Below are 53,527 nucleotides of genomic sequence, written 5' to 3' on the forward strand. Positions count from 1 at the left end.
CGGGGCAGCAGAGCTCTGATGCTCAGAGCCCTGTGTGGTTTCAGGTAGGGGGTGGGGAAGGTCAGAAGGGAGGAGTCTCCTGCCTGTTTCACTACAGAAAAGTTTTGGTTGTGAGGGGTCAAAGGACGCCGGCATTGTGAGGCACAAGGACACCCTAACTGGCCCTAAACTTAGGCAGGTGGAGAGAAGGTATAGGATAGGTGATATTAGGGAACCCTGAGAATGAAAGGTTCAAGATGACGTAGAGATAGGCTGGTGTGGTGGGTCGTGCCTGTAATACTTTCAAGGCTGAGGGAGGAGAACTCCATGTTTGAGGCTAGCCTATACATAAAGCGAGTTCCAGGCTAGCCTGGGCTACAGTGTGAATCTCTCTGTCTCTCTCTCCCCATTCCCCCTCCTCCTCCCCTTCTTCCCTCTTCCTCTCTCTAAGAGGGGTGGGGTGGGGTGGGGTGGGATGGCATGTACAGTGGTGTGAAGCAGGCTCTCACTTCCTGGCCCCTCCTGGACTCTGAGTTAGAACAGGAGCTTTCTCTCTGGAGAAAACAGGAGTTTTCTCTCAGGGCTTTTGCTGGCTCTTCCAGCCCCCACCGGTGACTCACCACCACCTCCCCCTACAGACACTGCAGACATTCCAGGCCCAGCTTGCCTCAGTGGAGGCTGACTCAGAGCAGGCCTTCCCAGCCTTGGCCTCTGCTTTTGAAGTTCTCTTCTCTCCAAACTCCAAGGCTGACTCAGAAAGTCACATCTCTCTCTGATCCCTCTTAAACTTCTTGCAGAGCAGGGGACCAGAGGAGACAAAATTCCCAGGTGATACAGCCTCTGCTTACCTTGATTCCCAGAAGGACCGACCTCCTCCCCAGTTACTCTCCAGTTGCCTAGGGCTAACACATTCCCCTACCCCATTGCCTAACTCAGATGGCTCTTCCAAACAGAATGACTACATACAGCCTTCCCTGGCCATCTGGTACAAGGACTCAGCTTAGCTATCCTATCTCAGAGCTGGGTATGTGGCTCATCGATAGCCTGCTTGTCTAGTGGGAATGAAGCCCTGCATTTGATCTTTAGCATTATACAACCCAGGTGTTTTATAGTGCTGTTCTGGTACTATAAGCGCGAGTTAGAGGCCATACTTAGCTAGGCAGTGAGTTGTGAGGCTAACCCCGGACTCTATGAGATATTCTCTCAAAAATACAGCAAAAAAAAAAGCAAAAACAAAACCCAAATCCCAAATGACAAACAAAAACAAAAAACAACCACTCAACAACAAAATCCACTGTCCAGTAGCTCACAAACTACCTCTAGCTCTAGGGATCTGAAAAACTCTTCTGACCTCTGTGGGCATCCCACCCACAATACACACACACACACACACACACACACACACACTCAAACACACAAACACACACTCAAACACACATGCACACTCAAACACACACATGCACACTCAAACACACACACACACACACACACTCAAACACACAAACACACACTCAAACACACATGCACACTCAAACACACACGCACACTCAAACACACACTCAAACACACAAACACACACTCAAACACACATGCACACTCAAACACACACACTCACTCAAACACACACACACACAAACACACACTCAAACACACAAACACACACTCAAACACACATGCAAACACACAAACACACACTCAAACACACACACTCACTCAAACACACACACACACACAAACACACACTCAAACACACACATGCACACTCAAACACACAAACACACACTCAAACACACACACACACACACACACACACACACACACACACAATTTAATTAAATTTTGAGACAGTGTTTCACTTTGCAATCCTCTTGGCTGGGAACTTGCTATGCAAACCAAGTTGACCTGGAACTCACAGAGTTCTGTCGGCCTCTGCTTCTTGAAGCTGGGATTAAAGATGTTCATCTCCATCCTTAGCATTGTTGGCTTTGTTGGTGTTGTTTGTTTTCCCTTGAGAAAGGGTTTCTCTGTGTAGTCCTGGCTGTCCTGGAACTCATTCTGTAGACCAGGCTGGCCTGGAACTCAGATATCCACCTGCCTCTTGCCTCCTGAGCGCTGGGATTAAAGCTGTGTACCACCACACCAAGCTACATTTTAAAATTTCATATATTTATCTGTGGGGGAAGGGCACATACATGCCGCAGTGTGTAAAAGTCTGAGTAGAACTTTTGGAAGTGAGTTTTTCTCCCATGGGTTCTGGTATTTGAACTCAGACTATCAGGCTTGGAGGCAGACACCTTCACCCTCTGAGCTCTATCTTGCCCCCAGTGGGTTGTTGGTGTTGTTGTCATTGTTGTTTATTTTTAAAATATAAAAATGACCTGGGCAGTGGTGGAGCATATTTATAATAAAAACAATCAGATAGCTTTCTTCATGGTTAATTGCCGTATTTTGGAAAGTTCTTTGCATTCTCCTCAGAAAATGATACAACAAGAGAACTAGTTCTGAGTTACAGTTTTAAAATCCTACCCTAGAGTCACCAGACTCTAGGAGGGAAGAGAGGCCTGCTGGAAGCCATAGGGGATTCCCTAGGATGGTCACAGGTCTGAAACATCGGCTCCTTCGAGGCAAGGCTGTAAAGATGAATTTCTCTTTCTTTCTTCCTCACAGCCCTGGCTGTCCCGGAACTCCCTATGTAGACCACGGTGTCTTGGAACTCACAGAGATTCGCATGCTTCTGCTTCCTGAGTGCTGGGATTAAAGGCATGCTTTACCCTACCAGGCCCCTATGGGCAAATTTCAATGTCTTTGCTTTCGGTGGGATTTTGCAGTTCGTATAGAGTAGAGGTTCTGTATGGCCACAGAATCCTTCGTTATTACTTGATCAGTGGGATTTTTTTGATAGGTAACATTTTTCAAACCACAGGGCTCATGCAGTTATGACAGAGGGTCTGTGTGGTGAACATAATGCAAACGACTCACTCAGAGGAGTTGATGTGGACGATGTCCTGTGGTTTCCAGTGTGTTGTAGACTGTGATCCCACAGCAAGAAACCCCAGGACCCATGAAGGAGATCTGGGTGCTCCCAGAGGGCTACAGTGCATCTAATAAAAGGCTCAGGGTTTGAGAGGAAAGATGTGCCTACAGGATCCAGGACATAGGAGCCACATGTGACTCCAGCTGCTTGTTCCTCTGTTGCCTGTACTGTCGGCTCTAAGTCTCAGGGCACACCATCTCATTTTACTATGAAGTCATGTATAATTAATCAGACCGTTAGCTAAAGTCAGGCCGCATCCGGGATTGATCTGGGGAGTTGCAGTTAACCTTCAGCTCTGGGTGCTAATGGAAGACATTCTGGTGGCATCAGATCTTGGGACAGCAAAGGACAGCAACACTCCTAATTTGGTTTATAAGCATGTTCTTGGATGGTTCATTTGAATATTCATTTGACACTTTGATAGTTGGGTGTAAAAACAGTGGATTCGGTCTGGGGTCTGGATGTCTTAAACACGAGGAAGAGGGAAGAAAAGAGACACAAACAGAGAAAGAAGATTTATGAGCAATATTCCTAAAGGGAATTATCAGAGTTCTTAGTTCAGTGTTTCAGCTACCCTCCATTGCTGTAGTTTCAGCACCCCACCCCACCCCGCCCTCTGTCCAGGGTCTCACATTGCTCAGGTTGCCTTCAAACTTACCATTAGATAGCTAAGGATGAGCTTGAATTCCTGAACCCCCTACCGACACTTTCCCAAGGGTTGGGACTGCAGGCATGCAGACACTGGGTTCTACTATGAAAGATCTATAATTAATAATATATAAATCATGGAAAAAAAAAACATGTACATAGCTGCCATACAACCTCAATATTTTTTCTGAAGTACCCCATTTGTCTTTCCATGATCAGCCCTGCTGGGATCAAGCACATTCTGCACTTGGGTGTCTAGTGCTCACTTACTTTCTTTGCTTCGCTTCCTCGGCATGTATAGCTAAGCAATTTACTGCTTAGTTTTATGCATTCTTGAACTTATAGAATTAGAACCATAATGCGTGTAATTCCTCACTTCCAGAGCTTTGGGTCATTGTGGGAGTCTGCCACAATGCTGCATGTCTCTTCCTCCACTGTCATTGCTCATGGCTATCCTGTGGCATGGTTATGCCGAACGTTAGGGGGTTCTAGTTTTGTGATGACAAATGTTGCACTAAATATTATTTTATTGAAGCTCTTTATTGCATTTCTTTACTGTGGGTGTGGGCACATGTGCAGATGGGTGTGTGGGTGCTTGTACCTATAGCAATTGGTTCTCTCTTTACACTATATGGGTCCTGGGGATTGAACTCAGGCTCTGTTCACAAACCTCGTTACCTTTGAGACAGTGGGATCACTGTCTGTGCTAAGTTATCTCTGTCTACAGAGACATATCCCAGCATGCCCTGCTTTTAAAGGGTCTTCTATTTTCCTCCCTCCCCCTTCCTCCCTTCTTTCCACCATATAGTCCTGGCTGTCCTGGAACTAGATATGTTTTACCAGCTTGGCCAGGAACTCAAAGGGATCTGTCTGTCTGCCACTACTTCTGCATCCCGAGTACACACACCACCTGGCTAAAGAGTGTCCCTTATTGTTTTAAAATTGTTCTTTTCGATTATTCAATAGGTTACAAAATTCTTTCATACATACAACCATATGGAGTGTAGGATGCTATTCTACACTTTTTGTTTGTTTGCTTGTTTTGAGACAGGTTCTTTCTACATAGCACCGGGTGTCCTGGAACACACTACATAGACCAGGCTGACCTTGAACTCACAGAGATATGCCTGCGTTTGTCTCCTGAGTGATGGGGTAAAAGGTACACTGTTTTACTCTGCTCTTCCTAGTAATGACTATGAGAATTCTTTTTAAAATCCAGTTCTACTTTCATGACCTGCTTAATTTTAGGTTTAATCTATATCACCATAAAAATTGTTTTTCTGCCTTCTGTTAGTATTGATGGCAGAACTGAAAGCTAGACCACTCAGTTAACAAGCATCTAATATGAGCGAGAAGGGAACCCCAGAGGGTTTGGGGAATCACCGAGAAGAAAAGCTCTTTCAAAGTGACAGTTTTGAGTGACGTAACAAAATAAGGCATCTTTCTATGGTTAATGGGGTCTGAGTGACACTCCCAGAAGGGAGAGCTAAGATGGCTCTTAGCAGAAAGCATTGAGTAGAGTTTTTCTTTGAGATTGCTACCCTGTCTGTTTGGCCCCAGGGGAACCCAGCACAGCAAGGGAAGTGGCAAGTAGCTGATGTGGCAGCCTGCCTACCTGAAACCTCAGTGGAGAAGGATTCTCAGGCTACTTGACTCAACTCAGGAAGCCGGCTCAGCAGTTGATACACAGCACAGGACTGCCACAAGCACAGAGCTAGGACACCAGGAGCCCACAGGTGCCCCTGGGTTGCTATTCTTTGTGTAGACCAATGAGCCTCTTCAGTGTGGTTGTGCTGTGTTATTATTTATTTATTTATTTATTTAAAAAAAAGGCAACTGGCCCAAAGCAGCACTTTATTAGTCACACTCTGCTCACCTCTTCTCAGAGAGAAATCACGTTTATTCAATGTATTTTTGGTGGACATCTGTCAGCAGCGTGTTAACTCCCTGAGTGATACATAGTCTTTGTTCTCAAAGATTTTTTTCAACATAACTAATAACAAAATAATTCTTAAGCAACAGGAGACAGGGAACAACCATACAAAGATGTCAAAAGACTGTTCTCCAGTGAATGCTAAGAATGTAGGGGTGAAGGAGTTCTGGGGTTTGTCACCCTGGAGTTCCCCTAAAAAAAAAAAGAAAAAAAGAAAAAGAAAAAGAAAAAGAAAAAAGGCACCTTTCTCACTTCGGTGTGTGTGAAATAATTCAAGCATTTCTGCATCTTCTCTGGGACCAGAGATAACGGTTTGAATGCTAACAAGTGGGAGAGGAGAGGGAAGGGGGGAGAAAGAGAAGTGTGGAGAAGCATATTGATTATAAGGAGGGGAGACAAAAGTTGAGGGGCAGAGGGGGCGGCGGCACAATAAACGGGGAAAGAGGAGCAACAAAGGAAAATGCAAAACTGAAAAGAGGGTAAAGGTAAAGGGGGAGGGGGAGAGGAATTGACTGTCGGGAGCAGGAAGAAAAATGGAGGAACAAAAGGAGAAGGGTAGGAAGGGAAAGGGGAGGGGAGGGGGAGGGGCAGGGAGGAAGAGGAAGGGGATGGGAGCAGAAGCCTCATTTGAAAGCAATTCAGAAACAACTCTAATATCTGCCTCTCACACTTTACAGATACATTGCAGGCATGAAAGGGTAAAAGATAAACCATTCAATAATTTATCACAAAAAATGTTGAACAGATCTTTTCATGTTATGTTCAAAGAGTGGGAATTCTAGTTGTCATAATAAAATTTAAAAAAAAATCTGGAGTGTTTCTGGGAGAGGTAGATGAATGAAAACTAGAAATCCCTAAATTAACTGCTGAAAACCAGGAATCCTATCCTGGTTTGGTTAAGCAAGCAGTGTAAAAATCAAAACAAAACACTGAAGTTGGATCTCTTCAATTTATGAGACTGGTTTGTACACGGAAACAGAGTAAAGTGGTTTTCAATGGTTTTTTTTTTTTCCTCCTAGTGTGTGTGATGAAATATTAGTGAAACGATCTATGTGCTAATTTTCTAAATTAAAAACTAAAAACTAACAGCAACATTTTCCCCTAACAACTTGAGGGGAAGCTAGAGGGAGCTGGGGGGTGGTGGTGGAGAATATTTGCAAGTAACAGTAGGAAATCAATTAATCCTAACAAGAATAAAACTTGTAGAAAGCAAATGAAAAGAATTTACTTTTTAGCTAGAAAAAATATTGCCTTAAAGATGTATTTGTTAGGAAGCTCAGTTGAGTCAACTCTGTCTGGTTTGACATCCTAAAGCATTCATTTTGAATCAAGATGCTTTAAATACTTAGAAGATTTCCTGCTTTCAAGTACGAAATGCTTCATTACTACCTCCATGTTAAATAATGTTTAGGTGTGGATTCCCCCTTCTCAGTTTGTTTTCTTTGGAGCAATAGCATTTGTCTCTCCTGGACCTGTGCAGTTTCCTACAACTGAAACCAGGGGTCTACTTTGCATGCTGTGCTCCAAGGCACCAAACTGGTCATTATCTTTGACCAAATGACTTTGGAGTAAGCCAGAAAACTCAACAGCAGCAGGAGGATGAAGACAGGCTTGGACTATTTCACCTCTATGAAAGAAGCTGTGTAGGGTTGTTTTATTAGCAAAATAGATGTGGAAACATGTATCTTTAAAAAGTTACTGAATAAAGTATTTCCTTAACTAATTCTAAATCAAAAAAAAAAAAAAAAAGATTAAGGTTTTGTCACACAAACTGACTTAGCAAAACAAATAACTGTACTTAAAGCCCACCCTCCTTTGAGTTCTACCTTTCCAATTAAAAAACATTCCTTTAAAAAGTTTTAAATACTTTTGAGTGAATGATGCTTTGAGTGAAGAAAATGTTCTTTTCTGCTTATGACCCTCTTATATTTCATGAGATATCCTAAGCACATAATTATCCTTATTTATTTGACAGGAGAAAATGCTGCCTGTCCTTTAAAAGGGGACTAATTTACAAGTTCTCAAAGTTTACAGGCATTTAAAAAGAACCACACTTCGAACTGCAGGAAGAGAGAGAACATGCCAAGGCAGTGACAACAATAAAACAGGTAAACAACAACAAAAATAAACAACATAAAACTCAGACCAAAAAAACCACACCAAACCAAAAAACCTCAAAATGTCCAGAAACTTTGACATCAAAGCTGTCAGGAAATGTTTTACTTTCTTCGTATTTCATAGCAACCATGATTATATCAAAGTTAACTATGATTAGAAAACACAAATATTCTATTTTAATATATTTCCCTAACAGCTTTCTAGATTTTTTTCTCTCTGTGTGCATTCTCTCTTTTATAGAACATATCAAAATTTTAAGATATAAATCATGGGTAAATGTTAGATTAAACTGCAATACGTATGTGTATTAGGGATTCATCCAAAGCAGGTAATACAAAAGCAGAAAGAATTATATGAACAAAAATATCTTCTCTGCATTATTTTTCCCTCCTGCACTTACTTCTAAAAGTTTAAAAAAGTATTACTTATAAAGGTTTTAAAAAGTGTTATCTTATTTGTCGAACAGCAACAAATGGTTTGTCCATTAGCCTAAATAAAGTACATGATTACAAAAACTTTGAGGCAGTAACAAGTTGCCACAGTACAGCAGCCAGAAAAACAAAGACATAAAAAGATAAAAAGTAAAAAACGATTACAAACTGAAAAATGTTGGTAAGAAACACTTGAAAATAAGTTGAATTTTGTGTTTGTATAAGGATAGAATTTTTGGATTTGGGTTTTTTCTTTTCTTTTTTTTTTTTTTTTTGGAATTGCTTTTTCAATGCTCAACTTTGTGAAAAGTGGCTTTATTCTTTCACATTTTTTTCCCCTTTGCATGTTCAAATGGAAGGAAAATGGACAGAATTCTGTCTGTAAAATGTAATCCACTTTCAGTGTTTCCAAGTTAGAGGGGAGCTGACCAAACACTTACCTAGGAAAGAAATGGAAGAGGAGAAAGAGGAGACCAAAAGCAAGTAATAATAACAGTGAATATCATTATTACATAATAAATGGAATTGTTAAAGAAGTTTCTCCTTCAGAAGATTTTTTTTTTACACATTCAGTTTTTACTTTTTTGTCCTCCATTAATTTACTTATTTATCTTCGGGATTTTAAGTCACACACATCTACTGTGAAGATTCATCTTTTCCTAAAAAGAACAGTAGGGGACCCCGCCCCCCACAATGTCTATCTTTAATACCAAAACCAAAGCAAGACATTAATAAAGGGAACTGAAATGTCTTCTGTCCTCTCCTGCACTGACCTAGGAATGTGAGTTCTAACAAGAAACAAGCCTTCTGGTAGGTTCACTTTAGTGTTGGGTACATTCATAGCAGGAGAGCATCAGGGGATAGCACTTAGCTCCCCCAGCCCCAATCTAAATAGCCAAGTCACTGAGGCAACACTCGGTGGGGGTTTCAAAACTGCACCTCACCCCAGCAGCCTCTATCTACTCTTGCCTCCTTAAAAACTTTCGCAGTCCCTGACTGTCAACACAGAAGCCCTGTTTTGTAAGGGGGGGGGGGAGGGGAAGGGGGGGAAAGAGAGAGAGAGAGAGAGAGAGAGAGAGAGAGAGGGAGGATTAGAACTTAGTGAAACAGCTAACTCTAAAAGGAATCAGTGTGAATAGAAATAATTGGTGCTTTGTTAATGAAATAATTTTAGAACATTCAAAAAACAGACTGTGCAAGTACTCTCTTCTGAAATTTGTTTCCCTTATACTGTCACTTCAATAACAACAAAAAAACCCTTTAAAAACCTGACTACTTTCAGCTAACTTTAAATTATTTCTTAAATGGAAAGAGAGTCAACTTAAAAGTGAATTGAATTACATTAGTATTTTTAAGTCTTGCTTCTCTTGAGCTTTAAGATAGTAAAGGATGGGCTATATTTTGCAGTTTACAAGCCTGGGTAGGAGGCTTTTTTTTTTTTTTCCTTTGAGGGTTAAGTTGCTTTTGTTTTAGGAAGAAAGAGAATAGTGGTTAGGTTACCCAGGGAGATTATCTGAGAAGGTTTTTTTTATCAACCCCTAAAGATTTAAAGAAAATGAAGCAAACAGTATTTAAAGTTTTTGAGAGCTGGGATGTCCTGCCAAGGTACTTTCTTCCTTGCCCCGGAACATAAAATATATGGAGACAGTTACTATTTATGAAGACCCAAAGATTGTAACAGACAGCTTCTAAGACTATCTCTTAGCCCTTACAAAAACCCACACATCACTAAGTCCCCAGGCAACAGATCTACACAATCCAGCCAAGAGAATCCCTTCCTACTGGACTTTTAATTTTCTTGAATTCTTTTTCTCCTAAGTTTGTTTTGCATTCAAAAATGTTTACTCTGAGTGCCTACTATGCGACAAGCACTGTTTCCAGCTCATTGGCTTAGTTTGTTAAGAATAACGCTGTGATCAAGAGCTGACAAAACACCAAGTTGGTGGGGGTCTGGGGGAATGTCGGGGAGGGCGTGTGGGGACAGAGACGCAGACATCTCCCACCTTCCTGGACAGAAAACATTTTTTTCCTACTTAGCAACTAATAGCTTGTAATATTTAGATTCCTGTTGCTTCATGGGAAGAAAAATGTCACAAAAACAAAAAACCCGACAAACACGTGGCTGGCTAGAACAAAACGCTGATTCGAGAGACTGGGTTCTGAAGGTGGTAGAGGGAGACTCTGAAGCCGACTTAGAAGCCCCCCGCCCCCGCCCCATTTCTTCCCGGCTCTCCGGGAAAACGAGGAGGGGGACAAAGGTGCTGGGTGTTGTGTTTTAACTTCCGACTTTTCGAATGGTAGGGAATCATCCGGCAGATGGGCGGTGAGCCGAAGTAGGACTTGGCTTACAGACTCTGCAAACGAAAAAAATAACAATAAAAAAATTCAAGCCATTTCTATCGGAGCAGTCAACACGTGTTGCGGAGCCGGCCCGGGCCGCAGGCGACTGAGACAATGGGATCGGGACGGGGGAAGGGGAGAGTGACCCCCTTCCTCACCTGCCCTCCCAGAACGCGTGCCCCGACAACCCTCCTCCCTCTCGCAGACTCGCGCGGTTCAAGGAACATCCCTCTTTCTAGGGGTGCTGTCTCCGGCCCCTTCTTCTCCGCGGTGGCCAAGCAGGGGGCTTCTCCGGGGTCTCCGGGCCACGCACTCCACCACCCCCTGGCGTCGATCCAGCCCCGGCCGCTGGAAACTCGGTGTGCTCCGCGTAGAGCCGGGAATCGCGGTATTGAGTGTGCAACGCGCCCCGCGCTCCGTTGCGTGTCCGGGACTCCCAGCGCGCGGCCCCCTCCCCCACCGCACAGACGGGGTGCAACCGCCCACGTGTCGCCCCTTGCCCAGTCCGGTCTTTCCCCAGGGCTCCCGGAGCCGGAGGATCCGGAACGCGTCGGTCCTAGCCGAGGGAAGGGACCTGGGCGGATCCACTTCCCCCTCCCCATGGGGAGGGGGGAGGGCCGCAGCCCCCTCCCCCGCTGCTGGCTTCCTCAAGCGCGGAGCGGAAATTACCCCCTCCCCGCCCCAGGCTGACCTGGGGACGTGGGCGGGGCTTCAGCAGCCCCCCTCCCCTGGCGGCCTTCCAAAATTTAGCACCCCAAACTAAGTTCCGAGACCCACACCCTGCGCAGGGACCACCGCTCTGTGCATCGCGGGTGGAGCGGAGGCAGGCAACGCCACCTGTCCGCTCCTTGCGTGGAGAGGGCGAGGGGGACCTCGAGTCTCAACCCGGTCCCTCCCTTCTGAAGCCAATCCTTATGGTTTGGGGGCGCTCGGTGATGCGACCACCCCTCGTCGTTTTTTTCCCACCCAGTTGGTCTTCGGGGGTGATCTTGAGCCGGGTCGTGCAGGCTTCCCCCCAAGAACGCCGGACTGTTGTCATCAGCAGCTGGACTGGGTGCAAGCCAGCTTTTCTCCAGTGGGGATCCCGAAACACGATTTCCTGCGGGTCCCTCGATCTCAGGCGCTGTCTCCCGTGTTCTCAGCTTCCTGGTCCCGCGCTCTCAGGGTCCCCTGGATCAGGACCCGGGAGCCCAGAGAAGTCTGGGGGTGTAGCGGGGAAGACATCGATCTCCTACTTAGAAACCTAGAGGAAAGCCGTCTTTCCTTTTAAATAACCGGTTCCTGCGACCCCCTCCTGAAGACCCCAGAGTCCTCAGCTTCTCTTTGTCTGTCTCAGCCGTCCCCCGCCTGTCAGTCGCTAGCAGTTTGCCGGGGTGGGGTGGGCAACCCAGTCTCCACAAAACGAATAAAAAAATTATCGTACATTTATTCTTAAGAACTGGGGAGATTTGGGTCGCCCCCGCCCCCCCCCCCCGTGCAGGTCACAGTGGAAAGATGGGTGGGGGCGGGGCGCCGCTTTAGGGGCCAGGTTCTTGCGAAGGGGGAGGGGGATAGAAGAGCTGGGGGGGAACTCTGCCTCCACTTTCCTGGTTTACCCCTGGGGTACGCTGAGTGCGCCCCCCCCCAAGATTGGAGACTGTTGGGTTGGTCCGGGTTGGAGGGCCAAGGGGCCCGGTGGCGTCGGGGGTCTTTCCCTGCAGGGTGGGTGGGGGCTGTCACCACGTGGCTTCGCCTTTTTTTTTTTTTTTCTTTCCGCTCCATTTTTTTTTTTTTTTCCAAGTCGATTTTATTTAGAGGCGGCGCCAGGGCGGCCGCGGAGAAACGTGACACACCAGCCCGCTCGCAGGGGTTTCGGACCGAAGGGAAGGAGCCGCGCCGCGTCGTCGTCAGCCTCCCTGCACTCGGCGGGCACTTCTCCCGGGCTCACCCGAACTCCTCCGTGACCCCCGCGTGCCCTCAGGCCGCCCACCCGCCCGGAGCTCCGGACAACTTTAGGGGTGGGGTGCGTAGAAAGTTTGCGGCTCCCGCCGCCCGTCTCCACGCCTCTCGGCCTAGGAGGCTCTCCGCCCGCGCCCTCCTCGTTCGGCCTTGCCTGGGACCGTGTCCTTGCCCCGCCACCGCCACCATGAACAAGCTTTACATCGGCAACCTCAACGAGAGCGTGACCCCCGCAGACTTGGAGAAAGTATTTGCGGAGCACAAGATCTCCTACAGCGGCCAGTTCTTGGTCAAATCCGGCTACGCCTTCGTGGACTGCCCCGACGAGCACTGGGCGATGAAGGCCATCGAAACTTTCTCGGGTAAGAGCGCGGCCACCTCCCCGGAAAATACACACACACACAAACGAAATCCCGGAACAACGGGGACCTGCAGCTCCTCTTTTCCTTGCCCGCCAACTCTTCCCGGGCCCGGGAGGGCTCGGCCTTCGTCCCCAGCCTCGACCGGCCTCCCTCGACGCCTTCTCCCCGCGCGGAGATATTCGGGATTTCCTCACCCCTTCCCCCAGCCCGAGACGCTCGTGGCTCCCTGCCCCCCTCCCCACCGACGGGGCGGGAGCCCCGGTTGGCAACTGGTGGGGGTGGGGGTGTCTCACGAGCACTGGGGTTCGGGTCTAGGCGTGGTTTCCCCGATCCCCCCTCCCCTGCACAGCCCCCCTCCCGCTAGAACACCCCCAAAGCCCCTGCCCTCCGTCCCAGGCCTTGCTAGGAGGGGGGTTCGCGCACCTCGGCTCTTCCCGCTCTTCCTAGTGACTAACCCTGAGGCAGGACGTGGGAGGAAGGGGCTCCCGCCTCCCGCCCAAGGCCTGGGGCTTGAGCCATTTTGATTTGAAAGTGGGGCGTGAGCCGGGTGGCGCGGCGGCGGCGGCGGCGCCGGGTCGCCATGCTGCTTCCCGAGACGCCGAGGCTGGGCCGAGAGGCGCGCGGCTGCCGCGAGGGACCCTCCCCGCCGGGCCGCGTCTCATCCCCCGCCCCCGGGGCCCTTCGCTAGCCCGGTGGCCCCGAGCTGGCCTGGTCGCCCAAGATTTTCTCCGTGGCTCTGCAGGAAAATAAACTTTTAATTCTCTACTCCCGTCCCACTTCGAGAAACGGGGTGCTGCTTTCCCCTGGTTCCTTCCTTCTACTTCTGGAGCCGCTGAAGCAGCGCGCTCGCACAAATGCTCACGTCTTTCCAAAATCTCAGCAGTCTGTTCAACTAGCCCACGTGATTAGTGGAAATAAAACGAAAAAAATTGAAAAACAACGAAATTAAGGGTTCTACCAAGCCTGGAGCAACCTTTTCCCCCCTCAGGCCTTTAGCTCGTGCCTGGATTCCTAGGAGGCCCCAGGAACTCTAGAATTTAGCTAATGTCCCTTACCACCCTTCCTCCCCATCCCCCCACTCACTTCTTTACACTCGTTCATGTCTTTTTTTTTTTTTTTTTTTTTTTTAATCTTCAGGGAAAGTAGAACTGCAAGGAAAGCGCCTAGAGATTGAACACTCGGTCCCCAAAAAACAAAGGTAGGAAAAGAGTTCCTTTTGAGAATTGAGAAATGGAGACTAATATTCAGGGGTCCATAGCGTCTCCAATGGAACAAACCCATTACTGGCCTTTCCACCCCCCAACTCCGGATGTTGGGGGCTGGGAGAGATTGGCCAAGAGCTTGTAATGGTTGTTTTACAGCTTTAAAAGAAATGCAACAACTTGGGACTGGGGTAGGCTGAAAGACATGACTTGAAGAATTAAAGAGGAAAAAAAAAATCAATAGGGTAGAAGCTCTGTGGAGTTCAAAGTGTGGGACCCTTTTTTTTTTTTTTTTTTTTGTATGGGAAGTTTAAATATTGAGAGTTGAAACTAGTGGCGGTGGTGATGTTTATAGCTTCCTATTAGGCCTCCTTTTTCCTATGTTTCTCGTCTTTTTTTACATCACAATTTTTAAGTAGGTTTAAGGGGGTTCTTTTTCTATTGGGGGTGAAGAATAATGAGCAACCTTCCCCGTTCAGATCTCCTTATGCTGTGCTACTGATTTGTTACAGGCATGGATTTTGTTGCCCCCACACAGACCCTTATCCTGAGTCCCTCGGATTTTACATTGCCTCTTCAACTGGGTTTTCAAAGACTCTGCTTTGACTGTACTATCCCTTCCCAGCCCCCCCACCCCCACTCCTTCAGTCCATTGTTACAAGGGACCATCTGGGGTGAGCTTTGTGCTCAGGCTGTGAGCTGGGGCTCTTTGGAGGGTCTAGAACTCTGGGGATGAATGGTTGTGTGTGTGTGTGTGTTTTCTCCTTTGAGTTCCTTTTACTCCGTATTCTGTCTTTTCCAAAAAATGGGGTATCTCCATCTTGCTTCTTTAAAATTCAGGATGGATTTCTAGTTCCCTCGAATTCCGAAGTCTGCGGTTGAACTCTGGCTGTGGAGTGCTGGGGCAGTGTTCCTTACATCAGACTCTTTGAACATGTTGACAGTGCAGTTTTCTTTCCTGTCTTTAGTTGGAAGCAACCGTCAGTATTTTTGGTCCCCTCAACCTCTCTTTCAGCTGGGAACTTGCTGTATTTCTGAAGTTTTTGGTCCTTTCTAGGTGGCAATCTTCTGTGGGTGCTTGCTTTCGGGGATGGGGGAAGCATGTTTTTAAAGAATTTAGAAAGTTTAGCTAGAGATCATGTCTTCTGGGGTTTGGCTTTGGATTTTTGAGTAACTGAATTATTGTAGCTGAAGATCATCAGTATGGCTTGTGTCTCTTTATAGAGCATGTGTGTGATTGTCAAATGCTTGAGGCTGTTTCTGGGAAGGTGCTTAGAATTAACAGAGGCACTAAAATTGGAAGGAAAAGACGCTTTATTTGGATTTTTTTTTTTTTTTTTTTGGAGATGAGAATAATACAATAAATTCCTGGAAGATCATGAATATATGACTTTAGAGCTGTGTTGATGGGAGATCGAATAACTGGAATTCTGAAATATGTGGTCACTTTTCCTTTCTGCTCTTGAGGACGGTTTAAATTTTAAAGCCAAAGAAGGCAAAACAGAAAGAAACAGCAAAATGTGAATGGAACTGAAAGCATTGATACTTTCATAGTGCCCTGTATTTGTGGATCTTTCTCTACAAGCCATCTGCTGGCTTCAAAGGCATTTCTGTCTAGGCTCCTTGTCCCCTCAGATGCCTCACTCAGGTCTCTTTTTGAGTTGGAATGGAAAGGGGATTTGAGAGATGATGTGTCCCCCCCCCCACCCCCGCTGTAATGAATTAGATCTCCCCTTTTCTGAAATAATTTTTTTGAACCAAACATTGAATCACTTGTCTGTCCCCCACCCCTTCTGGGTAGTGGTGTTGAGAAGAGACTTTTTAGTGTGAACCAGTTTTTGAAGTTCCAGGCTTTAAAAAGAAAAGTTTGTTTTCCTTAAGTCAGTCTGTGTTCCTTGAGGAAGCATGTTGTGTTGTTTTCTAGTTTGTGTCTGAACACACTCCTTCAGTGTGTTTGCTGCTGGCATTTCCAGTCTCTTAGACATACAGAAGAGAGTTTAGTCAGGACTAGCCTAAGCTAAATGAACTGTGGCGGTGTATTTTTTTTCCTACACGTATTGTGTTTTCAGTGGTATTTAAAATTGAACTCTTAATACACTTAGTTGCTAATGAATTGTAATTTAAAAGTATTAGTATTTGTTTTCCCTTTGAATGTATTTGATAGACGGGATTTATACCTTTTTAAACCCCAAGAGACTGAATACCATGTTTACGCTGAAAACAACAAAATTTGAATTTTCAATATGAGAGACCTTAAAACTTACTATTACCTTCCCTAGTGTTGGGAATCTGGTTAGCAGTGTCAGCCTTTGTTGAGAATTTTATTCACTGGTAAATGTTGGTAAAAGGAGAAGGACCCAAAGCAGTTGAAAAGGTTATGCAGTGTTTGTGTTTAGATACATTTTCTTCCCAGAGACTTAGGAGTAATTGAGGCAAGGAAGGAGGCGCCATCTTAGGTTTGCTTAGGGAAGGACATGGTATGATTTACTTTTCAAGAGAATGGGACTTTTCCTGCACCTACCCCCGGTTCTTTTTAGGAGTGTGCCCTAAACCTTGCATATTTACTGTCAACTGGTGTCATCAAAATAAAACATTGCTGTTAACAGCATATGAAAAGATGTGTATTGCTTTTTTTCCCCCCTGGCTGATTCCAAGTTTGCTGATTTCTTTAGGCAGGTTGACAGTAGTTCTTTTTTTTTTTTTTTTTTAAACCGATTTAAAATGCAGTGTGTTAATAAATTTCCAGTGATTTAAATGAAAACTAGGTCTGCCGGGCAGTGGTGGCGGGCAGTGGTGGTGCACGCCTTTAATCCCAGCACTTGGGAGGCAGAGGCAGGCAGATTTCTGAGTTTGAGGCCAGCCTGGTCTACAGAATGAGTTCCAGGACAGCCAGGGCTACACAGAGAAACCCTGCCTCAAAAAACAAAAACAAAAAACAACAAAAAAAGAAAACTAGGTTTGTTTTCCAGGGGTGAAAATTCTAAAGAGAATGTATTCAATCTGACTCCTATTTTATAAGTTTAGTTTTCTGGACTCAGCACCTAAGAACCGGTGAATGGCTGTTTTTTTTTTTTGTTTGTTTGTTTGTTTGTTTGTTTGTTTGTTTTAAACATGGCAGGAAATATTTTCGCCTGATTAAAAATGAACTGTAGAAACGTTGAATTAATTGAGTCACTAAGTCTTTTCAAAACATGTTAAAACTACCTTCAGAAATAACTTTGTATTTAATCAAAAAGCAAACAGCAATTTGGAGTTAGGGGCTGAAAATGAAAGGAGAAAGGTTGAGAGAGAGATGAGCCAACCTGGGCTTTTAAAGCACTTACGTGTTTCCAATTATGAATTCATACCCAAGTCCAGAAGGACCTTAACTTAGATAAGGTGAAACATATATAGATAAGACAGAATACACATAAAAACTGCACATAAACTAGTCACAGTTCTTGGGAGGCAGAGGCAGGCTGTTCTGCGCTCAGTTCCAGTCCAGCCAGGGCTACACACAGAGCGACCCCCATCTGAAAAACAAGCTTTAAAATAGAGTTCATAACTGTTTTAGTAAATGCTGCAGCTTGTAAAGGTTACAAATACTGACAGTTTATGATCCAGGTTCTAGTCCCAGAGCAGCCAAACATTGGTGGTGGTGGAGTAGGGGTGACCTAAGGGCCACCAGGCTTGCTTCTCCCCCTTTTTCCAAAGGTCTGCAAAGGGACCTGGGTGCCACAGCTGCAGAGCCCTCCACCCAGGAAACAGGAAAGGTTCGAGAGCACTGGGATTTATGCACTACAGGAACTGATCCAAGGTCTTGAGGACCCTGGAAAAGAAAGTGAGGCTCAGGAAAGGATGGGGTGCAGGGAGAGGGCTGGGAGCAGCAGGAAGGTCAGATGGGGTTCTCCAAGAAGAGCCTCAGGATTGTCCTGAAGGCTGATTGAAACAAGGAGTAATAATGACAGGGTCCTTGTTTTTTGTTTTGTTTTGTTTTTAAATGTATAAAGACAAACAGGTCTTACAGCTGACTACTGGAGAGGCCTTGACTCAGGGTCTCATTCGTTCTCTGTTAGTAGGAAACGTGTGCTCCTCGTTTTCACTGTTAAAACAAGATATCCAACCTGTACTTACGGTACATGCACATTTGGTTATTGATCGTTTGATTTGCCTAGAAATGATCAGATTACCAGAAGGAAGTGTTCAGTGCAGTCTGAATTCTGTCCTAGTAGAAAGAATGGAATGTCCCTTGAGGATTTTTGATCAACAATGACCATGTACTTCATAGATGCAAATGGTCCTCTTAGTATTGCTCTTCATTGCACAGCCAGCTTTGTAAGGTCTGCTTCCCCCCAACCCCCACCTTTGCAGCACAGTAAGTTGGGGATAAATAAGCCAGGAACAGACCCTCTCAGAAAATAGAAGCCACTGGAATCAAATGTGCTGATGATGGATAAATGATGAGGTTTTCCAAAGTAGGTCTGGACCTCATAATTTTAATGTAGTTAGAGAGAAATCTGATTGCACTAACCAAACAGCAGAAGCGAGTTGTGTTGTAAAAGTTGGGCCCCAGGAGCAGAGCGGGCTAGCAGGCAACTGTTTTAGATGAAAAATACCAAGTAATAGCCAAATGACTAAAAACAACTGATTGGATTAATCAGTATTTTCAAGACCCCGGGCAGTCTTACGCAGTTGATATTTTAGGGGCTACAAGGCACAGAAGAAGCTAATGGACTGACTGGGGATTTTGCTGACTTTGGGGAGGGCCATAAGGAAAATGTTCTCATTTTCAAGCATCAAGTGTTTTCTTTATTTTCTCTGAATTCTTGTTCTGTGCATTCTAGTTAGACTATTATTTCTTTAGCAAAAGAATTTTCCAAATGTTTCATTTAGAGTTAATTTCATGACATAGAAATGTTCAGTTGTAAACTTTGAGTGGGTAGTTTCTGACGGGGACAGGGTTTCTCTGTGCAGCTTTGGTTGTCCTTGAACTCAGAGAGATCCACCTACCTGTGCCTCCTGAGTGCTGGGATTATTAAAGGTGTGTGCCACCACCACCTGGTGCCAGAGTTTGAATCTTTAAGAGGAAAAACTTAGAAATACATTTACTTATTTTGAGACAGGGTCTCATTATATAGGTAGGCTGGCTTAAAGATTTATTTTTTATTCTCTGTGTGAGTGATTTCCCTGCATATATGTATGTGCACCATGTGGATGCCTGGTGTCCATGGAGGTCAGAAGAGGGTGTCAGATCCCCTGGAACTGGAGTTCTAGGTGGCTGTCAGACACCATTTGGGTGCTGGGAATCAAACCCAGGTCCTGTGAAAAGAGCAGGCAGTGCTTTTATCCACAAAATCATCTCTCCAGCCCCCAGGAAAACTTAAGAAGTTGCATTCCTTTTTTTGTTTGTTTGTTTGTTTTTGTTTGTTTTTTGTTTTTTTGAGACAGGGTTTCTCTGTGTAGCCCTGGCTGTCCTGGAACTCACTCTGTAGACCAGGCTGGCCTTGAACTCAGAAATCTGCCTGCCTCTGCCTCCCAAGTGCTGGGATTAAAGGCATGCGCCACCACTGCCTGGCCAGAAGTTGCATTCCTAATGGCTATACTCTCTATGTCCAATTTGGGGGCACCAAATTGGCCTCCACAAGTGCATTGTGTATGTGGAAAGTGCCCTAGAAACAGTAGTCCTTCGGCCTGCACAGACACACAAACACAGCAGGTTAAAAAGCCTTAACTAAGTTGGTCTTAAGATGGGTGTGTTGGTGCACACCTTTGATCTCTTGAATTCATGGCCACCCAGAGTCTACATAGTTCCAGGTTAGACAGCCAGGGCTCTGTAAAAACATCCTGTCTCAAAAACAAACAAACAAAAAAAGATCTTATTAAAGATTGTTAAGTCTTTCTGGTGGTGAAAAAGGGCACAAATCATGAAAATTTCCTTTTTTGTGTGTAGATCTCTGTGTAGCCTTGGCTATCCTGGAACTCCTGTCTATCGATCATACTGGCCAAAAGTGAGGCATTATTCACAATTCTTCAGGATCAGGAGAGAGAGAGAGGTTTCCAAGGCTATAATCCAGCCCAGATCCCCTGTGTACCTTCTGTAAGTAGTCTGGAGGAAAGATCTTCACAGGAGATGAGTGTTTAAAGCAGTGGCTCTCAGTTCTCTGACTAAAGTGTGCTAGGATTAGAGTGTAGCAGCTGATACTGTTACTACAGCATCCACGGGCTTTGCTGCTGCTGCTTGACCTGGCAGGTCTTCACCTTCTTTTCAGGTTTTCCAGTTCTGTTCCATAGAGCTGTGGTGGTTCCAGGAGAATTGGAAAGGGTCAAGTGTATTCGTGTTTGAAAATATGTCTATGGAAAGTTTGGACTGCGTATGGCAACTTGGGTATTTATGGGTAGATTAGGTGTTTATCTGTCCTTGGTGAATTAGCTCCATGCTTTATCATTATTTTATTGCTTTGGTTTGAACTCACCCATGCTCCTAGGAGTGTATTGTACTGGTGGCGCTGTGTAGTGTGCCTTCATGGTTAGCTGCGGGGAGCCTCCCAGAGCCCTCACATTATTGACTCCTAGGCCCGGAGGGAAGCACCAGGGCAAGCATGGAGGAGAGGGCTAGATTGTTTATTAGGAGAAATGGTCAGTTATTACATTTCCTTTGATGTCTCTTTGTGATCTCACTGTTGAAGTTCCTGTCAAAGGTTTGTGGGAGAGAGAACCACTAGTATCTGTAGACGAGGAAGGTGTGAGAACGGGAGGAATGGGGCAGTGGGTTCTGAGCAAGGAAGAGTAGTTTCTCTACCCTGATGGGAGATAGCATGGATGTTGGCTTTTATATTCTGCTTTTATTAAGCTCATAAAATAGGCATTTAAAAATTAGGGCCTGGAGGTGACTGAGTACATTTCCTCCCTTTATTGTGGCCTCGAATTGTCTCCCTGGTTCCCCATCTAGAAACAGTCCCACAGAATCCACCCAAAGCCCAATCTCACATTCACTTTCTCCTTGCAGCCCACCTTGTTCCAAATGGACATACAGGCACTGCGTGCACGTCTGCAGCCCGAGGTGTGAACCTTCACGTACTGGGTACGGGAAAGAAAGGCTTTCAATCAGGGTGTCATTTCTGGCCTTTTAACAGGTTGTGACTTTAATCAGTTACTGTAAAAGGGCTTTACAATTTGTTAATACAGAGTGGTATGAGTCATAGTTGGGATGGCTTTGGGCTCATCAACTTCCCAGTACACCTTCCAAGGAGGAGAAAATGGCGGCGGTAAACTAGGATCTGAGGTGGGGCTGCTGGGTGAAGGAAACTTGAAGATGTTGGTTCAGAGTTAGAAGCATTTATTCTGCTTCTCCCAAAGGCTCCATCACTTGGTTGAAGTCTAACTGTAACAGAGAGAGCCTAGCATTAAAGGGCAAAGGGTGTTTGTTCAGAGAGCTGGATCTCCTGCATCTTCTAGGACTTTGAAAACAAGTACTAGCCGTTACAGGAGCAGGGCTTTTTGGGGGCGCAGGGGTGGACCTCTGTATTTCAGTGGCTTTCCTTCCTGAGGTGGAACCCTAGCCTTGCTGAATGCACTGAGAACTCTCACAGCTTCGGTTTAGTCTTTTTAAAATTTTATTTCTTTTTGATGTGAATGGGTCTTTTGCCTGCATGTATGACAGTGACAGTGTATTACCTGGGCATTACTCATGGAGGCCACAAGAAGGTGTCAGGTCCCTTGGCTGGAGGTATAGACAGTTGTGAGCTGCTATGTTGGTGCTGGGAATCCAACCTGGCTCTTCTAGAAGAGCAGCCAGTGCGCTTAGCCACTGAACCATCTTCCACCCCCTTTACTCTGGAGTGTTTTTCACTTAAGTAACCTATTCATGAAAATCGGCCGGGCCACACCTGTGGTCCCATGATGGAGAGGTGGGACAGAGGGGATCACTGTGAGTTTGAGGCCATCCTCATCTACACTGAGGTCAGCCAGGATGCACAGTGAGAACACCTCAGAAAGGGAATGCTTTGGACTTCTGGAGAAGGGTGGATGGACGCTTATTTATTATTGACGATGAGCTCTGGGTAGGAGTGGAATGATCTTCAGGTGCCCCATGCCTATCTGAGGTAATCACCCTTTCGTGGGCCACCTGGAATGAGTAGTGCCCTTGTCTTCGCAACTAAGAGGAATGCTGCCTAGTTCCGTTCCTTTCCTTTCCTTTCCTTTCCTTTCCTTTCCTTTCCTTTCCTTTCCTTTCCTTTCCTCTTTTCTTTCCTCTTTCCTTTCCTTTCCTTTCTAAAGAGGAGTATATTCCACACTGTCAGCAGCCTGGGGTGTGAGAGTCTATTTTCCAATCAGCCACTGGCTATTAAAAATTAAATATGTGACTGATGAATGGGAGAACATTTAGCAATTGCTACTTCTTGCATACACACATTCATCTACTGCATGTCACTTCCTTTGTTAGATACCTGAAGTAAAATAAGGAGCAAGTGAAAGAGCAGCCTTAGGTTTAGGATTTTTCCGAAAAACTTGCTAAGTAAGTCACCTTAGGAGTCTGCTCTCCTCCATCTCTCGGAGATGAAGTGCTCTTCCATTGTTGCTGACCGCTGCCCTGCACGGTTTTCATTTATTAGGTTTTTATGTAGCAGCATTAGATCTCTCTCAGTCTGGGTGGGAAAGGCAGGCAGAGGGATTATTGGGGTGGGGGAGCCTCAAAGAGGGAGGTACTGCTTTTAACAGGCGAGGAATGCCACCTATCTGCCCCCAGGCACTTTCCCTTAGACCCAGGAAAGCTGTGGGACTGGCTAGGGATTGACTACTCAGATGGAGGGGTCCATTAACCCATAACTCAAGCTTGAACAGAGGGGAGGGTTGGCAGCTAAACTGGATTTTGGAGTACAGGCAAGAAAAAAAATAAAGTGGATTAAGGAGAGTCGGTTGTCTGGCAGGGAGGTATTTGTCAACTGCAAAACCAGAAAGCTCCGGAAGTGCATAACAGCTCCACAGAGCCTTCCTAAAACAGGAGTGCAGAGAGCCGGCCACTGCACAGGCTGCGGCTTTTCTTGAGCTTTTTTGGAGTAGCATAAGTTGCAAAGAAAAGCACACCTGACATGTGTCTGTCCCTCCCTTGAGCCTTCTTCCTTCCCAGGACGAAGGAAACAAAAATGACGGGTGTCCACAGTCTTCCGTGTGTCCACAGTCTTCCGTGTGGGTAGCTAAGTTAGAAAAAGGGGTTCTGTGGCGGGATCTAGGGTCGCTCACTGTTTATTTCCAGGCCTCTAGTCTGCTCGCTTGGATTCTCCTCTACTCCAGAAATTTCATGAAATAACCTGAGTAAAGATGTGCAGATCTTCCAGGCTTTATTGGTTGCCTGCTTCCTGTTTTTATGTATTTACTTAATTTATTTAGTTTTTGTGGGCGGTGGGGTGGAAGCAGGAGCCAGGGTTCAGGGCAAACTGAGATGCCCTTCTCCTGCTCCTCACCCTACAATTAGGGACGAAGAGTTGACCTTTGTTAATACCTACTGAATCATAATTCTTACCTCATACATTGGCTTCTGGGGAGCAAGAACCCATCACCCTGTTTTTCTGGGAAGCAGGAACAAGCCTTATGCTGTTACTGGCCATTCATTGCCTTCTTGGGCTATTCAATCTCTCTGAGCCTCTCTTGCCACCTGGAAATGGAGCCGTTCACATCAGCCCCATGTTCCAGTTTCATAGATTTTGGAGGAGATCTTGTAAACTCGGTACATGCAAAGCTGCACCATTAAAACTGCGTATTAGTAACATAATCGGCGACACCCCAAAGGGATTGGTAAGTAAGGTCACTAACACTCTACCTACTTCATTATCGGGACAAGGATGATTTCAATGATAACTTTCCTGTGGAGTCTCCCGGAATGCCCAGGGCCCCTAAGTTCGGTCCCACTCCCAGATCCCATTTCTGCCTTGTCTGTGGAAGGCCTCCCCACCCTGGTCCTGCCACCTTGGGCAGCCGGGACAATGTCCCTTAGCATCGCCGCCTCCAGGGCCAATTTCTCCCCGGCCTTAGCGGCCCCACTCGTACCCTGTTCCGAGCTCCCTGCCCCTCTGCCCGGTTCTCCCTTAAATGTTTGCAGGCCGGTTAGCAGGCGGGAAGCCCCCTCCCCCACGGGACCACCTCAGTCACGGCCCTGACCACGGGGAGGTCGGGCCTGGATTTACTAAAGAACCCCGGAGGGGGAGCCTGCCCCGGGCCGGCAGCCTGGCTCGCCGTTGGGGTCGGGTTTCGGCCGGTGGCTCCGCAGAGAGAGGGAGAGAGGGAGAGAGAGACAAAGGGCAAAGTCCCGGTCCCCACCCCCACCCCAGCCCCCAGCGCGGCCCCTCCCCCACGGGCCCTGCGCAGGCGACCAAGGGCCGCCGGGGCCCCTCAGGACCGGCTGAGCGTCCCCGGGTGCCCAGGGCGCCTTGGTGCGTGAACCTGCTAGACTGTGGCAGAGGAATGGGGGCGCATCCTTGTCCCCCCCCACAGTGCAGCAGCCCACCCAGGGGCTGGGGTGGGAGAGCGCGCTGGGCTTCCCCTGTGTGAGGTGAGAGGCTGGGGCGCAGGCCGGGCCTCTCGGCTGCTCGGCCCTTCTCCATTGCGCGGCCCGCAGGACTCCCCTCCTCCCCCCAGCTGCTGCCACCTCCCCCACCTCAGCTGCCGCCGCCCTTCCCCGGCGCTGCCTCCTCAGTTGCCCTGACTGCTCAGCTTTCCAACCCTCCCAGGCAAAAGGCAGTGTCCAAGGCCGAGGTCCTCCGAGCTGTTGGAGACCCGCCTTTCTTCCTTGTCGGGGTGGCCGAGAGCCATTTTGGAAAGCGCTGGTGGTCCGGCCTCTTAATAATCTCTGAACCTGGGGGAGAGGGCTCTTTGGAGGGCATTTTGCACCCCCTCCCCCCAATCCCAGCAGAAATCAAGATGGGCCAGAATGGTGTGGAGAAAGTCGTTCTAAGAACCTGAGACCAGCCCTTAGCACATACTCTTAATGAACTCGCTCACCGCCAGCAGGTATTTGTTGGCAACTGGGGAGGACGCACCAGAGTCCTTTCTACTGATAAGATAAATTATTTTTCAACCCTAAGGATTTTCAGCATTATGGTAATCCTTTTTCACCGGACAGGGTTGTGTGTTATCTGATTTCTTTTGAGCTCGGCCTAGCTTCTTTGCTTGCTTCTGAGAACTCCACTTCAGAATCTTTCTCTCTTTCGCTCCTTCCCTCGAGATAGACAGACACACAGACACACAGAGAGAGAGAGGCAGAGACACTCTCTTTCCGAGGTTTCCTTACATTCATTCTTCTGATGCGTCTCCCTCAGCCCAGCCTCTGGGCTCCCGGTGCTAGATCATTTGGTTCCTGGTTTCCTGAAGTTTCCTGGGTTGTGGGAGCTAAGATAACATATCCAGTGAGGGTCTGCCAGCTTATTAACCCCCCACTGCCTTGGGAAGACCCAGAAACTCTTGCCGCCATGAGGGTTAGTGAGGACAGGGCTCCTGAGGGAACCCCTGTACCCACACAGAAGGTTCATGTGGGCAAACTCCTTTCTCTGTATTATTGTACTTTAAGCTTTAGTAAAGGTTTCATCCTCACTCTCACCCACCCTCAGGTAGTTCTTGCCTCCCTTTTCCCACTGTTTTGCTCCACTTGGCCAGACCCCTTCAGTTAAAAGTTAAAAAGTAAAATTCTATTCAAAGCCCAAGGTTGGGGAGGAGGTAGCAATTGGCTCCGGCTGACCTGGAATTTGCCTAGAAGGCGATCAGCTATCTCCCAGCTTCTGTTTTAGGCTTCTTCCTAGGCTGCCCCATCCTAGGGACTGGGGGTGGGGAGATAAACACAATTAAAAAAGAAAAAACCTTTAGGCTTTCTTATCAATCCATTTATTCCTGAGTGGATTAGGTACTTCCGAGGCTGAGGCTCTCTTCCTCCAGCTAACACCTCCCCAGTCACCTTTACTCCTCCGTGTGCTCTAGATGGAGCTTGTAAGAGAACATCGGTGACTACCCTTTCCCCCTCCGTAACAGATCTCTGACAGCCACCCAGCCGTATTATAGGGTAGTTAGCTATTCTGCAAATTAAATCTGGTGCCCAAATTAGAGCTGCATGCAGTTAAAAGCCAGTTGGCAAGCATTTAACCATACAGAATATGGGCATTTTTCCTGCTCTTAATGTCCGGCACTAATGGCTTCTGCTGTGAACACGCAGCGCCGTTGGCCTGGAGAGCCGAGTTCTAGTTCCGCTCCCAACTTGCCTGGTCCTCTTTCCTCTGAGCCTTGACCTCCATGTCTATGAAATGAGAGTTTATAAACTGTCCATTTAGGCTTCTCTCTCTGCTCTGAAATACGACTCTGATTCCCCTTAACCAGAACTTCTTGGTAGCAACAGGTACACGTAAGTGGCATGTCCTATAAGAAGTCCAGTGAGTCCCTCAACCCCCAGTTTGTCGTTAAACACACAGGTAAAGACCCTTCCAGAGGAGAAGTTACGGTTAAGCCCAGAAGAGCTCGCAGAGGGCTTTTCTTTCTTATGTCTAACTTTAGCTTAGGAATCAGGGTATACATGGGACAGTGTGTGTCCTACATACATTTTAAAGCTCAAAGGCGTTTGCTGCCAAACCTGATGACCCGAGTTTGAACCCCAGGACTTACATCCTGAAAGAGAGAACTAAACCTATCTGAACATGTCATCCAACCTTACATGCATGTTGTGGCACAGGCATCCCCCTATCCCCCCCCCCCCCATACACACAAAAACCAAATCAATGAAATTTTAAAAAGTCTTTAAAAGGCAATGTGCACACAGGTGTATTTCAGTGATGTCTGTGCTTTCTAGGCTCAAGAGTGTCCGTGTTCTCTCCTCCCCCACCCCCTTCCTTGTGGTGGTGATGGCATCAGCCTTGGTTCCAGGCCTCTCACTAGGTCACTTTTTCAGCTCGAGTCCTAACCCGCGGCTAGCTACTCAATAGAGTGCCCGCCGGCTGCCTGGCCTGTCTGGCTGCCCTACCTCTGGATCATCCTGGCATGAAGCCAGTTCCTCCTCCCTTCCCAGCACCTCCCTTTTCTCAGCTACTGCCTAGCCTGGAGCGTGCCAGCCAGCCCCCTTTAGAAGTTTTCTAGAGTCCTCTCTCTTTCAGCCCCTGTTTTGGTACCAGCTCTCTGGTTTGTATGTGGTTAAGAAGGATGGGAAGGTACTATTGACATTGACACTCTGATGGTCTGGAACACCAGGGACATCTTGGAAGAGCCAATGATGAACAAGCTCTCAGCTGGAAAGGGTCCAACACTGGAAAGGTGCTTTGGTTCCTAAGTTAGTACTTGGGGTTCTTTTGTTAAAAACAGCAGAATTGCCTACCTAGTAGGCACCCATCACCACTTCCCCAGCCCGCGGTATCTGTTCCCTTTTCTTTCCAAGCCAACGAGCTGGCCTGGACACCACCAGACTGGAAACTCTTGAGAGCAAGTCCATTCGCCTGCACAGTCTGCTCAGTGTGGTTGACAGTGTCCAGCACCATGGGGTAACAATAAAGCTGACACCACACTAGGAACCAAGAAACACAAAAACTGTTAGTGTGTGTTCACACATGGAAGTTTTGAATTACAATCTCCACATTAAAAAAAGGCAAGGTGAGTGGGTGGTGGCACGTGCCTGTAATTCTGTAACCCCAGCACTCTGGAGGCTGAAGTAAGACTATTGGGAGTTCAGGCCAGCCCAGGCTACATCAAGAGACGTGTGTGTGTGTGTGTGTGTGTGTGTGTGTGTGTGTGTGTGTGTCTGTGTACATATTTGTTACCTTTTTTGTAAAAAGAAGCTCAGCAAGTCCCTCGACCCCCCAATTTGGCATTAAACACAGAGGTAAGTAAGGAAGTAGCCCAGGCCTCTTCTGGAATTGAACACATTGTGTCTCAGCCTCCCTAGTCCTGGGTTACAGGGTTACCTAGCTCTTTCAGCTGTTCTGGGTGTGGGCTACCACACCCAGCTCTTAGATATTTTTTGACCAAATATGTCAGAAAGATCGTTCTAACATGGAATCAATATTGTAATTACAGAAATAATTTTTTTTGGGGGGGGGTTTGGAAGAGATAACTAAAGTCAGTAATCGAGGTCTGGTGAGATGGTTTAGTGGATAAAAGGCACCTGCTACCAAGTCTGGTGACCAGAGTTTGGTTCTTCAGAAACCACAAATTCTAGACAGTTGTCCTCTGACCTCCATGCATGGAGCACTGTGTATGTCTCTTTGTGTCTTTCCTTCCCTCTCTTCTCAAACACACAAAATAAGTAAGTGGAATAAGGGTTCATTAGAGGTAGAACTGGCTTAACATTAGAATCCACAAAATCCACAGGTGAGGAATCAGTTAAGGTAACAATCAGTTCTGAGTTTGAGGCCAGCCTGGTCTACAGAGTGAGTTGCAGGACAGCCTGGGCTACACAGAGAAACCCTGTCTGGAAACAACAACAACAAAAAGGTGACAATCAGTCGAGTGCATACAGTTAGGGTGACAATCAGTTAAGAGCTGGGTAGTGGTGGTGCACACCTTTAGTTCCCAGGGGGCGGGAGCAGGTGTATCTTTAAGTTCAGGGCCAACCTGGTCTACAAAGTTCCAGTACTGCTAGGGCTCTACAGAGAGACTCTGTTTCAGAACAAAAGCAACGACAAAAATTGCACACAGCTCTTGCAGCACGGATGGTGGGTGGCTCACGACTGACTGCCCTACAGGGCATCCAGCATCCTTCTCTGGCACCTTCGGGCATATGCAATTAAAAATCAATATATAATTTAAAAACGTTGAACAATGACATAAAGAATTATATATTATATTAACCCTTAAAGTACAATAACAACTCGGTTCTTCGGTTGCACTTAGTCATGTTGGAGGTCCTCTAGTGGCACATGGAGACCACCAAAACAGCTTGTGAAACTAGAGGAAGGCTCCAGCAGTTGGACTTTTCCATTAGTGTCAAGGAAAGTCATGGAAGCCAATTTTTTTACATTTTGTTTAAAATTTTCTTAGTGTATGTATATAATATACACACAAGCAGGTGTGTGTGGAAGTCATCGGACAGTTCTGGCCTTCTGCCTTGTTGGGTCTGTATTTTCTCTCCCTTCACTCAAGATCTAAGACCTTAGAGACTCCCTGAAGTCCTACTGTGTGTTAGGAGCAGTGAGATTGTAGATACAGCTGAGCCCTAATCGCCAGCTCTCTGCTGTGTAGATCATCATGTAGATGGCATGGCGTATATACAGATCTGGGCATCCCTGTGGCTTGCTTTTGGGTGGGACGAGGGCTGGAAAAGGCCTCACTACGTAAGCCAGGCTGGCCTTGAACTCAGAGATCCACCTTCCTCTGCCTTCTGAGTGTTGGGATTAAAGGCATGTGGCCCCATGGTTGGCTGTCAGGATTTTTTGTTTGTTTTTTGTTTATTTAGGTTTATTTTATGTGTGTTTTGCCCACAGGCATGTATGTGTATCACATGCATTCCTGATGCCCACAGAGGCCAGAAGAAAGCATATTAGATGCCCAGTAACTAGAGTTAACAGATGGATGTGAGCCACCAGGTGGGTCCTGGGATCTGGGCCCTGGTCCACTGGAAGAGCAGCCATGGCTGAGCCATCCTCTCCAGCTCCAGCCCTTCGGCTAGCTCTTTTGCTGCGTCCAGTTACAGCAGTAAAATCACCACTAGTCTGGCATTTATTTTAACTTAGGAAATGCTGCTTGGTGAGTGGGCCACAAGGCGAGTCTCCTGTCAGTGAGCTACAGATGCAGCTCCCTGACTGTTTCCTCCTTGTTGGGACAGTGTTCTGGAGGTATGAGAGATACCTACAGGCTTCACTGAAAACTTGGGTTTCACTAACCTGAAGATGGATGTATGTGGGTCTTAACTTTGGCTTTATGGGTGGATCCATCTTGAAATTCTGCTTGAATTATTTGTTTTTTGTTTGTTTGTTTGTTATTTTGTTTTGGTGGAGAGTGTTCTTAGCTCTTACCATGTTCCTAAAAAGAAGGAAAGCTAATAGTTACTTAGACCATTCATGTACAGGAAATCCCTTTAAGGAAAGTTGCCTGTAGGTAGACCGCTGATCCCTGTCTGGGGACACAAGACCCTTGAGATGAAATAATCCTGCTGCTGCCCCCTCCCTGCCCTCCCTCCCCACTATGTGAGGACTGGTCCCCCAGAGGGTCGAAGTCTTGACTTGAATGAGACCACAGGCAGAGGCAGAGCTTGGCCTTTCCTTTCCGTGGGGTGGATGCAAAGTTCTCAGGTTAATCTTGTTTTCCAAGGAGATGAAAAGTTGAGGCTTGATTTAAGACTGAAACCTCTGCAGACTGACTGGATTCTAAAATGTTACCCCTCCCCTGCCTCACCCAGCTTTTACCACTGTGGTTTAAGGGAACTTCTTAGTCTAGGGAGGAGAAACCATCAACACTTCTGTTCTGGTGGGGAGGGGGGGCATTTTTTCAGAGAATAAGAACTTGATAAGACATGGCTCAGGAGTTGAGACCACTGACTGCTCATCCAGAGGACTCGGGTTCAGTTCCCAGCATCCATATCATGGCTGCGTAGAGCCACCCGTAACTCTGGTTCCAGGGTGTCTGAGACCCCTTAGCCTCATTGCCTCATCACACGTGCTCAGCACTTACATGTGTGCAGGCTCATACACAGAAAATAAACAAACAACCTTTTAAAAAGGAGAACTCTGCAAGTCTACCCTTCAAACAACAAGTATAGTGTTTCTCTCAACTGACTGTAAGTGAGGCTGAGGCAGGATGATTGTTGGAGGCCAGCCTGGGCTACAGAATATGACTCAGACAGAAAAAACTGGGGGTGGGACTGCACTGGGAGTATAGCTAGAATCCCAAGCCCTGACTTCGACACCTAGGACCCTATAGAACGGGACAGTGTAGCACATTCTTTCCTGTAGTTCTAGTGTATAGAAGTTTGTTTCAAAACAGAACAGAAAGATAATATTATCTTAATGTCATTTAACCCATCGGTGTTTTTAGTATGCTAGAAAAATGGGCTTTCAAAAAAAATCTAAAACCATACATCTGGAAAAGTAAATTAATCATTTCAGGCTGGGTATGGTGAAACATGCCTTTAATCCCAGCACCACCCAGCAAGCATACTTGAAGGCAGAGACAAGCCTGGTCTACATAGGGCTGTTAGGACAGTGCAGAAAAACAGTCTCAAAAACCAAACAAGAAACCCAAAACAAACACAGTGAAATTAGATGGCGTTTGGTTCTATTCCTGGCTTTGGCATTTAGTGATTATGAAATGCAGACAAGATATTCATTGTGTATCTTAATTTCAGGGCCCTAGACTTTCAGACAAAGCCACCAATCACACGTGCAGGTCTATAAGATGGACCTGGAAGGAACTCCTACCCATGTGTGTACACTCTGTGATGGGTGTATGGCATTCTTTTGTCTCTCTGCCTCTTTAAATCTCCCCTGGTCTGTTTCCCCTGGCTTGACCTCCCCGGTCCCCACTCCCCCAGATCCCCACTCCCCCAGATCGGCTCTGCAGTGGCACAGAGGTGAGTTTCCTGGTTCCCATGAGCTGCCCTCCAGGCTGGGTCCCTGATTGAGGGTCAGAGCAAGAGAGGACATGGGAAAGCTGCCTGCTGTTTGCACTTAGGAGACATTTTGGCGGTTGTAACCATTGCTTTTAATGGCCACTTCTGGCAGTCGGATCTCTTCAACAGGTTTAGCTGTTAGAGGGTCAGGGCAGTTAATGAGTTTCTCATGGTTCTCTCTCTGCTGGAGTGGGGCTTGGCCCTCCAGGCACTAAGAAAGTGCTCAGGTGTGGTGCCCTTTTACCTGTAGGACATAAACACTGCTCAGCCTGGCCTTGGTAGACCCAGGTTTATTGGAGCAGGGTCAGCATAGCAGAGGTGGAGGGCTGGAAGACTTGTCTGTCACATGGGGCTTGTTAATAGTGATTATTTTATAAGATTTCTTTCTCTGTCGTTGTGAACAAGTTTATTTAGATTCTGTAAAGACCCTACCTTCTGGTCTCCTTTAGAATAGGGGCTTGTTGGACTTAGCTTCCACCAGGAAAAACCACGGGGAAGTGGGAGTTGGACTCACCGTCCATCAGGAGTCTCTAAGCCAGTGGTTCTCAGCCTTCCTAATGCTGTGACCCTTTAATACAGGTCCTCATGTTGTGGGGACCCCCAACCACAAAATTATTTTTGTTGCTACTTAGTAGCTAATTTTGCTACTGTTACGGATTGTAATAAAAATACCTGTTCAGAGGCTTCTGTGACCCTTGTAAAAGGGTAGTCCCCACAGAGTTGCAAGCCATAGATTGAGAGCTACTGTAAGCCCTCAGCACACCAGCCTAACCCAGCCAACTCTGGGCCTCTGTGTGGGATGAATAAGTTATCCAAAGGGTTGTAATGTAAGCAAGGGGATACAGGTCTCAGCATTGCCCTGTGCAGTTTGGGCCTGAAAGGAATTAGATAGCACTACACTCAGTGGAAAACCAGGCTTAGAAGACAAAGGCCCTTGGATGCCTCAGCTCTTTTTAATCAGGGCTGGGGGCTTTGCTGAAAAGGAAGCCTGGGAGGAGCCTAGAGTGGGTTCCCAGGATGGGTGTGTGCCCTAGAGGGGTGAGGGAGGGCTGCTGGGATGTCTTTCTTTCTTTGGTTGGGTAGACCTGCCCTCTTCCCCCTCCCTCTCCTGGAACATTCCAGACATTCCAGCCAATCTGCCTGCCATTGCTTTCTGGATATGGATTAACATCCTTGCAGAGATTGGATTTCACTGCTACCACCCTGTTCCTGCCCTTCTGAATAGAAGGCCCCAAACAGAGTTTGGACAGGCAAGTTTTGGCCTTTGACCTGGGATTGCACTAATGGGCTGTTTGAAGCTAGGCTCCTGTACTAGGGTTGCTTTATGCCTTGTTTCTTCCTAGACGCAGCCCTCATCTCCCCTCCATTCAAAGAATCTGCTGGGAGGGGGTGTCCTGGGCTCGGCTACTCCTGCCATTAACTGCCATTAACCGGGGCAGTGTTCATTTTCCCCCAGTCTGAGCATACTCAGTCTATTTGGTCACAGAGGTGTTTTGTGAGAAACTCTTACCAGGGAGATCCAAAGCTGCATTTGGACCAATCCTTGGATCTGGAACCTGATGGGATGAGGTCTAAGGACTCGGAAATTGGCTTGTTGGCTTCCCATGCCTGTGTGTCTGATACAGAGCACACCTCACAAGGCTGGATCGGTCATTGACTTTCTAATTTTCCTGCCAGTGCTGTGGGGGCTGGGATTACCTATCTACAGTGCTGGAACTTGAGCTCAGGGCTTTAAGTCTACCAGACTGGTGCTGTCCATCTGTCTGTCCGTCCTTCTTCCCTTCCCCTTTTGCAATCACTGCAGTGACCTGGTGTTGTCCATCCGTCCGTCCATTCGTCCTTCTTCCCTTCCCCTTTTGTAATCACTGCAGTGACCTCCTGACTGGCCTACTACCACTCACTGTTCCACAGACTGGCCTGCACATGCGTTGGTCCTGCTTTAGACTCTGGGACCATGGCTCATGCCTTGAGGCCCAGCTGAAGAATCTTTGTTTCCGTTCCTCACTGTATCTACTCTAACTTTGTTAGGTCAAGTTCACAAACCACAAAGATTGTCCTCCAACCAGATCCACCGTCCTTTAACTTTTTTTTCTTTTTCAAGATGGGATTTCTCTGTATAACCTTGGCTGTCCTGGGACTCATTGTGTAGACCAGGCTGGCTTTGAACTCATAGAGATCCGCCTGCCTCTTGAGTGCTGGGTTTGAGGAGGAAGAGTTTGGGTTAGGGTCAAGGATGACATAGCTAAAGGAGCTGTAACTACCACTGCTTCACTCCTTTAGTTATTTCATTCCAGATTTTCCCTGCTGTAGCTTGTGGATAAAGAATTGCCATTTTCAGAATTTCAGACTAAAGTGGATCACAGAGACACTAGACTCTGCTTTGGTAGACTGCTTGGGACAACTGAGGCCAACACACCCACAGTTAGGACATTGCATTCCTTTTTGCTTGCCCCACCCCACAGCTGGATACCTGCTCCTCTGGTTGGCCACTGAGGGCTGAACAGACGTGACTCAGCATTATTTACAGGTATACACCGCTATTTTGCCTGTGCGCTGTGTGCATGCAGTGCCTGTGGGAGCCAGAAGAGGGCATCTGATTCCCCCTCATTATAGAAGGTTGTGACTCATCCTGGGCCTGCTGGTAATTAAATCCTGCTCCTATAGAAGAGCGTTTAGTACTCTTGACTGCTGAGCCATCTATCCAACACCCTGATCTTGTCTTTGAACTAAGGGTTTGTACATGATCAAAGATATACGAAGATCTAAATGACAATTGACTAACACATCAAGTCAATTTAAATGTCTTAAACTCCAGGATTAAGGTATTGATTTGGGTGGTGAGCAGTCCCTCTGGGTTGCTCTGGGCCTTAGCCCTGAACCTGCATTCCTCAAGGGAAATCATCACTCTTTTCAGAGCCATTTGAAAACTGGGAGGGAGTAAGTATAGTATAGTCACCTGGGAGAGAAAAGGTGGTCCTGATGCTGGGCTGTGTGTGCTGATCACTCCGGAGAACCTTTACCATGCATAGATGCATCTATTGTTACACTTTAAGGACTTATTCCAGGTCTTTACTAAGCACTTTACAAATACTATCTAATGCCACTTACCACCTGTAAGGGTATTATCCCTGTTGTACAAAGGGGGAGACTGGGTCCCAAAGAAGTTAAGTAATCTGAAGATCAGTGCTAATAAGTGGTTTAGATCCCTAGCTGTGCCAAGGGCTTAACCACTGTACTATTATCTTATGCAATTGTTCTCATATATTGTTTCCCCTAATACGAGGTGAGCACCTGGGCCAGCCATTCCACCTCTTTTGTTCATTGCTGTGCCCCCAGCCTCAGGAGCAAAGTAGAGCTTGACGTAGGTGCCAGTTAAAGAGGTGTTGGATTAATTAGTAGTTACCATCTTACTTGACTTTGGATTTGCTTTATTTTAAATTATGTATGTGTGGGTATGTAACCAGTGAGTCAGGTGCTTGAGGTGAGCTGGGGTTCAAGCAGTTGTGAACTACCTCACATGTGGCGTAGGAGTGGGACTCCTGTCCTGTAAGAGCCCTAGGCACCCTTTCTCCAGCCTCCAACTTTGATGTGGTGATAGAGAGAGCAGTACCAAGCACTAAGCCATAGCAAGCACTGAAACAGTGTGTTCGATCTTTTGCTGCCATTATGCTGAGAACACCGAGTTCTGAGTTCTTGTCTGATGTCCTGTTAGGTGAAGCCTCATCTGCTCTAAATTCTGCATCACTATTAGGTTGCTATTCTTTTTTGTTTGTTTGTTTTGTTTTTCGAGGCAGGGTTTCTCTGCGTAGTCCTGATTGTTCTGGAACTCACTCTGTAGACCAGGCTGACCTTGAATTCAGAAATCTGCCTGTCTCTGCCTCCCAAGTGCTGGGATTAAAGATGTGCACCACCACTGCCCAGCTTGGGTTGCTATTCTTTTGTTGTTGTTTTTTTGTTGTTGTTGTTGTACCTGAGATGAGGTTTCACTGATCAGGTTGGCCTGGAATTCAGAGATCTGCCTGCCTCTGCCTGTTAAGACCTCAGATTAAAGGCATGTGCCACCACTCCTGGTTTAGGTTGCTATTTATAGGGCTGGAGATCTAGTATGTGCCAGATCATGAATTCAGTCCCTAGCACTGGGGAGGAAGCCACCATCCTATGGTTTTGGCGAGATAATAAAATGGATTAGAAACTGCCAGGGCATGGGCCTAAAGCATCTGGAATTGTCTTAAATCATTTTTTTCCTTTTCAGGAGTCGGAAAATACAGATCCGAAATATTCCACCTCAGCTCCGATGGGAAGTAAGTGCTTGGAGAAGTTAATACACAGGTTGGGTGGAGACTGGTCGTGGGACTCTTGTCTGACTGATCTGGTAGAAATAACCCTGGGTATGAGGTTAAGGTCTCATTTTTCACTCATGCTCTGGGGCAAGAGGCATTAAGGAGGTAGGAAGAGTGTTTCTAGAACTTTCTGATGGCAGAAGTCTGAATCTGCTTCAGAAAGGCCGGGAGCCAAGTGCATTCCTGCAAACACTGCTGATGCCACCAGCATGTAGGACCTTAAGGGAGGGTTCCTGCTGGTGCCCCAGAGCTTTGGGGTAAGAGGTGTTCAGGCCCCAGGATACTCAGACACCCTTTTTCTACCTTTCCAGGTCCTAGATAGCCTGCTGGCTCAGTATGGTACAGTGGAGAACTGTGAGCAAGGTAAGACTGGGACAATAAGGGGTCAAATGGCTTCAGCACTCAGGGGTTCTGTGATCAGATCCATTGGGAAGACACAGACAGATAGGGCATAGTACTCCTGCACAGACTGGACACTGGCTCCAGCATTCGTCCTACAGTGTGTAGAACCATGAAATTGGGCTGCTGGGTGATGGGCAACCTGAACACCTATTTTTTCCTTCTTGTTTTCAATGAGACACAGGCTCTCACAGTGTAGCCTTGGCTGGCCTGGAACTTGCAATGTAGAGCTTGCAATATAGATCAAGCTGGTTTCAAACTTAGATCTGACAGCCTCTGCCTCATGGGTGCTAGAATTAAAGCCGTGGGCCACCACACCCAGCCTCATTGCCCTTTCTCAATAAGGAGTCTCAGTCCCAAGCTTCCAAGAATCACAACATTTCAGTAATTTAAGAACAGAAATCTGTAGGGGCTGGGTGCATTTACTTAGTTTCAGCTTTTGTGAGGCTGGAAGATTCTGTGAGTTTGAGGCCAGCCTCATGTATTATTCCAGCAGTACATAGAGAGAGACTTTGTCTTTTTTTTTAATATTTAATTTTATTTTAATGAATATGAGTGCTCTATCTGTATGTATGCCTGCGTGCCAGAAGAGGGCCTCAGACCTCATTATAGATGGTTGTGAGCCACCATGTGGTTGCTGGGAATTGAACTCAGGACCTCTGGAAGAGCAGCCGTCCAGCCATCTCTCCAAACCATGTCTTTACAAGAAAAAAGGGCGTGTTAGTGTGCTCCTTTAATCAGCACTTGGGATGAAGAGGCAGGGGATCTCTTACAGTTCGGGCTAATCTACAAGAGTGAGTTCCAGGACAGCCAGGGCTACATAGAGAAACCCTGTCTTGAGAGAACAAAAATAAAAGCAACAATGAATGAGACAGGGATGGGAGAGGGCTGTACCAGAGATGGTTTAGTGATTAAGATACTGGCTGCTAGCTGGGTGGTGGTGGCGCATGCCTTTAATCCCAGCACTTGGGAGGCAGAGGCAGGCAGATTTCTGAGTTCGAGGCCAGCCTGGTCTACCGAGTGAGTTCCAGGACAGCCAGGGCTACACAGAGAAACCCTGTCTCGAAAAGAAAAGAAAGAAAAAGATACTGGCTGCTCTCTCTTTCAGAGACTCAACTTTCATTTCCAGCACCCAGAGGTGGCTCCACAACATCTGTAATTTCAGTTCCGGAGGATCTCTTGCCCTCTTATGACCTTCAAGGGACTATACCAACAAAATACCCATCCTCATAAAGTCAAAATGAAGGACAAGTTTGAAAAAAAAAGTTTATTCCTTAATAGTTTGATGGGCAGGCAAAAACCTTTTTGAATATTGGGCCCATAGAGGGAAGTGTAGGAATCCTAAGCTGTAAAAGGAAAAAAATTAGCTGTGATTTTGAGGGTCTTCTGTTTCTAATGTAAATTCTTTCCAGAGGAAGTGAGCTTGGGGTGGTTTGGTTGCACACCCCAACATGAGGTTGTTTTAGGTTTTTTTTTTTTTAAAGCCAACATGTAGGAACACCACATGTTCATGGGTATCATGGCCTGCTTAAATCGAGGCAGGCGTATTATTAGTCTCCTCAATCACTTCTTGGTGAAAACATTTAAAATTTTATTGCCCTCTGAAGTTTGTAGGACATGTGGTCTTTGCTGTCATAGCACTTAGAAAGGAGTGCTCCTGTCTGTCTGTCACTCAGCCCAACAGTCCAGTCTGGCCTCCTTCTCTTGTCGCTCCTCATGCCATGAAAATGCATGTTCTCCTTTCAGTGCAACTCCTTCCCCGTCTTCCCGCTTTCCCCCACTCTGCTCTTTCCTGTTGTTTCCTCTCCTTTGCCCTCCATTCCCCACCCTCTGTTCTCTTCTTCCAGTCTGCATCCTTCCCATCTGTGTCCTTCCTGTCTGCGTCTATGTTCCTGAGAGCACGCGGTTCCTTATCTGTCAGAACCTGCGTATTTAATTTAACTGAGTAATCTCTGCTTTCATCTAGTTGTCTCAGATGATGGCATTGCAAGTTTTGATGACTAAATAGTATTCCTGTGCACTAGGTAGTATTCCAATGTGCGTGATGTATGTTGGGAAGACAGTGCCTTTCTTCCATGTGAAGCAGCCCACTTGTGAAACTCTTCAGGAAGCAGCAGTTGCTTTGTCTGAGGTTTAAATGTTCACTTGTAAATTCTTTGTGGGAAGAGGCAAGCTGTGCATGCTGACAAATGATTACTGGCATTGGCTGCCCAGCAGTGAGGTGCTGTGTGCTCTGCTCTCATCTTCTAACTTGCCTTTCAGCTTAAGTGCCAGCGTGTAGCCGATTTGCTGGTAGTTGCTGCTTAGGCCTGCTGCAGCTACATCCTGAGTTAGAGACTGGCTGGCCGCTTGGAGCAGGCAGCTGTCTGCTACCTGTAAACTCAGGCCTGACCACGTCGAGTCTGTCCCTGGAACCCACGTGGTGGATAGAGGGAGCTGACTCCTTAAAGTTGTCCTCTGACCTCTACTCATGTGAGCAGGGACAGACGGACATGAAATAATTTTAAATGGTTAAAAAAAAAACAAAAACAAAAGGATCCACCAAACCTGTTCAAGGGTCTCACCAGCCCTGGTTGGCCTCAGAAACAGTCCTGTCCTACTCAGGGATTGTCACCCTGTGCCTCCAGCTCAGGTTTTCTTTTCAGTGTAGGCAGAGCCTTGCCGTGTTGACCTGGCTGGTTTGACCCTCACTCGTCCCAGGCTGCCCAGGAGATCTCAGCCATCTTTCTCCCTGTGTATACCATGTGTGTGAAGTGCCCAAAGAGGCCAGAGGATGGCGTCTGATTCCTTGGAAGTAGAGTTACAGAAGGTTATGAACCGCCATGTGGGTGTGACCTGTGGGTGGGCAGCCAGTGCTCTTAGCCATTGAGTCATCTCTGGGAATTCTCGAACAAAGCCTCCTTTTAAAAAACTCAGTATAGTCTTGAACTCCTAACTTTCTTCTTTCTCTCCCTAGTGCCGAGACTGCAGGTACACACTGTCCTGCTTTGCCTGAAATTCTTCTGTCTCTTCTTTTAAATGTAGTGGCTCTGCCAATCACTGAAGTGGGTTAGTCTTAGTCCTGGTGCTGAGGTCTGGGTCATCCTTAGCTGCCTGCTGAGCTGCAGCCCAGCCTGAGGTATTGAGTGAGCCCCTATCTCACAGAGCCAGAGGTTGAGAATGTCAGCGATACAAAATTAATTAATTAATGAAGGTGATAATCAATAAATCCAGTCTTGGCCCTGAGTTCAATTTCCAGCAACCACATGGTGTTTTACGACCATCTATAATGAATGTGATCTGATGCCCTCTTCTGGCATGCAGGTGTACATGCAGATAGAGCACTCATACATTAACTACATAAATCTTAAAAAGAAAAATCCAAGCTTTTGTAGGGAAATCATTCTTGGGACCCATAAGTATGATGGCCTGGTATGTCCCGTGTCTACTGTCAAGAAGTTGAGAATATTTGAGCCTGGAATTCCTTCTCTGGGAAAGTGTGGTATCCAAGCTTATTGAATGGATTTAGATAATTCCAAATATCTTGAGCCATTGAGAGAAGGAATCTAAAAGCTATTTTTTTTTTTCTTGAAATGTTACCTCTGTAAATGGCTAATCTCACCCATTGGGTGTTGTTTGTTTGCTAATTGAACTTTCCCAGGGTAAGTTTGCCTTCAGTGCAGGGATTTGCCAGTGCGAGTGGAGGGGGGTATTTGCCTTGCTGTGCCATTGCTACATCTAAAAGCCAGCAAGACTTGACTAGCTCAGCTTCCAGTGTCTCTGAAGGAGGTCATCTGAATTGTTTTTCACTTGTCCTTTGAGTGTATTCTCAGCTTGGTAGTCTGCTGCTTACCCTGTTGACCTACACACAGGTTGAGGTTTGTCAGCAGAGCTCTAACTCTGGTGGACTGTTCTGTTGTCTCCATAGTGAACACGGAAAGTGAGACGGCAGTGGTCAACGTCACCTACTCTAACCGGGAGCAGACCAGGCAGTGAGTACCTCAGAAGTGGGGCTTTGGGGCGGGGGGGCTCTGAGGTATTCTCCTTGGACCCCCATTATAGGGGAGGGGCCTGTGGATGGGTCTGGGCAGGCTGGAATTCTCAGATGGCTTCTGATATTGGTTCAGCCCTAGGGTCCTACAAAAGGTCTTTTAGGGTCATGTTTCAGAAATCAGAAATTTCTCAGTAAAAATGAACTGCAGGCACAGGGAGGACTGGGAGAAGAGATTACCTCTGGATCTCTGGGAACACCAGAGTCCTGTACTGTGTTGATGGTGCCATCTTTTGGTTATGAGGAGGAACTACCTCGTTCGTTTTGATCTACTAGGTAGATCAAAAGTGTGTATATTTCTTTTTTGAGTTCCTAGTGGCCTCTAACTTTAGCCAAGGCTGACCCGATTTCCTGAGCATTATGATTATGGGTGTGGGTTACTGCAGCTGTCAGGTGTGATGCTGGATGGTTAGGAGCCTGGCTGATGTGTTTCTAGGTCCCTTGAGTCCCCACCACCACCACAGGTCCCAGCTCCTTGGCCCTTAGGTTCAGCCTTTACTATTCTCACTCTCTAAAGTGGTCAGATCACATGTTGTATACATTGATTGTTTTTAGTTCTATCTGGCTGTCACAGGGTATTGCCACATTTTTTCCCCATGCTTCAACATCTTCCAGTGGTCTTAAGTTGAAGATTTTTGTGAACAGTAAATCCCAAGGGAGCAAGTGGCATTGCTATACCAGTTACTTTTCCCTTAGTGTCTTCTCTCTCACGGACCAGAAGGTTCCCTAGTGATGGAGGGGTGGAGATGGTTGGCTCCACAGTATTCCCAGTGTGTTCACATCTGTAATTCAGTAGGTGCTTTGGGGAAGGGAGGCACTTGGTGTAGTTGGCATGAGTTGGGGTGACCATTGAACTACCTGTTCCTAGAGCCATCATGAAGCTAAATGGCCATCAACTGGAGAACCATGCCCTGAAGGTCTCCTACATACCTGATGAGCAGATAGCACAAGGTCCTGAGAATGGGCGCCGTGGAGGCTTTGGGTCTCGGGGCCAGCCTCGTCAAGGGTCACCTGTGGCAGCAGGGGCTCCAGCCAAGCAGCAGCAAGTAGACATCCCCCTCCGGCTCCTGGTGCCCACGCAGTATGTAGGTGCTATCATTGGCAAGGAGGGTGCCACCATCCGAAACATCACAAAACAGACTCAGTCCAAGTGAGTGTTGGGAAAGGGAGGGTGGGTGCAGGGGAGAGTTGGACCTGGGATGGTTCCTGGAAGCACACAGTTTGGGCATCAGCACTTTGTCCTTGGAATTGTTGCTTGGGACATGGATGGTCACTGTTGCCAGTGTTACCTCTGTGTTAGAATTGGGCAAAGGAGGAGGCAGATGGGTGTCTGGGTTCGTTGTCTCCAGAGGAAGAGTTGCTCATATCAGGTTTCTCCAGGATACTTAGTCCTGTGAGTTGGGAGTGAACCACTCGTTGGGTACTCTGATGAGTAGCCACTTAATGGTGGTCACAAGCTGGACACCCTGGCTGAAGCCGAGTTTCTTTGGCATATGATTATGTCCCCACTCCCATTGTAGTATAGCCATCTGCTTTCCTATTGCTACAGATAAACATTGGTTATGGGGAAGAACAGCTCAGCTCACATCCTTAACATAGTCAGTCACTATCACATCCTTAACATAGTCAGTCACTATCACATCCTTAACATAGTCAGTCACTATCACATCCTTAACATAGTCAGTCACTATCACATCCTTAACATAGTCAGTCACTATCACATCCTTAACATAGTCAGTCACTATCACATCCTTAACATAGTCAGTCACTATCACATCCTTAACATAGTCAGTCACTATCACATCCTTAACATAGTCAGTCACTATCACATCCTTAACATAGTCAGTCACTATCACATCCTTAACATAGTCAGTCACTATCACATCCTTAACATAGTCAGTCACTATCACATCCTTAACATAGTCAGTCACTATCACATCCTTAACATAGTCAGTCACTATCACATCCTTAACATAGTCAGTCACTATCACATCCTTAACATAGTCAGTCACTATCACATCCTTAACATAGTCAGTCACTATCACATCCTTAACATAGTCAGTCACTATCACATCCTTAACATAGTCAGTCACTATCACATCCTTAACATAGTCAGTCACTATCACATCCTTAACATAGTCAGTCACTATCACATCCTTAACATAGTCAGTCACTATCACATCCTTAACATAGTCAGTCACTATCACATCCTTAACATAGTCAGTCACTATCACATCCTTAACATAGTCACTATCACATCCTTAACATAGTCAGTCACTATCACATCCTTAACATAGTCAGTCACTATCACATCCTTAACATAGTCAGTCACTATCACATCCTTAACATAGTCAGTCACTATCACATCCTTAACATAGTCAGTCACTATCACATCCTTAACATAGTCAGTCACTATCACATCCTTAACATAGTCAGTCACTATCACATCCTTAACATAGTCAGTCACTATCACATCCTTAACATAGTCAGTCACTATCACATCCTTAACATAGTCAGTCACTATCACATCCTTAACATAGTCAGTCACTATCACATCCTTAACATAGTCAGTCAGTCAGTCACTATCATATCCTTAACATAAATAGTAAATGGCTATTATTTACTTGTAGTTGGAACAGTGTGTCTCCCAGATACATTGTTTGAAAAGGAACACTAGAAGGAAAAGAATAACTTCACAGCCACACACAGCTTGGGAGTGTCCCCATTCAGTAGCTGTGAGGTGGCCTGCATTGTCCTCAGAGGTGGGCAGAGCAACACCTGGCAGAGGTTCCCAGGCTCCTTGACATTCCTGGTTCTGTACTCGACAGGCCCCATTGCAAGGACAGTGGATTCTAGGCTTTTAATTGACGAGAAGTGGGGAAGTCTCATGTTATTGGAGACAACTAACCAGCTTTCTTCTTGTGGTCCCACCTCAGGATAGACGTGCATAGGAAGGAGAATGCGGGAGCTGCGGAGAAGGCCATCAGTGTGCATTCGACCCCCGAAGGCTGCTCCTCGGCCTGTAAGATGATCTTGGAGATTATGCACAAGGAAGCAAAGGACACCAAAACGTAAGATCGGAATGCTGGTGCGCGTGCGCACACACCACACACACACACACATACCACACACACCACACACACCACACACACACACACACACACACACACCACACACACACACACATAGACACACACCACGCACACATATACACACACACCACACACACACACACATAGACACACACCACGCACACATATACACATACACCACACACACACACACATAGACACACACCACGCACACCACACACACACACACACACACACCACACACACCACACACACACACCACACACACGTTTTTTTCTTTTATGGCTGCACTAAGAGTGAAGCTCGGGGCTTGAAATGCAGCACAGCAGCGTGAGTAGATACCTGTATGTGTGAGGACCTGAGTGTGGGCCCCACTAATGCAGAACAGTCCAGGGGATTCACTTACAGTACTCTCTGAGTCTTTGGTTCTGGGCCCTTTGATAGGGTGGGGTATTTGAGGCAGGATCACTGTACCCTAGTTAACACTGAAGTGCTGTAATCCTGTTTCCTGCTGTATTGTACCACCATGCCTGGCTTCAGTTTCTATTATGTTTTCTTGAGAATAGCTTGGGGTGGAAAGATGGCTCAGTAGTTAAGACAGATACTGTCCTATTAGGACCAAAATTCAGATCTCATCCACCTTTATACTGGGTGGCTCACAAACCTTTGGAACTCAAGCTCCAAGCGATCCAGTCTGACTGTCTTTCTTCCATGGGCATCTTCGCCTCCCTCTACCCCAACCTCTCCACTGCACACACGATCTTTGAAAGAGAGTGGGTCTTCCACAGGCTTTGTGCTCGTGCTCCTCTTGAGTCCGCTGCTAATATATGCATCATCACACTAGGTATTCGATGCTTTCCTTTTTCACTTGTTTGTATTTTGTTTTGAGACAGGGTTTCTTTGCAGGCTGGCTTCGAACTCACAGAGATCTGTCTGCTTCTGTCTCTTATGCACTACCACTGTCTCTGAGTTGTTTTGTTTTTGTTTTTATATAGCTTTTTTTTTTTTTTTTTGGTTTTTCGAGACAGGGTTTCTCTGTGTAGTCCTGGCTGTCCTGGAACTCACTCTGTAGACCAGGCTGGCCTCGAACTCAGAAATCCGCCTGCCTCTGTCTCCCAAGTGCTGGGATTAAAGGCGTGCGCCACCACTGCCCGGCTTTATATAGCTTTATTAGGGTTCAGCTAGTATAATAATGCTGTGTTCGTTTGAGGACATACTGCCTAGGGTTAGCCTAGAATTCTTGGATCCTCCAGCCTCAGCCTCAGAATCTGGGACTGTAGACAAATGCCAGCACATTGGGTATCCTTTCTGCTCCCTTACCTCCCTCACCTTAGGGGTGGAGCCTAGACCGCATGCATTCTGGACAAATAAAACAGTACTACTGAGCTAAATCCCCAAACCCAATTGCACATATTTTTTGAGTGTGAAGTTATGAGTTTTGATTTGTATATGTTGATCATGTACCTGTTGACCGTGACCACAGTTGAGATAAAGCTGTGGCTCCCAAATTTCAACCTGCCATCCGCACCCACCATTTCTGTTTGTAAAACACTGATCTCTGCTGGGTTTGTAATCTGACACTTGGCTCAGGGTTTGTTGGTTCGTCACATAGTTGGGTAACCATTTGGTTGGGCCTTTGTTGACGTCATTGACTGAGCTGTCCCTCACTTTCTTTCCAGGGCAGATGAAGTTCCCCTGAAGATCCTGGCTCATAATAACTTTGTGGGGCGACTCATTGGCAAGGAAGGGCGGAACTTGAAGAAGGTGGAGCAGGATACAGAGACAAAGATTACCATCTCGTCGTAAGTCTCAGTGGATCCCTCTACAGCAGTGGTGAGCTCAGGGTGGGCTATGAGGGACCTGCCATTGAGCCTTAGCACCTGCCTCTTGGGACAAGTCGAATCCAAGACGTGGTGAGATCATTTGTCCTGCTTGATAAGGGCTGGAGCACCCTAATACCTCCCCTTGGCACAACATTCTAGATACAGGCATCCCCTGCAAAAGCCTGGAGTAAGGGCCTGTCCTTTAGGTGTGTCTGCCACTATGAGAGGTCCTTTTCAGCTGGGTCACACTGGGCTGCCTCTAAAGAACAGTGAAAGGTGTGAGTTAGCTGCCTGTAAGCAACCTGCTTCACCATTACCTAACAGTTGTTTGAAGAGTTACTCTGCTGTACAGCAGCACATAGAGGCCTGCCTGCAGCCATCTGTGTGTGGCGACCACAGCCTTTCATGATAGCTTGTGCTCCCACAGACAGAATTGTGGTTATGCTACCTTCCTTTGCCCTGGTTACCTGAAGGCTGGAGATAGGGCTTACTGGCCAGAAGTGAGACATCCTTTAGAAATGCTGGACCTGTAACTCAGGTGGTCTTTTGGCTTTGTCCCTAGCTGGCATCTGGTTTCAGTCCTGCACTGCCCACTGCTTGACACTGCCCTGCTCTCTTGCCAGGCTCCAGGATCTCACGCTCTATAACCCTGAGAGGACTATCACTGTGAAGGGGGCCATTGAGAACTGCTGCAGGGCTGAACAGGAGATCATGAAGAAAGTTCGAGAGGCTTACGAGAATGACGTGGCTGCCATGAGCGTGAGTGAGAGGCGGCACCTTCTGCCTATGTTGCTGGGAGTTCAGTCTGGACCTTGCAGATAGGCCAAAGCAGTAGTTCTGAGCTACATCTCAAGCCCCTCTGCACCCTTCTCTGAACTTAGCAAGGGCAACAGCAGGCAGGGTGACCAGCACAACCTTGGAGAATCACTTTTTTTAAAAAAAAGATTTATTTATTTTATGTATATGAGTACCATGTCTTCAGACTCACCAGAAGAGGGCATCAGATCCCATACAGATGGTTGTGAGCCACCATGTGGTTGCTGGAATTGAACTCAGGACCTCTGGAAGAGCAGCCACTGCTCTTACCACTGAGCCATCTCTCCAGCCTGAGAATCACATTTTTTAAGAAAGGAATTTACTTGTTTTATGTGTGTGCATGCTTTACCTGCGTGTATCTTGGGACACCATGTGTATCCAGGTTCCCACTGAGGCTGGAAGAGGGTATTGGATTTTCTGGAACTAAAGTTACAGATGGTTGTGGGCCACCATGTGGGTGCTTGGAATTGAACCTGTGAGTCCTTTGGGAGAGTAGCCAGTACCCTTAACCACTGAGCTACGTTTCCAGCCTTTTGGACTTCACTCATCTAAATTTGTTTTTGTGGTGGTGGTGCTGCTGCTGGGGATGCAATCTGGAATCTTGTACATTGTAGGTAAACAGTCTGTTGTTGGAATTGGTAATTGTATTTACTCACAAGGGCTCATTGTGTGGCTGCTGGCTTGGGCTGGGGGCAAAATCTTGGGTTCATGGATTGTATACTTTAGCCAGTCTGTGATCTATATGATTTGATCTAGTAAAACTTGTATACTATAGTAGACAGAAGGGGCACAGCTTCAACTGTTTTTTTTCCTGAGACAGTACAGACAGCAATGTTAGGCTAGAACTGAGTTCAGTCCTGCCTTAGCCTCCCAGGTGCTGGACTTAAAGACATGTGCTACAAAGTTCCGCTCATAGGATTTTTCTTTCTTTCTTTTTTAAATGTATATGTGTGGGTAGTTAGGCATGGATGTGGGGGTGGTTAGGCATGGATGTGGGGGTGGTTAGGCATGGATGTGGGGTGGTTAGCTGTGGGTATGTAGAGGCTTGAAGTAGACTTTAGATGTCATCTTATTTCATTCAGACATGGCTTTTACCAAACCTAGAGTTTGGTGGGTGACAGCAAGAACAAGACCCAGCAAACCTGTCTCTGCTGCCCAAACTCCACTTGGCTTAGGGTCATGTGTGGTTCTTTCTCTGTTGCTGGTGTCCACACACAGGTGCTAGTGGTTGTGCTGAGCCATCCTCCCTACCCAATCCATCTCAAGTTGCTTGTCACTGTCTCTTAACATTGAGACAAGGTCTCAGTGTGTTGCCCAGGCTGTCTTAGAAGAACTTGACCAAGCTAGCCTCCCAACTCACAGATTTGTCTACCTCTGCCTCCCAATGCTGGACTTTATTCTCACCATGCTTAGCGCCATCTTGATCTTTTAGAGGAATCTGGAGATAGCAGAAAGGTTCAGAACTACTAAAGGTTCAGAACTACTTGGGCCCCAAGAATCAAAGGAAACATTGCCTCAGCTTCTCATAGATGGGCATCACATTCTCTGGTTAAGAGCCTCTTGTGTTTATATCAGTGTAACAGACAGAACTAGGGAGCCTGCCCTTGTTTTCTTGCTTGGACATATCAGTTCAGTGAGGACATTTCCGTGGCCGAAGGGTTCATAGTGCCAAGCAGGTTTTTGTAGAAAAGCCAGTAAGTCCTGTGTGGCTCTAACTGCTCTGGGGGTGCTGGCCCCTATAGTTTAGCCAGAGCTGCATGCCAGGGTTCTGTCAACAGGCTGACCTGTACTCACCTCTCTCCTCAGCTGCAGTCCCACCTCATCCCTGGTCTCAACCTGGCTGCTGTAGGTCTCTTCCCAGCTTCGTCCAGTGCTGTCCCGCCTCCCCCCAGCAGCGTCACTGGGGCTGCTCCCTATAGCTCCTTCATGGTAGGTGGGAGGGCTTATTACCTGAGCCTATGGGAATATGAGGGCTTGGGACTTTGGCAAGAGGGAGGGAAGAGAGGCCTCCGTAGCCAGAATACCAGCTACAAGGAGAGGAGCCCAGCTGAGGCATCTGCCCTAGTGGTGGTGGCAGCTTTCTACTTGGTTTTGCCTCCCTTTAGTTGGAAGAGAGCTAAAGAGTTTGTGGCATCCTCTCATGGCCCAGGGTGGAGCTAGGTACCTGCATCTGTTACCTTTGAAGGCAGTAAGGCAGCCGAGTGGAGGGGCTCCTGGGTCCTGCCTCAACCCACTCCCTGGTCCTTTGGTAAGGAGTCTCCTATCCTGGCAGCAGGCTCCGGAGCAGGAGATGGTACAGGTGTTCATCCCCGCCCAGGCTGTGGGCGCCATCATCGGCAAGAAGGGTCAGCACATCAAACAGCTCTCCCGGTTCGCCAGCGCCTCCATCAAGGTGATTTGCTCTTGAGTTTTTCCAGGTCGAGTCAGCTGCAGCCCCTTCACACTTCACACTGGAAATGAAAAGTCCAGTCCCTTGGGGGTGTCTTCAGTGCTTCTAGGTTCCAGGCTGGGCAGGTGGCGGGACTAATGAACACAGCAGGCTGAGTGAGATTCTGCAACAATGTAGAATAGACCTAGTTCCAATCCCATTCCAAACCTGCACCCTTTCCTCCTGGTGGAAAGTCTGTCAGTGTCCTGGTATGGGACAGGTGGTGCCCCACAGTGAGCACTGTCTGTGCTCGTTGTCTTTTAACCATCCTGGAGAGCCGAGGAGACTCTCCTCAGAAAGCCAGTGCTGTTAATCTCACAGGGTTCATTCAGTGGTATTTAAAGCTTTGTGATTCCCTCCCCAATCCCAAGAGAGCTCCAACCACTGCGTGCTCTACCCAGTCATCTCATAATTCCCTCAGCAATCTACTGAAACCCTCAGCTGGGGTGGTGTTGAGGTGTAGTCCTACTGTGTGCAGGTTACTGAGGCAGGTCCTCCTAGCCTGCTGCCCACGCAGTCATCACAGTTCTTGTGTGCAGACAGGAACTTGGGCTTGAAGCTCTGTTCTTCCCTTCTCAGAATGGGCACTGGGAGGGAACTAGAGGTGCTGGAGATGCCTTCATCTTCCCCTGGAAGCCGCACCCTCTGACCAGCTCTGTTTCGTAGATTGCTCCACCAGAAACACCTGATTCCAAAGTTCGAATGGTCGTCATCACTGGACCCCCAGAGGCTCAGTTCAAGGTCTGACCTATGTTGTTCTTTCTCGATGGGTACAGGGGAACTGAGGTTGGGAACTTAACACATGCAAGAGAGACCATGTGGCAGCTTCTGTTTCTGTCAAATTCCTGTCCCAGTGCAGCTTTCCAAGTGCTTCCAAGCTTAATTCCTGTTCACTTCCTTCTTCCTTCCTCACTTCCTTGTGATCCACACCAGCATATGAGAAAGAAGGAATCTGAGGAATTTGATGCCAATGCCCCTTCTTTCTGTCTGTGCTGTTTCACCTGATCTCTTTGAGGATAGAGGCTGGGGACTTCCTAGGCACCCAAGGTGTATCAGTTCATGCCATTCATGGTTGTGATGCCATAGCTATTACCACATCTATATAAGTCATCCTAGAACATGATTGTAGTATAGCCTTTGAGGTGGTTGGGAAGAGATTAATACATGGTCTCAGTGCATAACTCTAGCTGGCCCAGAACTGGATGTGCAGACCAAGTTGGCTATGAACTTGTGATCTTGTCTCTTTGGTGCTTGGGTATTCCTTTACTCATGGGTCATAATCTGAGAGTCTCTCTCCAGCATTATGGGACCGGAGTCTGGGGCTATACTCCTGCTTAGATGCATAGCTGGTTTTTAACTGTGGCCTCTTTTTCCTAGGCTCAGGGAAGAATCTATGGCAAACTAAAAGAAGAGAATTTCTTCGGTCCCAAGGAAGAAGTAAAGCTGGAGACCCACATACGAGTGCCAGCTTCAGCAGCCGGCCGGGTCATTGGCAAAGGCGGCAAAACAGTGAGAACCCCAGCCCCTTGGTCTCTAAACCCACACCTTTGTCTGGCTTTTTCACCCTTGCTGTCATTTGTCCAGTGACCTGATTCTATCTACTGCCCAGGCCCAGTGCGGAGCCTGTCCGGGAGTCTGTCTGTCCACCTTTCTTTCACCCACCTTCCAGTTCCTCCATATTTTTTTTTCTTGTTGTGGTGCTCCGTATTGAACTCAGGATCTTATATGTGCTAAGTGAAGCCATGCTACAGCTGAGCTGCCCCGCCCCTCATGCACATTCACTGCTGGCACGCTGACCTCCTCTTGTCCCCCACCCCTAGGTGAATGAGCTGCAGAACCTTACCGCAGCTGAGGTGGTAGTGCCAAGAGACCAGACCCCGGACGAGAACGACCAAGTCATTGTTAAGATCATCGGACATTTCTATGCCAGCCAGGTATGTACCCTGCTCTCCTGTCTCCAGAGGACTCAGGAGCCAGCAGCAGAGACATGAGGGCTCTCAAGGCTGATCGGTGTGGCTTGCACAGGTATATTATGGCCTCCTCATAATCTGCCTGCTCTGGGCTGGGTTGGCCTTGTTCAGATTGCAAGAGTGGACGTGAGGATGTGTTGTTCCTTTTTAGACTTCTCAGTGGCTCTGTGGTAACGTGCCTACCACTCTGGAGTGCGAGGGTTGTCTTTATCTTAATCCCAGCACTTGGGAGGCTACAGAGTGAGTTCCAGGGCAGCCAGGGCTACACAGAGAAACCCTGTCTCAAAAAACCAAAATAAATAAATAAATAAATAAATAAATATGTTTGCCACTAAATACAGACCTGAGTGCAGTCTCCAGTGTCCACAGGGTGGCAAAGAACCAGAATCTGCAAATCAGAGTTCATAAAAATTTAAATATGATATTAATGACTGTATATGTTGTATCTTCATAGTCTGTATTTGTCCCAGACCCCTTTTGAACTGGATAGGAGTTAGCATTCAGCTTTTTCCTGGAGGGATGACAGTAGGGCTGGAGTTTCTTTTCAGAGATCTCTCCTGGTTCTCTTCTGTGCCATGTTCACCATCTGCCCTACCAGTAACTCAGCATCTGGATGAGGCTGTCTTTGTGATCCTTCAGCGTCAGCATCAGCCTCCTGAAAGCTGGGGCCACACATGGGTCACTCACTGTACCTGGCTTTGTTTCATTTGTAACTCTTCATCCCCTTTCCCGATAGTTAGTCATTGGCTATGATGCCAGGAGATCGAGCCAGTCTCATGTTCAGACTTTGTCGACCCTCAGCAAGGACCGGAAAAGAAGGTTGACGAAGGGGCTCTCCTAAGCCCCCAAACATCACCATGGTGTTACCTGTGTGCTGTGTCCCCCAGGGGCTGCTTGAGTGATTAGCGCTAGAACTCATGTCAGCCCCACATACCCTCTCTGCTGTTGCCTGCCCTTGGTAGCTTTCTCTTAAGGATCTTTGAGAAACAGAGCCATGGGAATGATAGCTAAGATTTATGATGATAATAGACATAGCATTGTCTCATGGGCTTTGGCTGTATTAACTCAGTTATACCCCAAAGAGCCACATTATTCAAATGAGGGAAATGAGGCCTGCAAGGATGAATGGCGGGTCCCAGCTCACACGGTATTGGGTGTATTGCAGACATTATTTTTGTTCAGAAAAAGGAGTCAGTGGAAGTCTGTTTTAAAAAATAAATCAAAGCCAATGAGATCTTTTCCCTCCTTCTGTGTGTGTGTGCGTGTGTGCGTGTACATGTGCATGTACATGTGTGTGTACGTACACGTGTGTGTGAATGTTTGAGACCAGACAGACTCACTTTGTAGCCTGAACTGGCCTCAACTCTTGGGCAGTCCTGCTTTTGTCTCCCATGTTAAGATCGTGTGAGGTCACCATACTTGGTCTGACTCATACACACTGATATGGACCAGTTTTCTCCTCAATGGAACACTCAGTCTCTGAGAAGGAGGAGGTCAGAAAAACCTTACATGCAGATCCTACTTTGCAGTTAGTTGATTTTTCCCCTAACTTCATTCTTATTCCTGGGGAAACTTAAAGATCTCACTCTGTAGTCCTGATGTGGAACTGGCTACATATCAAGCTGGTTTCTAACTCCAGTCCGTCTGCCTCTGCCTTTCAAACACAGAGATGGCCCACTATACCCAGTAGGAAGAAAATTTTAGATTTTTTAAAAATGGAATGTGTGTTTTGCCAGCATATATGTCTGTGTACATGTGCACAGTGCCTTCAGAAGCTGGGAAATGATACTGGAAACAAGAGTTAACAGTCGTTAGTGCCCGTGTAGGAACTGGGATAAGACCCAGGGTCCACTGAACGAGCAGCCAGTGCTCCTAACTACAGCACAGTGGAAGTTTTTAAGAGGGAAAGTGGACTATTCTTTGGTGCTTCATCCATTTCATAGGGGAGTGATTGTCCCATCGCTGCTGGCTACCCTGCAGTTTCTCTCCATAGTCGTTTGAAGTGGTGCCTTTTAATTTATGAATGGGATGTCATGAAATGTCCTTACGCCCAGAAACTGGGGCTGCACTTCATTAGCATGTCAGAGTGTCCGTTCTCCTTTGGATGGATGGATGGACAGACAGATGTGCGTGGGCACACACACACACACACACACACACACACACACCCTTACTCAGGTCTTCCTCTATTTAATACTCTGTTGAGTTGCAAATGCCATTTTTGTTACTGGTATGTAAGCCTCCCCCTTTGGTGATCCTCACCCGCCTGTTCTGATGCAGATGGCTCAGCGGAAGATCCGAGACATCCTGGCTCAAGTTAAGCAACAGCACCAGAAGGGACAGAGCAACCAGGCCCAGGCACGGAGGAAGTGACCCCGCCCTTTCCTGTCCCATTGGCTCCAGATCAGCGGGCGGAACACAGAACTGGAGGGCGGGTGGAGGGTCCGTGTGCTCTTCCCAGCAGGCCTGAGAATGAGTGGGAATCAGGGCATTTGGGCCTGGCTGGAGATCAGGTTTGCACACTGTCTTGAGGAAACTGTTCCAGTGAGGAATCCTGATCTCTCGCCCCCAATTCAGCCAGCTGGCCACAACCCACCCCCTGGAATATCACCATTGCAACTGTAGCTTGGGTTGCTTTTAAACGTGGATTGTCTGAGGAAGTTCTCCAGCCTCCACCAGAAGGATGGGTCAGATGCCAGTGGGGAAGAGAAATAAAATTTCCTTCAGGTTTTATAAAACCTCAAAGGATGGATTGTTTCTTAACCCCCCAAATCTTCCTAACCTTCTACCTTCTTGGTTAATTTATGAAAATTCTTCTCATTCTTAATGTCTTGACCAATACCTTACCTCTTCCTGTATTCATTTACACTGTTTTAGCCTTGTTGCTGTGGGATGGGGGAGGGTCAAGGAAAGGGTTGGAGGGCTAGAACACAGTTTTGTTTACAGTATTAACTCTGGAGAACATCTGTTCTGTATAGTTTAATCTGATTCTTCCTTAACCAACCATTGGGAACAGCAAGATATAAAGGAGAGAATTAATAATATAAATATGAACTGATCCACGTTTAAAAGGAGCCCTTGGGTTAAGGATAGAGCCCA

The 53,527-nt window shown here is 46.9% G+C and overlaps 1 protein-coding gene across 1 annotated transcript; it reads left to right on the plus strand.

The window, feature by feature from the left end:
- The first annotated feature begins 12,295 nt into the window (after positions 1-12,295).
- On the plus strand, positions 12,296-53,312 carry Igf2bp1 (insulin like growth factor 2 mRNA binding protein 1). The gene is made up of 15 exons (XM_034506176.2): positions 12,296-12,783; positions 13,921-13,981; positions 35,783-35,831; positions 36,182-36,233; positions 40,177-40,240; positions 41,168-41,449; positions 43,236-43,370; positions 45,071-45,193; positions 45,838-45,973; positions 47,837-47,959; positions 48,303-48,422; positions 49,125-49,199; positions 49,836-49,967; positions 50,279-50,392; positions 52,709-53,312. The coding sequence occupies exons 1-15, from the start codon at positions 12,609-12,611 to the stop codon at positions 52,799-52,801; spliced, it is 1,734 nt and encodes a 577-aa protein (XP_034362067.1). The 5' UTR covers positions 12,296-12,608; the 3' UTR covers positions 52,802-53,312.
- The last annotated feature ends 215 nt before the right edge of the window (positions 53,313-53,527 follow it).

The sequence above is a fragment of the Arvicanthis niloticus genome, chromosome 6 (assembly GCF_011762505.2).
Source record: "Arvicanthis niloticus isolate mArvNil1 chromosome 6, mArvNil1.pat.X, whole genome shotgun sequence".
Classification (NCBI taxonomy): Eukaryota; Metazoa; Chordata; class Mammalia; order Rodentia; family Muridae; genus Arvicanthis; species Arvicanthis niloticus.

Bases quoted from the DNA above. Each gene is read 5' to 3' on its own strand.
- Igf2bp1 (XM_034506176.2), top strand. From the start codon at position 12,609: ATGAACAAGCTTTACATCGGCAACCTCAACGAGAGCGTGACCCCCGCA. The intron at 43,371-45,070 runs GTAAGATCGGAA...CTTTCTTTCCAG, and splicing joins GAAGCAAAGGACACCAAAAC to GGCAGATGAAGTTCCCCTGA. The intron at 49,968-50,278 runs GTGAGAACCCCA...CCCCACCCCTAG, and splicing joins TTGGCAAAGGCGGCAAAACA to GTGAATGAGCTGCAGAACCT.